The sequence below is a fragment of the Megalobrama amblycephala genome, linkage group LG2 (assembly GCF_018812025.1).
Source record: "Megalobrama amblycephala isolate DHTTF-2021 linkage group LG2, ASM1881202v1, whole genome shotgun sequence".
Lineage (NCBI taxonomy): Eukaryota > Metazoa > Chordata > Actinopteri > Cypriniformes > Xenocyprididae > Megalobrama > Megalobrama amblycephala.
The window spans coordinates 20,765,923-20,838,011 of record NC_063045.1 but is presented as its reverse complement, the minus strand read 5'-3'; the positions used below and the strand labels follow the sequence as shown (position 1 = coordinate 20,838,011).

The 72,089-nt window shown below is 35.7% G+C and overlaps 4 protein-coding genes across 11 annotated transcripts; all 4 read left to right on the top strand.

Annotated features, from left to right (window-relative positions):
- The first annotated feature begins 4,542 nt into the window (after positions 1–4,542).
- wdr47b (WD repeat domain 47b) lies at positions 4,543–23,190 on the top strand. Of its 3 annotated transcripts, XM_048166307.1 has the most exons (15): positions 4,543–4,656; positions 4,858–5,135; positions 6,562–6,731; positions 7,197–7,280; positions 7,366–7,450; positions 8,565–9,388; positions 10,981–11,092; positions 11,420–11,589; positions 13,382–13,609; positions 13,690–13,857; positions 14,398–14,567; positions 16,513–16,683; positions 16,767–16,898; positions 16,979–17,197; positions 22,224–23,190. In XM_048166307.1, exons 3-15 carry the CDS (start codon positions 6,574–6,576, stop codon positions 22,364–22,366), a joined length of 2,664 nt encoding a protein of 887 aa, XP_048022264.1. In that variant the 5' UTR covers positions 4,543–4,656; positions 4,858–5,135; positions 6,562–6,573; the 3' UTR covers positions 22,367–23,190. The 3 variants fall into 3 exon arrangements, with proteins under 3 accessions (XP_048022264.1, XP_048022257.1, XP_048022272.1); XM_048166300.1 differs by lacking the exon at positions 4,543–4,656 and having other exon boundaries at positions 4,846–5,135; XM_048166315.1 differs by lacking the exon at positions 4,543–4,656 and having other exon boundaries at positions 4,848–5,135; positions 8,619–9,388.
- A 6,662-nt stretch (positions 23,191–29,852) lies between these two features.
- On the top strand, positions 29,853–44,417 carry LOC125252727 (chloride channel CLIC-like protein 1). 2 transcript variants are annotated; one of them, XM_048166281.1, is made up of 9 exons: positions 29,853–29,904; positions 30,174–30,349; positions 39,379–39,471; positions 39,557–39,781; positions 39,871–40,011; positions 40,142–40,241; positions 40,930–41,027; positions 42,854–43,000; positions 43,079–44,417. In XM_048166281.1, the coding sequence occupies exons 2-9, from the start codon at positions 30,182–30,184 to the stop codon at positions 43,295–43,297; spliced, it is 1,191 nt and encodes a 396-aa protein (XP_048022238.1). In that variant the 5' UTR covers positions 29,853–29,904; positions 30,174–30,181; the 3' UTR covers positions 43,298–44,417. The 2 variants fall into 2 exon arrangements, with proteins under 2 accessions (XP_048022238.1, XP_048022249.1); XM_048166292.1 differs by lacking the exon at positions 39,871–40,011.
- A 149-nt stretch (positions 44,418–44,566) lies between these two features.
- LOC125252700 (chloride channel CLIC-like protein 1) lies at positions 44,567–55,576 on the top strand. 5 transcript variants are annotated; one of them, XM_048166224.1, is made up of 12 exons: positions 44,567–44,688; positions 44,940–45,115; positions 46,819–46,935; positions 47,125–47,235; positions 47,336–47,560; positions 47,642–47,782; positions 48,414–48,513; positions 48,763–48,860; positions 49,618–49,764; positions 49,888–50,475; positions 54,673–54,726; positions 55,077–55,576. In XM_048166224.1, exons 2-12 carry the CDS (start codon positions 44,948–44,950, stop codon positions 55,152–55,154), a joined length of 1,827 nt encoding a protein of 608 aa, XP_048022181.1. In that variant the 5' UTR covers positions 44,567–44,688; positions 44,940–44,947; the 3' UTR covers positions 55,155–55,576. The 5 variants fall into 5 exon arrangements, with proteins under 5 accessions (XP_048022181.1, XP_048022210.1, XP_048022195.1 ...); XM_048166253.1 differs by lacking the exon at positions 44,940–45,115 and having other exon boundaries at positions 44,584–44,688; XM_048166238.1 differs by lacking the exons at positions 54,673–54,726; positions 55,077–55,576 and adding an exon at positions 50,731–51,506 and having other exon boundaries at positions 44,607–45,115.
- A 591-nt stretch (positions 55,577–56,167) lies between these two features.
- mcoln2 (mucolipin TRP cation channel 2) lies at positions 56,168–71,731 on the top strand. Its single transcript, XM_048166266.1, has 14 exons — positions 56,168–56,320; positions 57,154–57,313; positions 57,885–58,058; positions 60,213–60,366; positions 60,454–60,532; positions 60,620–60,716; positions 61,107–61,206; positions 61,323–61,435; positions 61,601–61,750; positions 62,686–62,787; positions 62,953–63,075; positions 64,154–64,360; positions 65,314–65,453; positions 70,897–71,731. The coding sequence occupies exons 1-14, from the start codon at positions 56,271–56,273 to the stop codon at positions 70,931–70,933; spliced, it is 1,686 nt and encodes a 561-aa protein (XP_048022223.1). The 5' UTR covers positions 56,168–56,270; the 3' UTR covers positions 70,934–71,731.
- The last annotated feature ends 358 nt before the right edge of the window (positions 71,732–72,089 follow it).

Here is a 72,089-nt window from a genome sequence, read left to right as displayed (position 1 = left end):
CATGGGGTGGAAATTATTTGGTTTTTATTTTTTTTATTTTTTTTAAGTCAAAAAGTAATCATTTAGGGATTCTTTTAACGGCACAAACCGGCACAAATCGAGCACAAACGAACAATACCGGGTTGGAGCAATTTGGATGGCATGGGGGTGAGTTACACTGTTCATAAAACATTTTTTCGTTATATTTAAGAAGAGGTCTTAGATACAGTGTTTGTTTTAACGGCACAAACCAGCACAAATCGAGCACAAACGAACGACGCCAGTTTCGTGCGATTTAGAGGAAGTGGGGTGGAGAATGACGTCACAGCTCCCGAATTAAATTTGTTATATCTGTGGAAGGAAAACAGTTACAGTGTTTGTTTTAACGGCACAAACCAGCACAAATCGAGCACAAACGAACGACACCAGTTTCGTGCGATTTAGAGGAAGTGGGGTGGAGAATGACGTCACAGCTCCCGAATTAAATTTGTTATATCTGTGGAAGGAAAACAGTTACAGTGTTTGTTTTAACGGCACAAACCAGCACAAATCGAGCACAAACGAATGGCACCGGTTTGAAGCGATTTGAACGACATGGGGTGGAGAATGACGTCACACGACCAAAAAAATAATGCTTAATATCTCAAACACCAAACCAGCACAAACGTTCGTTTTTGCGGCACAAATCAGCACAAACGTAGCACAAACGAATGACATAGTTTTGGGGATTATTTCGCTTTATGGGGTGCCAACTTCACGGAGGTAAGAAACCGTTATGTTAAACTGTATATTAGTGACTGCCAGAGTGGCTTCTTCATATATAAATGAAGCTCTATATCCTGCGGCTCACGATCACCCTCTAGCGTCACCCGCCAGCGTTTACAGGTCTAAGTGATCAAGTTGGCATCCTTGCACAGTACTACATACAAATATATTTTCATATACATTTAACGTAAGAACTATATTTAAAAAATGATAACTAATAATATTAATGATAACAATACATACATGACTACTTGAGTTCATACTACATATCTCAACCACTCGCTACAACAATACGCCTAATGGCCGTAATGAGAGCGACAACTTACCTCAGATATTGACGAAATGAAATACTAACGTTCAAACTGTGAACTCCATTTGGGGGGGGGGGAAACAAGTGTATTCCATGACAAAGACTGTATCAGTCACTGAGAAGATGTATTTTGAACAAAAATAAAATGGTTTATTTTTTTTTATTATGTAGGCCTACTTATCCACTTCGGTTCGTGCGCGAGACAGTTGCAGGAAGAGCTCCGCCTAAACAATCTTCTGATTGGCTGAAATTTATTATTAATTATAAAAGGGATAGTTCTTGAGCCGCGTTGAAGCCATTGAAAAATTCCCGAAAACATACAGCTGACCACATTACACAAGTTTTGCTGCTGAGTGTGTATGTTGCTGCATCTGTCTTAGCAACGTAAACATTTTGTTCATTGAAGCTTACTGCATTATGTAAAAGAGTGTTGTGAGAGAGATATGGAGTGACCGAGTGTATTAGCCTACCTGCATTCATATTTATCATTTTCCTTCAGGTCAGTCCTATGATCATAACAAAAATTTGTTTGAATGTCCGCTGTATCTTTTACTTTTAACATTTAAGGGGTTTTCCCGTGCCCTGCTGACACTGACAGTGATGGTCAAAACATTTGTCATTTGTGTCTTTTTCCGTGTTAAGAACAAGTTTCAATATAAAAGTCACTGCGACTGAGTGACTCGCTCACAAAGACAGTCTTTGCTGCCATCTAATGGCGTAATAATGTAACTTTTGTTGCTGTTCACGGTCAGGGACTATTTTTTCCAGTGGAAGGAAGGCTTTTAATTATTTTACTTCATGAAAGTTGCATTGATACATATTTTTTTTGCTTTAATATTTGTATTCTGTGGTAACCGTTTTATAAGCCCAGTGAAGCCGTGGTTTACAGTGAATTTATAACCGCTAAGGGAGTTTCAGGCACTCCGCTCCTTAGCTGTTAGAAATTCACTGTAAACCACGGCTTCTTGGGGCTTATTGCTTTATTAGTGTTTCGACGCCTTGTCTCGTCTGGTCTGGTGTGGACAGACAAATTGCTTGTCACTAAGTGGATGTTGAGGCTGTTGAGGCTTCTTCACGGAACCATCAATGCCAATAAAAAAGCTTTTATTTTTAAGAGTGCATAAGAGACTTCTTTCAAAAAAATTTTTGTAAATCTTATCGACCCCACACCTTTTACCAGTAGTGTATGTTTGGTGTGAAAGATCCTTAAGCAGCTATATGAAATGCAGAGGTACATAGGACAGTTAGTGCCTCAATAATGTGAATTTTCAAAGCAACTTCTGACTACTAACAAAAAGTGGGGCACAGTCCTGCAGAGAACAACTCTGCCCCAGTTGCAGGTGCATTTAATGCATAAAAAACCAAGGCCTTTGCCAAACAGTGTCATGCTCACCGACAGGAATTGACGGACACTTGGGTGCCTCAAAGCGCAGCCTCAGAATCTCTGAGTTTGTGCAGTTCCTCTGTGACCTAGATTCAACAAAACTGAACAGCAGAAAACTCGCAAAGCTAGAATGGTAATTTGGACACTAATTGTTTCCAAAGTCAATACTTTGTGAGATTTTTCATGAACAGGGTACAAAATAGACCTTAAACTCTTTGAAAATGAATGTTCAGTGAAGGAGGTGTTTCACCTTTGGAAAATGTTAATGGTCATCCTCATGAGGTCAAATATTACATGAGCTGTTGTATTTTCTATTCATTTATCATTCTTGCAACCCTGTTACCAAAATTTGAGACGGTCTAAACATACAGTATAGCAGCAACTCTGTGACTATATGATTTCACTAGTTTTAGCATTTAACATTAAATAAACATCTCAAATTTGACAGAAATGTATACATTTAAAAAAAAGTAAAGCTAAAAAAATTGGTAACAGGGTTGCAAATTTGTCCATATATTAAGCTTTCATTCAGTAGAGGCCATACTGTATCTAATCTGAGACCAAATGTTGGTTTGTAATTATTACTAATTTATATTTCCAATAAAATTAAACAAGTTATCTAGAGGACAGGGTTGAATGGTTGAGCTGAGTCAAACTGGATATTTCATGTGTTTATAACTAGCTACATTTCTTCCTAGGTTAATTTATTTGTTAGATAATATTTTATATAACATATCTAATAATTCTCACAACAACATCAACAACTTCGATGTAGTTTACAGATTCACTTATCATTGGTCATCTCAAATGAACTTCTCTGTGCTCAACCATAAATTCACAGATTAGGTTAACAATACTCATCGATTGGTTTCCTGGTAAGATTGAAAACATTGGGCCTCTCCAAATGCCCACATTTGCGGTCCGGGCCACTTGAGAGCGCATGCATGCAAAAGTATTACACAAGACTGTGGGTGTTAAAAGCATCAAAGCTCAGTGCACTTAACGTACACTAAAACCACACTAAGACTGCATCTGAAATCACATACTTCTCTACAGGCTAAAAACAGTATGTGACAAAACAAGTATGTCCGAATTCACAGTACTCATAAAAGAGTAGACAAAAAGTACCCGGATGACCTACTACTTCCAGCGAGATCCTGAAGTATACATACGATGGACACTTTACTATCCCATGCCATGAGGCCACGAATGGTAGGGAAGCGACATAACTGACGCTTGTAGGTCACATGATAAGGGCAACGTGGCGAATGTAGTATGTCCAGATTCCATCACTTACAACGGAAGTGATGTCTCGCGCATATACTTAAATGAGTGATAGACATCACTGCTGTTGTCAGAGCGCGATCAGACCTCACTAAGCGAGTGCTGAACGCAGTTGGACATAGTGGTGTTTTAGAGGTAAAAAATGATATAAATACTGTTCGGTTTCTCGCACAAACCAATCGTTTCGTGTCTTAGGACATCAATGTGTCGTCACGAGCCGCAGGGTTTAATTTGGATTTGTCTAAGCAAGTTTTATTTACTCTTAAATAAGAAGTTCCCATTGACCCACATTATTTGACTGACAGACGGCAACGGTTGGAGTTAAAAATCATCATTTGTGTTCTACTGAAGAAACAAAGTCACCTACATCTTGGATGCCCTGGGGGTAAGCAGATAAACATCAAATTTTCATTTTTGGGTGAACTATCCTTTTAACGGACATGCGGCTCCAATTGTAAGTCCACAGTTGTAAAGTGCACAGAAGTGTGCCATTTGGGATTCAGCCAATCTCGAATAGCTTCAGAGCATATAATAAACTTCATGAAAGTTAAATTAATAAAGGTAAATTAATTAAATTTTACATATAATTTGGTAAAAAAAACAACAACAAAAACAAACAAAGTCTTGCACATTCTGTTGGTGCAAAGATGTCTATTTTGTACATTTGCAACTGCTTTTTACCCCTTAATTAAGCACCACAATGACTAAATTGTGTCGTCTGTTACATAAAGATGAATTTAAGTTTATTTTGAAATGCAAAATATTGAAAATCAAAATAAAACTCTGTAAACTATTGCATGCGAGACTTGCGGTCTTCACGCCCACTTGAACACTTGGGCAAAATACAGGAAATACGTCATATGAGTAGACAAGCGGTCAAGTCAAGTCGTGTGATGGCGTAGTGCCATCAGGCGTTTATATAACACAACGACAGGTGCGTCTGCTTTCTAGCAATAAACATGAAATAAATATCAAAATTAAATTGGCAAAATGTATATTAAAAAATAATATTAAAATTAAACATGTTGGGTGTCACGATTTTAAGGAATGTTAAATATTTATGTTTTTGTCTATTGTATTCCGACTCAAATCATCTGAATCCGCATCATGTCATATTTACGATTCCTAAACTCAGAATTCACCGTAACAGACCAGTGAAGAGCAACGCAGCGGAGTCAGTGGGTGTGACCGGAGCAGCGCGTCACTCCGCCGGTAACCGGCGCTGCTGCTGCTGCTGCTGCTGATGGAGAGTGAGACAGGCGGAAGGTGGGTGTGGACATCCGAGCCATTGTCGGGATAAACGCACCTCACGCTCGGGCGACGGAACGCTGAGCTCGCGCTAATCCACGGTGGAAGGGACGCGCAGGAGAAGATTGAATAAACAATTCTTGTTTGCCCGAGGCTTCATTTTAGGTAAGATTTAGGAAATATTGCACGGGTCTTTTAATGGTGTCTTGCAAGCACGCAGAGAGTTAAAGCTTCACTGCGTTGCACCGGGGGCCAGACAGACAGAGCATGCATACTTGTTTATGTATGTAAATGTTTGCGAAAATGACAGATTCGAGGTTGCGTTCAGTTAAATGGGTCAGTGAATAAAAAGGTGAGATCAATAACCTAGATATACCCAGTGCTGTCTCCAGTGCACAAGTGCAAACACATCCAAATGCAAGCTTCTCTTTGCTGACAGTACTGCATATGGTACAAGTTGTCGCAGTAATAGCATGCAACTATTTGCATGCATAATAAATCCAGACTTTTAATTTCTCTGGGTCACATGGTTTATTTAAATGATGGATTTATGTATGTAATATAGATACGCTTGATTTACTTAGCAGCATGCCAGAATCATTTACTTACATGGATACATACCATGTATTTCTATTGTATATATTAATTGATATACTTAATCAGCGCTACATACTTACTCTTAACTCATAACTATACATTTATTTTATTTAGTTAGATTTGTTTTGTAATTAGTATTTGTTTGGTTTAATAAACTGAGCTAATGTTAACCTGATCTCTATTCTGTAATCCCTCACTTTATTAATTTATTTAAATATTTACTTATTTATTTAAATGTATTTTTTAAATGTATGTATTTATTATTTATTTTGTTTAATATACTGAGATAATGTTTTCTTTACCTTAAACTAACCTTCACTGAATTTGTTTGTAATATTAATTTTTTTAATTAAATGTATTCATTTATAATTTATTTTTTAATGTACTGAGAAAGTGTGTTTTCTATCTCAAACTCAAATCGCATTTTATTTATATTATATATATATATATATATATATATATATATATATATATATATATATATATATATATATATATATTATTTTTGGTTTAATATATTGATATTTTGACTGATATTTCCTTTCCCTTAAACCCAACCCTCACAATTATTTATTTATTTTAAATTACATTTATTTCATATTTATTTGGTTTAATATACTCATATATAGATATTTTCTTTCCCGTAAAATTAAATCTCACATTTATTTGTTTTTGTTTGTTTGTTTGTTCTGACTGTATATTCTGAGCTAATGATATTGTCTTTCCCTTAAAGCTAACCACCATAGAATTATATTGATTTATTGTTAGAATTTTTTATTTTGACATTTTATATGTTTGTGGGAGCTATTGTCTGTTCCCACATTGTAAAGGATTTATTATCCTTGTACGGATATTTGGTCTCACACACACACACACACACACACACACACACACACACACACACACACACACACACACACACACACACACACACACAGACAGAGTGTCACACACACTTGCTGTGTGAGATAACCTTCTCCCTCTGTCCCTTCAGGAATCTGACACCATGACTGCAGAGGAGATTATAAACATTAAAGAAGCAGAGATAATCAAGCTGATCCTGGACTTTCTGAACTCCAGAAAGCTACACATCAGTATGCTGGCGCTGGAAAAGGAGAGTGGGATCATTAATGGACTTTATTCAGATGATATGCTCTTCCTGAGGTGGGTAGTAAGAGTCTTTGAAAACCTAAACAACAGATAAATGCTTAGTGATTCGAATACACTACTGTTCAAACATATGGAATCAGTAAGGCATTTATAGGTATATATAGGTTCAACAAATCTATTTTTATAACAAATACTGTTGTTATGTATTGTGAAGTTATTATTTTTCTTATTTTAAAAAATATCAAAAGTTATTTTTTTTGTTAAATTTCTACCTACGGCAGCCATTTTAGCAGCCATTTATTCCAGTCTATTAAAAAAACACTGTGTCGTCGTTAAGAAGTGGTTGTGCTGCTTAATGAAGTGTGGAATTATAGCAACACAGTGTCTTTTTCAGTTGCTGAAGGATTGAGTACACTTGCATTTTTTGCAATGGCATCACTCTTTAACATCACTTCTTTAACTGGGTAGGTGAACTAATTTTGGGCCTTTTTCTGGTTTTTTTTTGTTTTTGTTTTTAAGGCAACTTATTTTAGATGGGCAGTGGGAGGAAGTTTTGCAGTTCATTCAGCCTTTGGAGTGCCTGGATAAATTTGACAGGAAGAGGTGAGCGACGTCGGTTTGGAATCTTTTGCCCACACCCAAGCATATGTTGCTTGTTTCAGTCTTTTTTTTTATTTTTTTTTTTCAGGTTTCGATATATCATCCTAAAACAGAAATTTCTGGAAGCTCTCTGTGTGAACAACGCCATATCTGCATCAGATGACCCTGAGAATGTGAGTCTTTATGGAGAAAATGCCATCATGTTGTTCTAAAACAAGATCCACTTTGCTTGTCTTTTATGTAAAATGGAAGATGTTTCATACTATATTGTATTATTATGCTTATTAGTAGTATTATTTATTTGCCAGAAATAACCTTCAATAAATATTATTATGATTATCTTTTATGCAAAACAGAAAAAGTGTAATTGTTTAATATTAATATTTCTATTTTTATATAGAAGTAAACATTCCATTTTGCATAAAAGCAGACAAACTTTTTATTTATTTATTTATTTATTTATTTATTTATCAGTAATAATAATAATTTGTCCTATGAAAAGACTAGACTTTAATACTGATAAATAAACAATGCTAATCTTTTATACAAAATGATCAATAAAAGTTTAATTGTATATTACCGTTATTTTTGTTGCATGAAGAATAATAATAATAATATACTATTAAACTTCCAGTTTGCATAAAAGACAAGCATTACATTTAATTTATTTATTAGTATTGAATATTGCATTATTATTATTATTATTATTATTATTATTACTGGTACCATGAAAATAGCCTTTAAAATAAATAAATAAATAATGATTGTAAATAAACATTGCTAATCTTTTATACAAAATGATCAATAAAAGGTTAATTGTATATTATTATTGTTATTTTTTGTACTATGAATAATAATATTAATAATTAATATACTACTAAACTTTCATTTTGTATATAAGATGATCATTATATTTAATTTATTTCATTTAGGCCTATTTATTAGTATTGAAAATTGCATTATTATTATTATTATTATTGGTACCATGAAAATAGCCTTTAAAATAAATAAATAATGCTTGTATTTTATGCAAAATGGCAGAATTTTAATTGATTATTATTATCATTATTATTATTAGTACCATAAAATAGTCTAATACTGATCAATAAATAAATAAATAATAAGTAAACAATTAAAATTCTTCCATTTTTGCATGAAAGACAAGCATTATTTGTTTAATATTATTATTATTTGTACAGTGAAATTGTCTTGAATATATATATATATATATATATATATATATACACAATAACATTAAACCTCTTGTATCTTGAATGTGCCCAAAAGAAGGTTTTATTCAGGAAGCATCCCATGATGACCTCTCCTCTTTCCCACCTCCAGCTGGAGCTGACCATGCAGGACGCGGTGAAGTCCCTTCATTCCCTGGAAGAGTTCTGCCCGACCAAAGAAGACTACAGCAAGCTCTGTCTGCTCCTCACGCTCCCGCGCCTCACCAACCATGCCGAATTCAAGGACTGGAACCCCAGTACGGCCCGCGTCCACTGCTTCGAGGAAGCCTGCTCCATGGTGGCCGAATTCATCCCTGCGGACCGCAAACTGAGCGAAGCCGGATTCAAGGCCAGCGGAGACCGTCTGTTCCAGCTCCTTATCAAGGGAATACTGTACGAATGTTGCGTTGAATTCTGCCAGAGCAAAGCGACTGGAGAAGAGATCAGCGAGGAGGAGGTTCTCCTAGCTGTCGACGTTCTGTGCGGGAACGGTTGCGAGGAACTGGACTTGAGCTTGCTTTCCTGGCTGCAAAACCTCTCGCCGTCGGTTTTCGCTTGTGCGTTTGAGCAGAAGACTCTCAACATCCATGTGGACCGGCTCGTCAAACCGGCCCGGACGGGTCATGCTGACCTCCTCACACCTCTGCTTACCAAACTCTCGCCCTGCCCGGCATCGCCATTACACCGACCCCAATCGGCGGATACTTACATGTCACGGTCTCTCAATCCTGTCCTGGACGGTCTGTCGCACGGTTTGGTGGGAAGGGAAAAGAAAAGCGCTGAAGGTGATGGAAAAGCAGCGGCCATGTCACAGTCTTTCGCTAACTTTGGGTATCCTTCTGGGGGAAATGGAAGCAACGTCATCAGTGGATCGCCTGACAGGTGGGCTTGTGTTCTCACTGAAAGGGATAGTTCATGCAAAAATGACTCTTCTGATACTCGTGTTGTTCTAAAACTATATGACTTCCTCAGTCTCAGTGTTATTTTGTCTATACAGTGAAAGTCAGTGGGGTCCAATGTTGGACTACATTGGACCCCATTGACTTTCATTGTATGGACATAAACAGAAGTATGAATTAGTAAAATCTAGTTTGACATTCATGTCCTGGATGCAGCGTGGTTACTGTAGGCAGGTGTTACTGTGAGTGAAGTTCAACATATGGTGGTCAAGCTTAACACTTCTAATCCAGTTATACCCACAGAAATAGACCCGGAAGCTCTAGTGGTTAAGTCCAAAACAAACTTCTATGGCAGTCAATGTACTTCAGAGAAATTTGTTGTATACTAGATAAGAAGATCAGAAACCATAGTGTTACAGTGTTAAAAGATAGAGATATTAATATTGATTTTGTAATTAATCTACACTACTGAACAGAAGTTTGGAGTCAGAAAGATTTTTTCCTAAGAGAATTAATACTTTTTTAAATTCATCAAGGATCCATTAAATTGATCAAAAGTGACAGTCAAGACAAAAGATTTCTGTTTCAAATAATAACTTGCTGTTCATCATAGAATCCTGAAAAAAGTATTACAGTTTGCACAAAAATATTAAGCTTATCAACATTGATAATAATTAGAAATGTCTCTTGAGCAGCAAATCATCTTATTGATAATAAATCAGTCATAATAATCATCATAAAAGAATGATTTCTGAAGAATCATGTGACACTGAAGACTGGAATAATGTTTTTTTAATATAATATTGCAATATATTATATATTTTTTTATATAATATTGCATTTATACCTTTTTTTTGTTCATGGCTTTTCAACATTTTTGTGAGCATCTTATTTGCTGTCAATAAATTGCATTATGTATATTTTGGCATTAAAAATAGTCAAAAAAATAGTTATTGGAATAGTTAATAGTTAATATATAATATATAATAATGATGCTGAAAATTCAGCTTTGATCACAGGAATAAATTACATTTTAAAATATATTCGAAATTGAAAACATTTCGAACAAATTAAAATTTTTAATAATACGGAACAATATTACAGTTTTTACTATATTTTTTTATTAAAAAAGAAGCTTTAATAAACATAAGAGACTTATTTAAAAATCAATAAAATATTACAGACCCAAAACTTTATATTGTATATATTTATTGTATTGTTATATTTAGATTTATTTGTTCATGCTTATTTCTTCTATTTTTACATTTAGATTACCTTTGCCATCATCTAAAGATCATCTTTTAAAATACTAATAACAACAACACATTATTATTAATGTAAAAAAATATGTCAGTGAATATCCATTTTTCATACTGTACATTATAATGATGTGATGCTTAAATTCACTTGTAGCTCTTTAATGGTTTATTTTAGTTTTTAGTGTTTTATTTTTAATGTGTTTTCGAGAGAACAGTATATAAATGAATATAACACAAAATTAATTATCAGCCTGAATTTAAAATCTGTGCATACATAGATATTGCGATGTTGACAGGCGTTGTCCTGTTCCTGCAGAAAACAAGCACAGGCCGAGAGGATCAACGGCTCTGGAGAAACGAACTCACTGCGTCCTCCACTGACTCCTGGCAGGGATGGAGGAGCCGTGGGTTCAGGTGAAACATCAGAGGTAATATATATGTTCCCTTTTAAACAGCAACACTTTATTACAGTACATGCCCAGGACCTTAAAGGGATAGTTCACCCAAAAATGAAAATTCTGTCATCATTTACTCACTCATTGCATCTTCAAAACACAAATGAAGATATTTTGCTGATGCCTCAAAACGTTCATAAAGAGATCATAAAATTTATCCATATGAATCAAGCAGTTTAATCCGTGTCTGAAGAGACACAATGACTTCATATGATGAACAGCTTATATACAAAAAGGTGAGTAAATGATTCTAGAATTGGGGTTTTGGTGAACTAGCCCTGTTTTTCTTCCTGATTGTAGGAGCAGCTGCAGGAGTTCCAGCGTCAGCGGCTGCGAGTGCAGCAGCATCTTGAGCAGAAGCAGCAGCAGAGGCAGCTGTACCATCAGATGCTGCTGGAAGGTGGAGTTCATCCTCCAGACCAGCCCACAGACACAGCACAGCACAATCTCACACAGAAGTTCCTGAACAGGTCAGATCCAGGTGCCCAGTGTACCTCTAATGTACCGCGTAGGCACTCAGTTGTGTTGGAACCGCAGTGTTGTTGATTGTTTATGTGCCTTCTGTTTGTCAAGATGATGAGATTGTGATTAAGAGCCTCTTGATCTGGAACTTTCCACAGACTCTCAGTTGTTTCCCTTGATTTATTGATGTGCCATTCATTTCAGGCTGGCATAACAAAAATAGCTTGTGCTTTGTAATATTATATGATACTATTAATTATTTGTCATGCGTTCCTAGTGATGAACTGATAAATCCAATTTTGAGATTATCAGTAATTTATAATATTACATTTATACCTTTTTTTTTTTTTGTTCATGGCTTTTCAACATTTTTGTGAGCATCTTATTTGCTGTCATTAAATTGCATGTATATTTTGGCATTATTAATTAAATTATTTATTAAATATACAGTACAGTCCAAAAGTTTGAAACCACTAAGATTTTTAATGTTTTTAAAAGAAGTTTCGTCTGCTCACCAAGGCTACATTTATTTAATTAAAAATACAGTAAAAAACAGTAATATTGTGAAATATTATTACAATTTAAAATAACTGTTTTCTATTTGAATATATTTCACAAAGTAATTTATTCCTGTGATGGCAAAGCTGAATTTTCAGCATCATTTTTCCAGTCTTCAGTGTCACATGATCCTTCAGAAATCATTCTAATATGCTGATCTGCTGCTCAAGAAACATTTAATGTGTACAATTGTACAAAATATTTGTGTACAATATTTTTTTTCAGGATTATTTGATGAATAGAAAGTTCAAAAGAACAGTGTTTATCTGAAATCTAATCTTTTGTAACATTATAAATGTCTTAACTGCCACTTTTGATTGATTTAATGCATCCTTGCTGAATAAAATTATTAATTTCTTTAATTTCTTTTCAAAAAAATAAAAATAAAAATTCTTACTGACCCCAAACTTTTGAACGGTAGTGTATAATGCTACAGAAGCTTTGTATTTCAGATAAATGCTGTTCTTTTGAACTTTCTATTCATCAAGGAATCCTGAAAAAAAAAGCACACAACTGTTTTCAACATTGAAAATAATCATAAATGTTTATTGAGCAGCAAATCAGCATATTAGAATGATTTCTGAAGGATCATGTGACACTGAAGACTGGAGTAACGATGCTGAAAATTCAGCTTTGCATCACAGGAATAAATTACTTTGTCAAATATATTTAAATAGTACACAGTTATTTTAAATTGTAATAATATTTCACAATATTACTTTTTTTTACTGTATTTTTAATTAAATAAATGTAGCCTTGGTGAGCAGACGAAACTTCTTTTAAAAACATTAAAAATCTTAGTGGTTCCAAACTTTTGGACTGTACTGTAATTGAATAGTTAAGATATATATTTTACACACACTCTATATATATATAGATAGATAGATAGATAGCATACATTTTGAGATTATCAGCAATTCATAATATATTTTTTATTTATTTATTTGCTTTTCAGATTGTTTTGGTGAACGTCTTTTTTTCTTTCATTAAATTATATTATGTATATTTTGTCATTATTAATTAAATATAATTTAATAATTAATCTTAATCATCATTGCAAAAATGTATATATATATCTTTGAGATTTTTATGAAATTATATTTTAAAAATACATTTAATAATTAGTATTTTTCAACTTATTTATTTACAAAAAAAATTGTGAATCTCACAATTTTCACAACCGCTTTGCTGTCAAAAAATTGTATAAATATCATATTGTATATGTGTTGATCATTTGTGTAGGTCCATTCAGAAACTGGAGGAACTGAATGTGGGAATGGAAGATCTGGGAGAAGACGTGCAGGCTTTGGCCCAGCAGTGTAACGGTACGGCAGCGAGCGGAGCCGGTAAACAGACCCCAGAGAGCGGCTCCGGCCGGAACAAGACGGCGGTGATCAGCAGCACCCCTCAGAAAGGAGGAGGCCGGGGGGTGCCGTCTCTGGACGAGTCCCCAGTGCTGGTCAACCAGAGGTTTCTCAAAACTTTCCAACCTACCAAGCTGAAATAACTCTGCTTTGTGAGCTTGTTTTAATGCTGATATTTCATGACAGTGTGTTTCAGGATGAGAAGCCCAAAACCCCATTCATTGCAGTAGAGACGCTGGAGGACACGCAGGCTGTGCGCGCCGTCGCCTTCCACCCGTCTGGGACTCTCTACGCAATCGGCTCCAACTCCAAAACACTGCGTGTCTGCACTTACCCACAGTCCCTCAAAACCAGGTATGCTTTTAGGGCTGCACGATATTACAAAAAAACTGACATACATCTGCGACTATATAGTGCGATATGAAAAATTCAGGAAGTTTCACTAGATGGCTTAAATAGCTCTATTTGGAAAAAATGGGAGTGTTTTTAACCGAGCAGATCTCATCCCCCATTGACTACCATAGTAGGGGGAAAAAATACTATGGTAGTCAATCGGGGGGGCGAAATCTGATATCTTCCTTTGTGTTCAGCAGAACAAAGAAATTTATACAGGTCTGAAACAAATTGAGTGAATGATGACAGAATTTATATTTTTAGGTGAACCATCCCTTTAATTTCTACATTTTTAAATGCTACACTTCACTCTGAACCCAGTAGCACAAATATTAGCTTAATTAAATCACAGCATGCACAATTTGACTAAGTCACTTAGCACTGACTAAGCCATATCATGATATTGATTATTATTTGAATATATCACGCAGCCCTACAAGCTTTCATCATCAAGACAGGCCTGAGGAGTTGTAACGCCCTCTGTCTGTTGTTCCTGTATAGCTCTGAAGCTCCAGTAAAGCAGCCTGACATCTGCTTCAGACGTATTAAGCACCATAAAGGCTCTATTTACTGTGTGGCCTGGAGTCCCTGCGGGCAGCTTCTTGCCACAGGCTCCAATGACAAGTATGTCAAAGTTCTTCCTTTCAACGCAGAAACCTGCAACGCCACAGGTAATGTGCCTAATGTCAGATCAAATACATCTTTTGTAGTGTAAAAACACAATACTTTCTGACTTAAATCATAAAGTGCACTGAAAGTAATTGTAGTAATTGGCTGTACATTATTCTTCATTTCACAGTTACTTGCCCAAAACTAAGTGCACATGAAATATGCTGATTTTTTTTTTTTATTGTGTGATTTTTGCCTTTGAAAAGTTTGGGGTTGTTAAGATTTGTTAATTTTTTTTTTTTTTAAGTTTTTGAAAGTCTCTTATGTTCACCAATGGTTGCATTTATTTGATAAAAAACAACAGTAAAATATGTAATATTGTGAAATAATATTTTTACAATTTAAAATAACTGTTACATTTGAATATAGTTTAAAATGTAATTTATTCCTGTGATGCAACGCTGAACTTTCAGGCATCATTATATATATTAATTTAATATATATATATATATATATATATATATATATATATATTAGGGGTGTGACGAGATCTCGCGAGACTAAACTGTGACGAGATTTCTCGTCGAGGCGAAAAGTAGTCTCGTGATGTTTCCATGACAGAGTGTAAGGATGATTAGGAAAGAATATGCCACCGCTACATTTACATTATGCATCCACTGTCCTTTGGCTTTGTATTTAAATAAAAAACATTTAATTAAGTTGGATAACGGTCGCCACCGCTCCATATTTACAGAGTTACGCGCGGTCGCTGAAAGTGAAAGTAAACGCGAGCGCGCATTCAAACACGCTTTCATTACCCCGCATTTTGAAAGCGGCTCCCTGATGAATACAGATATCTCTCAATATGAAAGCTATCTTAGGCTGGGCAGTGTAGTTGTAACCATCTCTTAGCTCTGTATCAGAGAAAAATTTGGTCTTATTTGCACTTTGAATATTGAGAGAGTGCGATTATGGTTGCACTTATTGTAAAGTGTTAGCATAAAAATGAATAACAGTTTTCTCTTAATCTTACTAAGCACAAACAATAAGGTTTCATTTGTTAACATTAGTTAATGCACTGTGAACTATCATGAACTAACAATGAATGACTATTTTTATTAACTAACATAAACAAAGATTAATAAATACGGTAGCAAATATATTGCTCATTGTTAGTTGATGTTGGTTAATACATTAATGTTAATAAATGAGACCTTATTGTAAAGTGTTATTTATACTGTTTTATTTGATCAGTTTGTGGAAGGGAGTTCAGTTAGGAGGTCAAAAGTTGTAGAAGCTCATAAATCATGTACAGTAAGGTCTGAAGAGACTGAAATCATACAGAAGAGAAGTCAGTTGAGTTAGTGGAAAAACCTTTTACAGTACTTGAGTATTGTTGTCTTTTACTGCATATGATAATTCATACTCAGAAAGTAGAACTGAAATGACATTCATTACAAGATGATTAGTTAAAACATTTCAAAAACACATGCAGAATATTTTTTCTAGTCATGTATTTCGCCATTGAGGATTTCTTAAAATAGTGTGTAAAAATCTTGTCTCGTCTCGTCTCGTGAGATACCTGTCTCGTCACACCCCTAATATATATATATATAATATATATATATATAAAATCATAAATATTTATACATTTTATTTAGAAATTCTGTGACTTTATATCTTAGATTGCGAATTTCTTATTTTAATATATTTTTGAATATGTTATCTCATACTTACCTTTTATATCTTTTTATTTATTGCACTTATTCACAGACCACAACCAATGTACAATAATATATAAATGTATAATAATATATAAAGAATATAAATATATTAAATATATAACATCTATATAAATATTTAAAATAAAACATTTATATATAAATGTGTATTATTCACAATATTATTATTTTTAAATTAATTTTCACAACAGTACCTTTTTATAAATACTGTTTTTATATATATATATAATATTAAAAGGGTAGCATGTGTGCATTTGGACTTCAGGGCCAGATCTAGAGTTCAGCATGCATGACGGCACCATCAGAGACCTGGCGTTTATGGAGGGTCCAGAGAGCGGAGGTGCCATCCTCATCAGCGCCGGGGCTGGAGACTGTAACATCTACACCACTGACTGCCAGAGAGGACAGGGCCTGCACGCGCTCAGCGGACACACAGGTGCTCTCACACGCTTACAGCCCTCTTCATTCACACCCTCAGTGCCCATAACAGGATGGTATATTGTGTTGTACAATACGCAGGGCACATTCTGTCTCTGTACACGTGGGGCGGGTGGATGATTGCCTCCGGCTCTCAGGATAAGACGGTGAGGTTTTGGGACCTGCGTGTGCCCAGCTGTGTGAAGGTGGTTGGGACGGCTGTGCATGGAACAGGTGTGTGTTTTCTATAAATTATCATATGATAGTAACAATATGTAACTGTAATAACAGACTGTTACTGTGTCATGTGACAGGAAGTGCTGTGGCCTCAGTGGCAGTGGATCCCAGTGGGCGGCTCATGGCCACCGGATTGGAGGACTGTCGCTGCATGCTCTATGACATCAGAGGTGGTCGCAGCGTCCAGGCGTATCGGCCGCACACCAGCGACGTTCGCTCTGTGCGCTTCTCTCCTGGTGCACACTATCTGCTCACCGGCTCCTACGACAACAAAGTCATGATCACTGATCTTCAAGGTAGGTCGTGTTACAAACAATATCAATATCAACAAATCAGCATTATTTCTTATTTTTCAACACTCTCTCCAACCACCTGTCACTTCTTGATCTACTCAATTCTCCTCAAATTAATATTTCCACTTAAAAGTACAGTAAATGTCACATTGCAGAAGTAATATGGCTTGTCAATGCCATGTTTTTTCAGTGAATTGATTTTTAGGGGCCAAGCACCGAAGGTGCTTAGGCACCTATTGTTATTGTTGGCGTTCCGTACGCTTATTATTAGGGGCCAAGCACCGAAGGTGCGGAGGCACCTATTGTTATTGTTGGCGTTCTTTTTTTTTTTTTTTTTTTTTTTTTTTTTCTTCTTCTTCTTCTTCTTCTTCTTCTTCCGCTCTTGAAGTCTATGACAGCCCATAGAACCGCTTGCGGGAAAGTTATGAAATTTGGCACACAGTTAGAGGACAGTCTGAGCTATGTCCATAGCAAATTTGGAGTCTCTATCTCAATCCCTCTAGCGCCACCAGCTGTCCAAAGTTGCACTTATGTTTATGCTAATAACTTTTGAACCGTAAGTGCTAGAAACAAAATTATTTTTTCCTCTGATTCCTTAGGTCAAGACGAATCGATTGCACCATATGACGTCATTTTCCGTCATGAAAATTTTTCCGCCATTTTGAATTTTCTGAAAAACGTACTTTTTCGAACTCCTCCTAGGCCGTTACTCCGATTTTCACGAAAATTGAACCAGATCATCTTCAGACCATGCCGACAAAAAGTTATGGAATTCAAGTTGATTCCTCAAACCGTTTTCGAAAAACACGCGAACAAATTGTACGTAGTGCTTGTGAAAATAGACATAAGACTGTATCTCCGCAACGCTTTATCGTATTCAGACCAAACTTGGTACCTGTCATCACAAGCATGACCTGAGGCAACATGCAGCGTTTCGGCGCAGCGCCACCTACTGGTGCGGAGATATGAAAAATTTATGTTTTTGCTTATAACTTCTGATGGGTTTGGCCAAAAATCATAAATTTGATCTCGTTGGATTGGGGGCATCATGCTGAGTCGAATGCTAACCAATTTTCCCATATCGGACATTTTGGCCGTCTGCCATTTTGAATTTTGTGCAAAAATGCTGTATTTTAGGAACGCATTAGCGAATCTTTACGAAACTCTGTATGGGTCATCAGCACAATGCCCTGAAGGAGCCTGAGAAGTTTCGGACCAGCGCCACCTTGTGGTCAAAAGTTATAACAAAATTTACAAAAATGCTAATAACTTATCACTATTTTAACTCATTGTAATGAAACTGGTCACAGTAGATTCCGTGGGTCATGCTGAGAACATAGATATCAAATTTGCCATAGTCAGCTGAACTTCCTGTCCGCCATAATGTTTTTCTTTAAAAACCTACTTTTTCGAACTCCTCCTAGACCGTTGCTCCGATTTTCACCAAAATTGAACCGTATCATCTTCAGACCATGCCGACAAAAAGTTATGGATTTCAAGTCGATAAGTCAAACCGTTTTTGTATACCGGAGCAATGAATTTGAGATATGATGCAAAAATGACTCTTGAAGCTGTATCTCTGCAATGTTTTATCATATTCAGACCAAACTTGGTACGCGTCATCACAAGCATGACCTGAGGCATCGTACAGTGTTTCGGCACAGCGCCACCTACTGGAGTGGAGATATGAAAAATGGCTATTTTTGCTTATAACTTCTGATGGGTTTGACCAAAATTCATAAATTTGGTATGTGTCATCAGGACAATGCCCTGAAGGAGCCCAAGAAGTTTCGGACCAGCACCACCTTGTGGTAAAAATTTATAACAAAATTGACAAAAATGCTAATAACTTTTTTTTCTAATTGCTCACTGCTGCTGTTGGTCTGATGCTCCCAGCCGTGTTGGCTGGCTTCTTGTGCCGTTTTTGTGCTTGGCCCCGTAATTGCTGCTTGCAGCTATATTTATTCTTCTTCTTCTTCTTCCGCTCTTGAAGTCTATGGCAGCCCATAGAACCACTTGCGGGAAAGTTGTGAAATTTGGCACACAGTTAGAGGACAGAATGACCTTTGTCCATAGCAAATTTGGAGTCTCTAACTCAATCCCTCTAGCGCCACCAGCTGTCCAAAGTAGCACTTATGTTTATGCTAATAACTTTTGAACCATAAGGGCTAGAGACAAAATTCTTTTTTCCTCTGATTCCTTGGTTCAAGCTGATTCGACTGCACCATATGACGTCATTTTCCGTCATGAAAATTTTTCCGCCATTTTGAATTTTCTGAAAAACCTACTTTTTCGAACTCCTCCTAGGCCGTTACTCCGATTTTCACGAAAACTGAACCAGATCATCTTCAGACCATGCTGACAAAAAGTTATGGAATTCAAGTTGATTACTCAAACAGTTTTCGTAAAACAAGCGAACGAATTGTACGTAGTGCTTGTAAAAATAGACATAAGGCTGTATCTCCGCAACACTTTATCGTATTCAGACCAAACTTGGTACCTGTCATCACAAGCATGACCTGAGGCAACATGCAGCGTTTCAGCGCAGCGCCACCTAGTGGTGCGGAGATATGAAAAATTTATGTTTTTGCTTATAACTTCTGATGGGTTTGGCCAAAAATCATGAATTTGGTCTTGTTCGATTTGGGGCATCATGCCGAATCGAATAATATCCAATTTTCCCATTTCGGACATTTTGGCTGTCGGCCATTTTGAATTTTGTGCTAAAATGCTGTATTTTATGAACGCAGTAGCGTATCATTATGAAACTTGGTATGGGCCATCAGCACAATGTCCTGAAGGAGCCTAAGAAGTTTCGGAACAGCGCCACCTTGTGGTCAAAAGTTATAACAAAATGTACAAAAATGCTAATAACTTTTGACTATTTTAACTCATTGTAATGAAACTGGTCTCAGTTGATTCGTTGGGTCATGCCAAGAACATAGATATCAAATTTGCCATAGTTGGCTGAACTTCCTGTCCGCCATATTGTTTTTCTTTAAAAACCTACTTTTTCGAACTCCTCCTAGACCGTTGCTCCGATTTTGACCAAAATCTAACCGTATCATCTTCACACCATGCTGACAAAAAGTTATGGATTTCAAGTCGATAAGTCAAACCGTTTTCGTATAACGGAGCAATGAATTTGAGGCATGATGCAAAAATGACTCTTGAAGCTGTATCTCTGCAATGCTTTATCATATTCAGATCAAACTTGGTACGTGTCATCACAAGCATGACCTGAGGCATCATAGAGTGTTTCGGCGCAGTGCCACCTACTGGAGTGGAGATATGAAAAATAGCTATTTTTGCTTATAACTTCTGATGGGTTTGACCAATATTCATAAATTTGGTATGGGTCATCAGGACAATGCCCTGAAGGAGCCTGAGAAGTTTCGGACCAGCGCCACCTTGTGGTCAAAAGTTATTACAAAATTGACAAAAATGCGAATAACTTTTTTTTTCTAATTGCTCACTGCTGCTGTTGATCTGATGCTCCCAGCCATGTTGGCTGGCTTCTTGTGCCGTTTTTGTGCTTGGCCCCGTAATTGCTGCTTGCAGCTATATTTATTATTATTATTATTTGCTGTATTAAAATTTAAATCAAGTCAATAATGTCAGTTTTAACTGAATTAGCTTTGAATTTTATATTGTTAATTATTAGTAGTAATATGAATATTAATAATATAATGTGTTGTTGTTGTTGTTATTAATGCTATTATTATTATAGTTGTTTAATGAATAGTTTTTGAATTTTAATATTGTTAATTATTATTACTAAAATTAAATTCCGCCGTTTTTGCCACATTGCAGAAGTAAAATAGCTTGGAAATTTCATCTTTTTTTTCAATTTATTAATTTTAATTATTGTTATTATTAATTACTATATATTATCATTAAAGTTCAAAAACAGTTCAATTAATAATGTCTGTTATTTTTTACTGAATTAGCTTTGAATTTAGTAGTAATAGTGATAAAATATATTTTTATTTTATTGTTCAATTAATGGGTTTTAAATTTTAATGTTATTATTTTTAATTGTATTATTACTATTAATAAAATAAAATCCCACTGTTCCTTTGTCACATAAGAGAAACAACACGTGGCTTGTGAATGCCATTTCAGATTTTTTTTAAATGTTTTTTTTAATAATAATTATTAATTACAATATTTAAAAAAAAAAATAAAAAAATAAAAAAAAATATATATATATATATATATATATATATATATATATATATATATATATATATATATATATATAAAGAAATAAGGTACGAGTGGCTTTGCTGTATCGTGAATAAGTCACGTGACTTATACAGCACTAGCCTTGAGTTTATTGCTTATTGCTTTTATAAAACAGTTACCACACAATACAAATATTAAAGCCAAAAATATGCATCAATGCATCTTTCATGAAGTAAACTTTCACTAAAAGCTTCCTTCCACCGGAAAATATAGTCCCTGACCATGAACAGCAACAGAAGTTACATTATTACACCATTAGATGGCGACAAAGACTGTCTTTATGAGTGTGTCAGTCAGTAGTGAAGACTTTTACATTGAAAAGACTGAACTGTTGTGAACACAGAACAAGACGCAACTGATAAATGCTTTGACTAGCGCTGTCAGTCACAGGAAAACCCCTTAACTGTTAAAAGGACCAGATAATACATCGGACAGAAGAGATTTTTTATTATGAACATGCAGATAATAAACTCGCTCACTCTATCTCTCTCACAATACCCTTCTACATCATATAGTAAGCTTCAATGAACAATATCAATTGAGAACAGTTTACGTTGCTAAGAGTGGTTGCTAAGGGTGTTGTGTAGTGATACACAGAACAGTTGGGTGAAGCAATCAGAATCAAGGACAGGAACTAACTGTTTTATATGTGTTTTTTTAATTGAAATATGCTTTTATTTACAATAATAATAGTATTAAATCCCACTGTAGTTTTTTTATGTCACATTATGGAAGTAAAATTGCCATTTTATGAAATGAAATTTTCCCTGCGTTTCTCTAGGCGATCTCACCAAAAGCCTGCCGGTGACTGTGGTCGCTGAACACGGCGATAAAGTGATCCAGTGCCGATGGCACACCAGAGACCTTTCCTTCCTGTCCTCTTCAGCTGATAAGACTGTCACACTGTGGGCGTATCAGCCTTGATCCACAGTCGTCTGCTGACACACACCACGTGGAAGAGCACAGAAACACTGATCCTCCTGCACCCGGATTTAGAAGGACCGTTAAAAGGTCAAAGTATGTCAGTGTGTGTTTGATTGTATTTCTATGTAACGTCCTCCAGTATATTCACATGAGAAAAGAAAACTGACTGTTCATTCTCAGCTCTAGTGATGTCTACATTTGGAATTGCATGTCTACTGGAAGAAACAGCTTTATGTCAAATGTATTGCAATTAAAAAACTACGCTTTTTCACTTTCAAACACGAAAAATGCCACACGTAGCATTGCTTCTGTATTTTGCTATTTCGAGTGAATGAAACAGTCCTGAGCTGAATTGTGCCTTTATGATGTTCTCTGTAGTTACACTTATTCAACTGAATGTCTTGTAAATATGAGCTTTTGTATAGGACTAAATGCTAATCAAAGCATAAAAGCATTGTATAGCACATTGCACTATATGAACTTCATACCAACACTGTTTATGCAGCATGAATATTCATCTCTTCATTTAAATAAATGTAAATAAATCAACAGCCCGTAAATACTGAGGATAAATGTTTTGTGGAAGTCATCCTCCTCAGTGTTGTTCAAACGGTTTCATGCATTTTAGGAATGCTTTTATTTTGGATTGTCATTTTCCTAATGCATATATTTATATGCATCACTTTTGCACATCAATTCAGCACCTTTTTCTATTGACACAGAGGACAGATATAGGACTCCTGCAGTCATTTGTTGTATAAAGTATGTGTTGGTAATTTATTTGAACATGGAAATAAACAGTTTTCGACTATGGGAATAATGAACGATTCACTGATTCTTCTACAAATCTATTTGCTATTCATTTTTTTAAAAGCAGCATTTTCATTCTGAAATTGAGATTATCACTACAATGTTCTAGTGCACTAATGGCGCTAAACACCTCATTCTCTAGCGGTCGTCAGTGCGCAGTGGTTTACCTGCTCAACTCTCACTATCTGGCCTCTGTTACACACACAATGCAAGAGTGGATGTCTGTTTATAAAGCGCAGATGATAAACGAACGACAAGGAAGTACAAAAAATTAATGTACAGTACACAATAGTAAATACAAACAAGTGTTCATTGTCGCCAACAGCGTAGCAGTTCCAGACAATCAATGACACTCAAACCCAGTGTTACTCGCATGTGAAGCAGAATCAAAGCAGCCTCCGCGTCTGTTTTCAGGCCTTACCGCTTACCTCTCCAGTGCTGGAAAGCCAGACGCTGGTCCTAAAGCGCTTGCCCAGTCATAAACCTTCATTCCAGTGATATTTTTTTGAGCTTTTCTCTTTTATATTGTGCCTCATCATCTAAATTACATTTAGGTATACATTTTGCACATATTTGTTTATGGATGTAATATTTACCATACAAAATGTAGAAGTTCACAACATATCAAACATTTTGCTTCGGTGTGTGTAAGAACATACAGTATAACATCTTTTAGAGATCATTTATAATTAACAACTCAAGGGGCAAATAGAAAAGAACTAACATCAGACCAAAAGTTTAGAGATAATTTTTTTTTTTTTAAATGTCCATGAATTTTGATAAAGATGCTTTACACGAATAGATTTTGTGTACTTATAGTATAGTGTAGGCTACTACAGGTGGTAACTAAATATATTTTTTAAATACAGAGAAATTAAAAGCACATTTTAGTTCATATTTCATGGTGTCTCAAAATAGCACAGTTGAGTACACTTAGATGTACACTTAGTACTAAAGAAGAATTTTTAGTATGTTAAGTACAAAATTAGTGCACGAAAATAGAGCACTTTAAGTACATTATTGAAATGTACTTTTTTTCACCTGGGATGCACGAAAACAACATGTCACGTGAGCGTAACCGCAATGGAGACTGTAGCCCAAAATCTCTTCCAGTTGACAAATTTCTACTGGAATTACCCGTAGCAGATCTATACAGGTGGAGCTGGGGAAGGTGGAGGGTTTCTGAAGCGTGCTGCACTGCTAAGGCAAATGCTACTCATGTATTTGAAGACTGAGCACACAGTTCATTGGCTACTAATACAGCAGGAACCAATCTTCTGTGTCCTATAGATATAATGATGTGATTACGAGCAGTTGAGTTAAGGACCTATTAAGGCCTGTACACACCGGGACGAATATTGCACACGTTTATCGCCAGCGTTTTTCGAGACGTTTTTTGTGTTCACACCCAAGCGATTTTCACTGGCGATGCACAGAGTGAACGTGCTAATTCACTCCCTGACAGTATATGGCGCTTGTGCTTAACGGTAGTGCAAATAAACATATTTATGATATTAATAAAGTTAAAGAAGATAAAAATGCAGATATTAAATGGCATATATGAGAGATGGTAGTCAGAAACAGCAGTGCAAATAAACATTTATGAAAAAGACATTCTCAACTATATTTCTTGAATGTAAAAGAAAAAAAAACAGATAAAATACAGAAATAATACACATCTATAGGTGTGGCCAAGAACTGGCAGAGCACCCATAGCGTGCGTCTCAATCAGCTCCCTAGTTCACTAGTCAGGGCACTGATCAGGGAGTCGGCCACATTCATTTAAATGGTATACTGATACACGACCTAGGAAGCTAGGAGCTGTTTGAGACGCAGGAATAGTTTGTAGGGCTCTTCCTCGTCTACTTACTTTCTCTTCATCGTCTAGGTATCACTGTGTGCTCGGCAAGACTGTTTTGTGCTTGAGCGCCACCAAGTCATGTTTTACTGTAACTTCAGGAGCTCCAGGCACGTGAACAAAAGCACCAATATCATTGGTCGGCCAGTTTTTAACGCTGCGCGTCAAACCAAAAAAACGAACCCGAGGCGTTTTTTTAAAAATGACGCTTTTACGCCTCGCGTTTTTCGCGTCGGTGTGCACACTCACATTGGCGCCTGTTGTTTAGTCACGAGGCGTTAAACGTCGGCGAAAATCGCGCGCGATATTCGTCCCGGTGTGAACAGGCCTTTAGCCTGCCCATTTAAATGTTTCATGACAGAACTTTGTATTTTTCTTTCATTGCATTGCTTTTGTGTTGTTATTTTGGTGGTCGAAAAAATATCAGTTTGATTTGCATTTTTGACCTGTTATTTGAAGTCAATTTCAATATTTTTTTTTCGGCATCAATTGGACACGGCATTTGAATTTGGAAAAGAAACACAAACCTGACTGGAGCCGCTCCAGTGGACAACAGTGACTGGATCTAACACCTTAAGATGACACACTGCTCATATCTCTGGCGCTGTAAGTTACCGAAAGCGAAACCACACACAAAACACCTTAGAAAGCTTCTCTGTACGGGCTGCTAAGATGGCAGCAGCCTCATTTTTGCTTCAGAACTGCTCTTCAGGAATCTACAGGTGACGTCATGGACACTACGCCCATATTTTTTTACAGTCTATGAAACCATCCCGAAATACACTGTGACTCTTATTCTGAAATGTCTGCAGTCTGCACTGAACCAGGCTACTCATCATAAATATGCATTCTTACAACCGTCTAAAAACATACTACCCCAGCAGGGGAAGATTAAGGTGGTCAGGGGCCCCTAGGCTAGCCTGACTACGTCAGACTTCCTACTTCCGCTCAATTTCATTTCGCTTCTGTACTCAGTCTGATACAGCGTCAGAGCTTTCTGTTTTCCACCGGTCTGGAAACAGCCGGGCCAATCAACGAACAGAGGGCGGGCTGAGAGCCGTGACGTAGTTGCTAGGCGCCGAGTTTTACATTGTAGGTTAGAGAAATCGAAAACCGAAACGACCGCGGAAATGGGAAACGAGACACGGGATGCAATTCGCTCTGTTATGGAGAACATTCAACTCTTTTTCAAACTGAAGCCAGAACAAGACGAGTGTTTGATAAACATTTTAAATGGAGGTGATGTTGTGGCCCTACTCCCGACTGGTTTTGGGAAAAGTTTAACAGGGCTCTCAAGTTTTGAAGACAGGCAAGAGTGACAAGTTGTCATTGTTTGTGTCAAACAAGTTGTGAATTTGTTGTAACATTAAAACAGGAGATCATGACTTATTCTGTGCTCAAAGTGATGCTCAGAGCTCCAGTGGTTTCCTCTGTGGGTGAACGAGGATGCTGGTGAACAATTCCAGGATATGCTTTTTTTTTCATTGGTTGTTGCGTTCAATCTTACCCAGATACAATAGTGCTATTTTCTGATTGGCTATTGTGTAGCCTCTTTCTTTTTTTTTTGATTGGCTGATAAGTGGCAGGTTCGAGACGCGCTTGATTCCTGCCCGGTTCCATAGAGAGAGCGGCGCGGCCAGATACATTTTGGGCGCTGCGGCATATTAAATATATGATAAATAGTTTTTCTGCGTGAGAAATACAATGTGTGGCGGGAGTGCGTGACAAAAGACCGAAATGAGTGACTGTCACGCTCAATGCGTGACACTTGAGAGCCCTGGTTTAATTTATCAATTGTTACCGTGTATGCGTAGATTAACTTCGCATAATCTGCAAAAGTCGTTTACAGCCATGTTCACTCCGGTATTTCGCTTGCATCATCATGTGTTTACAACAGGTTTACAGTGGAAGTTCAATCATAGATTTGAGTTCGATGCATGATGTCTGTGCTTCGATGCGGCTGTACAGGCACATAACATACGTCATAACTAAACGTATCTGATTGGCTTACGGGTAACCAATGATTTTAAACTTCAGACAAGCGCCCCCTAGCGAGAGAGAAAACACTTCTCTATTATGCCATTCCAGACTCTGTCTACGAAGCAAAGTGAAGTAGCAGAGTCTGGTATTACCAGGCTACCCCTAGGCTGCTCCTTGTATGTTTACATTTTATATATATATAAAATGTAAACTTCTAGTTTCTAAACTTTAGCTTAACCTGAGGTATTAAAATAACAAACAGAAATAAAAACTGATAGACATTTAAAAGCAAAAACTAAAAGACATAAACACAAAAAATTACTAAATCTTTTAACTAAAATTACAATTAAAGCAGAAAAACTAAAAATCAAATCTAATAAAATTTTTAAACGAAAACTATAATACTACCTCAATGATAAGTGTGTCAATCCCTAAAAAAAGGACTGAATTTTGCTCTTTCGTGTCTTTTTGCACTTGAACGGTCAAAAACCGTCCGCTTTGGCGGTAGATTTAGTCGACTAAAATCTTATGATATTTAGTCGACTAAAACTAAAACAATTTCCGATGACTAAAATATGACTAAAACTAAATGGCATTTTAGTCAAAAGACTATGACTAAAACTAAATCAAAATTTCTTGTCAAAATTATCACTGGTCAGTGACAACAGGTGAGCACACTCATACAAATGAGGATAGAACAACGACTAAACAAGGGGGCGTGGTAACAGCAAACAAGGAGGTGGGAACATGGCAAATACAAACAAAGACAAAGCCATGTGCTGACATACAACACAGAGACACATTAAACAAAAACAAGACTGACAAGGCTGCCAGGGCAGAACCCTGACAGTATATACGATACAACTGGCATAATCAACTTTTATGAATTTCTGTTGTGAAACCATGGAAAAAAGGTGAATAAAGACTGAGAGGAAGAACCTGAACATCCAGAAAATATTATTTCAAGAAATGTTTAGTATTTGCACTGGCTTGCCTTTTTGTCTCATGTTCTGTGAGAGCTGTGAGTGGAGGGAGACGAGTGTTTTTGTTCAGCTATGTGTTTTTCTGAATGTCTGAATATATTTCTTCATCTGTTTGTCTGTTGAATACAGATATACAGAACTGTGTTATACAGAGTGTTCATTGTCAAACTACAAAATTATTTAAATTTGAATTTCTAAATATAAAATGCTTTTATATGAAAAAAAAAATCATTGTCTTTAATTGACAAAATGTTTTAGTTTGTCATGTACATTTTTTTTTTTTAAATTAAATCGGATAACATTTATAGCTGTCATGGTCATGTTACAATGTGCCCCACCTATGGGGCATGTTGTCACATTTCACTTCCCTTCATTCGGGGTAAATAAAGAATAAAGTATACACTGTATTAATGAAACAAAGCCACATATTTGTACCAGAGGTGTGAAATTAATGTTGAACAAAATAAATTCTCTGAACCCAAGTAGATTTACACAAACTGAGAAAGTCAAAAAGTGTTTTGACTTTCCCAGCGGTTTGACTTTGCCCTATTGTGTACACAATTTTTTGTGTGTATTGTACACATTTGCAAAACTACTGCGCTGGTGAGCCTTGTAGTCGTTGTAGTCCAGAGCTGCGCTTGGAGTATTTACAACAGTGTGATTCACTGGAGGAACCTGTAGGGGGAGCTTCGCAAATCTTACTGAGTTCCGCTTTAAAGGTCCCGTTTTTCGTGTTTTTTGAAGCTTTGATTGTGTTTATAGTGTGCAATATAACATGTGTTCATGTTTCGCGTGTAAAAAAACAGTATTTTTCACATAATTTACTTATCTGTATACCGCTGTTTCCACTGTCATAAAAACGCCTCTTACCATAACGTGGAGATGCACCCGCTCAGTGTTATTGTAAACATGTCTTTAATTTTACCCTATCAATTTGAGCCGGAATCAGACCCAGTGATTGGACTGCGGGATGAAAATAACAGCGTTTCGACGACATGGCGACAAACACACTCTACAAACCATGCTACAAACGCAACTCTTGTGTATTCCTGTGGGCGGAGGTTAGTCAAAAAACTGTTTTAGTGACGTCATTAAAGAAGGAAGTAGAGGGATGTAGTCCAAACTGGCCGTTCGATGTAGGCGACTTCTGTTAAATAAAATATCTCGCTTGGCATTGAACTTTGAGCTTTAAAATTTTACAGATTTTATTTATACTCTAACAACAACATTACACACTAACTAAAGTTTGAAACATGGGATCACGAAGAACAGGACCTTTAAAGGTGCATTAGTGACCCAGTAAGATTCCTCCTTTTTGAACCTGTTTCTAGATAGCAATAACATTATTATAATATTATAATACAATATATTACATAATATATTATAATACAGTAGGCTATATATATATATATATATATATATATATATTGTATTCGTTATAAGTTATAATATTGTTTATTATTTCCTAAATTTATATATATATATATATATATATATATATATATATATATATATATTATATATAGCTATATATAATGCTAAATATAAACATTTTAAATAAGGCTATATAAAACTTAATTTATAGTTAAACGCGTTTTCCCAGTTATCAAAATCGCAAATAATGTTTATTTTTTATTTTTTTAAATAGGCCTAATAATAATAATATAGCCTAAATTTATATTGGACGGCGCATTTTAGGCTACATCTCTCTTGACTGCAGTAATCAATCTCTCGATTCCCCCTCACCCCAAAATGGGAATACCAGGAAAAAAGAAGCCTATTTGCAGTCTTCTCCTGTTCGTCACTATAGAAACTTTGACGACTTCCGCTTCTGAGAACTCCAGAAATATGAAAAGGGTTCATACTGTGTGCGGCAGTATATGGCTGTACATGCTCTCTCACAACATGTAAGGAAATGTTTGCTGACAAGAGCGGTCGACTTCTTCTACAATTATTTTATTTAGCCATTAATTTGTAAATTTGTAAATGTAGATGCATTTGTACACATGATAGATGCATTAAATGTCCTATTTTAGGGTAATGTAGGTTAACAGATGATCTGGTTAACAGTAAATAAAGTGTCAAAGAAATCTGAATCTGAACTTTAGATATATAATGTATAAAATCGATTAGTTATAACAGCAAGTGTGAGTTTTCTCATTGTTGTCTTTTCCAGTGAGGATTATGAAGGTGCCGAGCTGTTCGTCGTTTGGATTCTGGAGTTTCCTTATGTTTTGTAGTCTGTTTGTTAGTGCAAATGATACCCACCAGGAAGATGATGATGCATGGATCGATCCATATGACGTGATCAACTACGACTCAACGAGAAAGAGCATGATAAAACCCACAGAGGTAAAAACGCTTTTATTAAACCAATTACAGTGCTTGCAGGACATTTAAAGCCCTCTTCACATTTTTTCAGTGAAAATAGACTCAAACTAGTGCTATAGTACTCGAGATGTTTTTTTCTGTTTTCTCGGACTCGTTGGTATTTGCACTCGGACTTGTCTTGGTCATTGGTCTCGTCAAAAGTTCTAGTTGGTCTCGACCGAGTCTAGCAGGTCGCGCAGGTTCCTCCTCTCTCTCACTCGTCTCATTCGTATGGGAAGCCAAACACACCAAAAGTATGGGAAGCCAAACACACCAAAAGTGGTACGAGGCAGCGGGGTGTTACAAAGCTCGCGCCGCGCTGACATGTCATCTGCGCGGATCAATGGACCGAGCCGCGCGACCGACTCGTCAGCGCAGCGCGGACGTGTTTTCTAGCGCCACCCAATGGGCAGCGCGGCGCGAGCTAATCTCATCCAATAGTATCCAGCTGCAGACCCGCAGCACCACAGTTTCAGAACCGCAGTTTCATGATGTCTACAGTATTTAACAACAATACTTTTAAATAAAGTCATTTTTCTGTTCATATAGGCCTAATATGCATAAGATATCATGATGTACAAAGAGGAGTTTTAATTACCAAGTTAATCGATAATGCAAACTATGTTTTGTTAAGGCATGAACTAATTTGTATAAACTGTGAACAAATACTTTTAACCATATAATTTTGAAAATATATTAATAAATGTGTAACCATATAGTAAAATGTCTCCCTTGACTGTATGTGATATTATTTCCTTATGTTCATGTTGTGAACGTCTGACAAATAGTATAAAGACACAGAGGCATTTAAAGGCATTTAATGTCAAAATATAAGCCTACATGTATTTAATCATTCCAAATCCTTGAACAAGTGAAACATGCATTTAAGCCAATGAGACATCAGAAGGTGTATATGGTGAGTGTATGATATTTCTGTCATGATGTGGTGAACGAATTTATATTTATATATTTATATTACTAAGTATTTGTATTACTAAGTGTCTGCTAGGCTACTGAATCATTTACATTTTATCATTAAGATTTTTTTGCATTTGTCAAAGATATGTATCGTGTTAATATTAAATAAATATTAATAAAACTTATTCATTTTGTTTTCAGGGATGAAAAGACAGGGTTTTCTGCAGAAATGCCATGATATGGGCTTATAATCTTTAAGTGTTTTAAGATGATTATTTGTTTTTTGCTTGTTTTTATTTTATTCTGAGCAGTTTAAATATGTTTTAATCCTATTATTTTAGAAATGTTTTATATCCTATTTGTTTTCAACACACGTTTTACTTGTTCAAGGCTTTTTTTTAAATGGTTATTTTTATTTGACATTAAATAGCCTACGTTACATAATGTAAGTATTATGTGTAACAATTTGAACATGAAGGAAATAATACGATCAAATATACAGTCAAATGTTACACATGTATTAATATATGTTTGAATTAATAAAAAAATAAAAAAAATAAATCTTCTCAAACTCTGTGTCATTGTATTAGCCTATTTAAAACGTGGAGAAAATAATTTAAAAATAAAAACGGCGTAGTTGTAGCCTATTCTCGCAGTAGCCTATACACGACTGTGTTTGTATCCGTTCATTGACATTAAGCATATAGGCTGTTTTAAAATTTTGCTCTTTGTACATCATGATATCTTATGCATATTAGGCCTATATGAACAGAAAAATGACTTTATTTAAAAGTATTGTTGTTAAATACTGTAGACATCATGAAACTGCGGTTCTGAAACTGGTGCTGCGGGTCTGCAGCTGGATACTATTGGATGAGATTAGCTCGCGCCGCGCTGCCCATTGGGTGGCGCTAGAAAACACGTCCGCGCTGCGCTGACGAGTCGGTCGCGCGGCTCGGTCCACTGATCCGCGCAGATGACATGTCAGCGCGGCGCGAGCTTTGTAACACCCCGCTGCCTCGTACCACTTTTGGTGTGTTTGGCTTCCCATACATTCGCTCCGGTTCCCGCAGGTTTCACGCTCACACCAAAGCGCGCACCACTGATCTGTCAAGCTTTTGACGTCAAAGTTTTTTTTTTTTGTTTTTTTTTTTACATCAATGGGCTATCCGCTTGTAAAGTCGTGACGTAAGGAACGCCGTTTCCGGGTCCAAGCCTAGACTCGTTTCACTTGAGAATGCCATCGACGGCCGTTTATGAGCGCTATTTATTCATTTTAAACATCAATCATTTTAAAAAGTTAAACATTTTAAATACTTACAGTCTACTCAACAGTCTCCGTGCTCACAGCGTCACAGACATTAATATTTTAACGATTTATAAAAGATGAATCATTGTCTGGCCATCTGGAATTTTGGTATGGAGAAAAAAGGTTATAATTATATATTTTTTTTGTAGTATTACAACACATGGTGTGTGTATATCAGCACCATTTGTTGTTTTCTTGTGGTATGAGATAGAGCGTTTGGACCCGCAAGCGCTGCCGCGTGTCGTCAGACTTAACAACCGGATAGAGTGCCTCAGGGATGACGCAATTTTGTAGGCAAAATCCGGAAGCGACTTCCGGTTCCAACGCCGTCAAGTCTATGGGTTTTTTTTTAATGGGTTTTTGCTAAATCGCCTGAAATAAAGTCTGTGGTTAACAAAGCCTCTAAATACTTTCATGTTTTGATCTATGACATAAAACACACCAGTTATAACCCACTTGTGATTTTTTAAACTTTTACTGTGTCTTAAAATCGGCGGTTGCTAACAAATTTCTAAAAGGGACTACTTCTTTTGGCGGGGACTTTAGACGTCATCATTAAAAATGGGACATTTGGACAGCATTTCTCATGAAAAAGTGGATAAGTATTCATAACAGCGCAGATCATAATCAGCAAGCATGTTTTTAAATAGAGTTGTTTTCTAAATAAAGTTTGAGGAAGCTTGGTGGTGACGACGTTGATCCGCGACCATGGTGTGCTGTAGTCCGTTTATAGCCTGCTGTTAGCCTTTTATATCTGACGACTTTATTTAGGCTTCAGAATCTATAAATGTTGTGTTAACTTGTAAAGATTATCTTGATAGACAAAACGTGTAAGTGTCATAACCCTTTGTTAAACACAGAGCTTATTTTCTGCGATTTTCCAAAAGTCTATGGGAAAAATGCATAGGCTTTCAACCGAGGGACGGTTGTTAAGTCTGACGTCACGCGGCAGCGCTTCCGGGTCCAAACGCTCTATCTCATACCATAAGAAAACAACAAATGGTGCTAATATACACACACCATGTGTTGTAATACTACAAAAAAAATTATAATCATAACCTTTATCTCCATACCAAAAATTCCAGATGGCCAGACAATGATTCATCTTTTATAAATCGTTAAAATATTAATGTCTGTGACGCTGTGAGCACGGAGACTGTTGTGTAGACTATAGTCTACACAACAGTCTCTGTGCACATTTTAAATACTTATAAGTATTTAAAATGTTTAACTTTTTAAAATGATGTTTAATATGAATAAATAGCGCTCATAAATGGCCGTCGATGGCATTCTCAAGTGAAATGAGTCGAGGCTTGGACCCGGAAACGGCGTTCCTTACGTCACGACTTAACAAGCGGATATGCACGGTTGCTTCCTTGTTGTCGTTGAGGCTGCTTGGGTATTTCCTGTGTTAGATGTTCATTCTGTACCATGGACACAAAACCATCAATGGTTGACTTTTTAATGTTGTATTAATATTTTAATTCAGTTATCACATTTACATAATTTGCCAATAAACCAGTTTTATTGATTGCAATAAAGACGAAGCTAGGGACTGTTTAAAAACGCCTGTCAAATGTTATTTTTAATGTGATGACCACAAACATTATTTGTTCACCCTTCCGAGATTGTCCCCATTGTAAAACCGAACGTTTAAAAATGTAGGAAATTCAATATTTGATAGAAAACACTTATAAAAAAGACAATAATTACCACTTGAACCAGCAGGTGGTGGCAGAGTAGCATTTATTTGCGCATATCAGCCATTTCCTCTAATCGTTTTTCAATTAGTTTCGTTTTTAACTAAATATTAAACATTATAAAATAACTAGGTTTACATTTTGTCAATGTGAAGTATGAAGTACTCACAAAATCTGAAAAACAACTTTTCTTGTGAATGAATTACACAAAAAGCGAGCACCGCGCTTTCCCATTGTAATCACAGCAGCTGTCAGTCAGTGCAGTGCAAGATCATGATTTCAGCACACTTGTAAAAACACACGTTATTCAGTTTACTCTAGAAATTATAAATATTTAATTTTTGACTTTTTTTTTCATGTAAAAAAATTGACGTCAATTTGATGGGGGTTTTTTTCGACATCAATTGGACATCAGTGAATGGATGTCAAATGGACGTATATTTGACATATATTTAATATTTACAATAAAGAATACAGAAATTAAGGTAACCAATGTAAAGCAGATCACACTATCAAAAAATTAGAAATCGGAATTGGCCAAAAAAAATTGCAATCGGCACATCTCTAGTTCCAACGAAAGCCACAGCAGAACTGCGACTCATATCGATGTTTTGTGAACGAATCTGTGGCTGTGAAAAAACCATGAGAGTCAATGATTCTTGCTTCGTTACTGAATGAATGAATGAATGAATGACACGATGACTCACTCATTAAGACTTACCGCCACCTACTGGTGGTTTTAGTTTAATATTTAAAAGTATCACTCATTTTATAATCATTGCTTATTTCTCTTTTGGACATTTTTTAATTTAAAACATTATTTATTTTATAAAGGTATTTATAAAGGTAAAAAAAGCACTTTAATGCACAATCAGTTTAAGGGGGAAAATATTGTCCCTTAATGGAAAAGGTGTGACTGCAGCAGTCTAAGTGGAAGAGAGGGGGTATGCAGAAGAATTAAATGCCTCAAGGGGTACGTGTCTGTAAAATGTTTAATTAAACCCCACTGGTTTATTGTTTTAGTTACTTTGTAGGCCTACTATGGATTCTTTAGGACAAGTAATAAGTTGGGAACATGTCATTTTTTTAGTGACACCTGTGTTGCTTGTTATTTTTTTACATTTTCCATATAGCCCAAAATGTGATTGTTACACTATAATAAAAAAGACTGAAAATGTGAAGTTGCACTTCAGCTTTATGTGACTTTAGTGAAATTGCCATACCTAAAGTAAATAAAATGGCCTTATTTGATCCTACAGTGTTGCTACTCTGCACATGCTTTTTGATCATTACAAATGATAATGCAAAATGATTATCTTAGAATAGAAGATATGCTGTCTCTCGCATCACATAAACTATCAATAGTAATGTACGTGGTCTTGAAGAGGACTCTTTCTTTTTCTGTCTCTGTCTTGACTGTCTCATTTGGACTCGGTCTTGACTTGGACTCGAACCTCTTTGGACTTGGTCTTGACTCCGTCTCGACTAGTCCTGGACTTGGACTTGTCTTGGACTTGACAAAGGTGGACTTGACTACAGCCTTACTCAAACTCAGTGAAAATAGATTCAAACTTTTCATTGCAGCCTAAACATCTTTATGAATCTTATAAAGTGGTTCTCTGAATTAGATTTTTTTTAGAACCTTTGTGCTAGCTGCTCGTGATGTGGTATTTTTTTTATGGGTAGCATGCTTCTGTACAAAAGAAGTTGTCAGATGTAGTAGGACAGCGTGAAGTGTCTAGATATCACATCTCATCAGGAGGGAAATAATAGCTAGCTCATTTGCTACCAACATAACATTCATGTGGTTTGATGAGGTGTGAGGGTATACTAAGCTCCACACCTACCCTAATCCCAGCCCTACCCTTAAAACCAAGTAAACATTGTGCTTTACGCACATAACAGGTCACCTACATGAGCAGTTCAACAACTCAATTTCACTTCACTTCAACAGACACAGCTGTCAAGAGAAAAACTAATGTTAAAAAGTCAAGAGCCTGACTAAAGCACACACTGATCACCACAATGTATCAAACTATTACTTTCAAATAAGTAATCAACATCTAAGCCTCTTCTTAATTCTTAATACGAACTTCTGTAGATGTCTGACAGAAATAAAGTCAGTCTGGTTAGTAATAAGTGAAGCTAATGTTGTTTGTGGAGTTGTTTAATCAGATCTTGAGAGATGTAATGTATTTTATCTTCAGTTGATTTCATCCAAGGCTGTGGCTGGAAGTAGTTCTTGTGTTTCTCTTTCCTTCAATGATTATGCTTGTTAACAGCAGGTGTTCTCCACTAATACAAAATCATTATTCAATCACTTAATTATCTCATTACCTCCAACACTGATTAAGTGTTACATTAAACAGCCTGTAGTGTGCACACTAAGCAGTGTTCATTTCATCTGGGCAAATCCATGTGGGGCCTACAAGGTAACTGGGTGCAAAACTGGCTGGGTCCCAGTTAGATAGCCCAGGTCAAACCCATTTGGGCCCCACATGGCTCTACTGGCTGGGAAAGTGTCTCTGGCACTCCAAATCCAGCAAAGATAACTTTAATCAATTGTGGTTGCTGTTGTCAAAGTAGGCAAAGTAGGCAACCTCAATATATCTTGAAAAATAATCTACCACAACAATATTTATAAAGAATTTTTCCACTGGAAAATATCAGCTGCAACTTTTTGCCATGGCCTCTGTGGCAACAGGGTGCATATCAAGGGCTCTATTTTGACTTGTGATAAATGGCAGAAAAATCTCACACCTTTCTACCATTTCACGAATATCTTGGATTACTCCTGGCCACCAGATAGAATGTTGGGCCCTTATATACACTTACTAATCTTGACGTTTTTGGAATCTTTCCAACATCTCGTCTCATTTTCTTTGGGACACGATCTCCTTTCATCAATAAGTCATCAGCAATGTGGATATCATGGTGATCTGCCCAATAAGGCAGATGTTGTTCAGGAACATTCCTCTGATACGATGGCCAATCTTTTCCTGTAAAGATTCTTATCTGTTTACAGGTGACATTTAGGACTTGTTCCTCCTTGATGAGCTCAAGTTTTGTTTTGGTAGCTCGAATATCTGCATTTACTTGATTGATGAAAAGATTACACTCCCTCTCCACAAGATCATCATCCAATGTCTCCATTTTCAGAGGGGCATGAGCATATCCGCTGTAACCAGCAGTTTCCCTGGAACATGTTCAATAGAATAATTGAATCTGAGAGGTCTCAAACAAAAGTGCAGAATTCTTGGGGGAATATCATCCAATGCTCTGGGTCCTAGCAGAGAAATCAATGGTTTATGGTCTGTTTTGATAGTAAATTTCAAATCCCAGAAAATATGAAATAAGTCTATCACATGCCCACATCACAACCAATGCCTCTTTTTCGATCTGGGCATATCTTGACTCTGCAGTTGCAAACTTCGAGATATATAAACAGCTGATCTCCATTTTCCATCAACTTGTTACTGCATTAAGGCCGCTCCAATGTCATATGAAGAAGCATCTGCAGAGCTCCCGATTGACTCTTTCAAAGGCAGCCCTCTGTGAATTGCCCCAAACCCATGTAGAATCTCACTTTAAAAGCTCTCTCAAAGGTTGTGTGAGGTTCTGGCAAGCTGCTAATAGCACAGATTTTTTTCGGGGTCAGATTCTATTCCTTTTTCACATACAATATGACCCAAGACTTTAACCTTTGACCAAACTTTTCACAGAAGACACATTAATAGAAGACACAGTGTCAAACTGCTGAGGAACTGGCCAAGTCCTGTAAAACACTTGGAAACATAGTTTTATATTGGTGGCCAGCATCTTGCACTTCAACTCATTCTTTTTTTTTGACACTTCACTTGAAGTACTCCATCTCTACTTTCAGAATAAACAGATTCATCAATCGATCCACCAGTATCAAGTTTAAAAGATGTGACTTGTTTGTTCAATTTCAACTCTTGGATCCAGAACTCTGCATTTTGTTCTCCTCTGGCAAATCTCCTTCCACAATAGTCTCAACTCTTTCCAGTCTGACACATCAATGCGAAATGCCCCTTCTTTTTACTTTGTCTACATTCAGCAGATATTTTGAGGCATTTTCTGTTTTGACCATTTAGACATTTTTGAATAGCTTTTGTTGCTTAGACTTTCTTGCATCCATTATTGAATCCAAATTGGCAGCTCCTTTTTCAGAAGTTTCAGTTTGTCTATTCAACGGTTGCTGTTTTTTTCACTTCCTCCTGTTGTCGTACTTGTTTTACAGTTTTTGTGTTACAGGTTTTGGAGTTAATTCTGGATCCAGTTGTTATCTTTCTGACAATTTAGAATCTCTAATGCCAGCAACAATTTGATCTCAGATCATCTCTTGCACCATATTCGCAATGGTGTGCCAGTTTATGCACATCAACAGTAATAAAACTTGTCGCTGACTCGCCCAGCTGCTGACATCGGCTATTAAACTTTGCTCGTTCATAGCATTTTGTTTGCCGATAAAATGATTCTCAAACACCGCTTTCACAGTTTTATATTCTTTTGTGATGCTGCTCAGTCAACAGCAAAGTGTTCAGGATATCATCACTCTTCTCTCCCATAATATGAAGTAACGAGTTTACCTCCTAAACTTCTTTTTTGCAGGCGTGGCACGAGGCAAGTCTGAACCTTTCGAAGCGTCTTATCCATTGCGTCCATGAATTCGGTTAATCAAAATTAAAGTTACACGGACCCTTCAGAGAAAATATTTGATCCTTTGTCACCTCTTCTGACACCATGTAGAAACCATTTCTCAGTTGTAGCAGATTCCAATAAAACAAAGAGACAAACATTGGCAAACAGGGCATTGCAGTTGTCTTTGACTCTCTTTTCTTCTACCACGGTCTCTCACATTTACATACATTCATACAATCCGCCATCTAGCAGCTATACGCATGCAATTCCTATGACAACAGACAACATCCTCACACAGTTTTCATGTTAATGCCAAATGTATTAGTGTACAAAATGTCATTCATATCTTTTTTAACTGAAAATAAATATAATATTATTATTTCTTGCTGCTACCTCTGTTTTCGTTTGATGAACCCAAAAAGAAGGGGACCACCACCTCTTCAAATCCAGTATGTCTTCCAGTATTCAAGAGATTCCTTTATAGGCTCCTTGAAGAAGCTTCAAAACTTGGTCTGGTATGTGACTATTTTCTCCAGGTAATTAAATCAACATTACTCTACACTGCTAAAGGTTTCACAATTTTTTTTTTTTTAAATTTAGCCTGATGATGAAAAAACATCCATGCACTATGATGCTGAGGTGAAGCTGTCCAAGCAATCACTGGCAGAGATCCAGAAGCTTTTGAATGAACAGAACGATTGGACTACCGGAGCCATGGATGAGGCTCTCAGTCAAATTCTGGTTAAGTTCAAACACCACAACCACGAAGCCTGGAAGTGGCGTTTTGAAGACACATTTCATGTGGAGGTTGATACAGTCCTGAAGGTCAGTTTTTGTACAAGTCTTTCAAAGATAAACAATGAAATACTTTTTATTAATATTAATATATGAATGTGTGCTGTATTTTTCTAGAGATTTTTTTAATCTTTCTGATTGTTGTAGCCATTATCTGCACTGAACTCTGGTCTGTGGTGTCCTGGTTTGTCCAGTTTTGGAGAATATTAGCTATTAGCTTTTTTATGAGCTTGATCTGGAACTGGTTCCATCTTTATATGGTAATCAAAATATTGTCGAATGACCATCTCATTTTTTTCTAAACCGATACTGAACAGATGACGATTAAGAGAATACAACATAAATATGTGTGTTCAAGAGCTACAAAAAAAATTATTTCCTCTTGGCTAGGTTGCCTTTGCAGAACACAAGAAAAAAATTGTGGAAGTGGAGAGCTTCAGTGCCAGATGTGCTGGGCTGAAAGAACTGGGCTGGAAGGACAATTTATTAGGTGAGGTGCTTACTGTTAAAGGAATGTGTTACCAAAATTTATTAATTATTTAAAGGGCTAGGGTTCACTTAAAAATAAAATTGTCTTCATCATCAGATCATCTTCAGAACATTTTCAGAGTCTATTCACCTAAAACCCTGATGCTTCTAAATGTTCATAAAGAGATTGCAAAATAAATCCATATGATTGCTTTATATAATGAACAGTTTGAATTTAGGCTTTTATTCACAAATAAACATTGATCAGCAAACATATCACAGTAAAATCCCCAGAGTTAAATCAACTCTGCTCAGAGTACATTTGGTCCCTCTCTAAATAGTGTTAAAGTAACACTGAAGTAGAGTTAAAGTTAATGAGATAATTAAGCAATTAATTAAGTAATGACTGAGCATTAGTGATGAACAACTGCTGTTAACAAGCTGAATTACTGAAGAAAAGAGAAACACAAGAACTACAATAGACTTCAAAAAACGCTTCACACTGCAATGCATGTTGAGGATTGTATGCTGTGTTTTCATGTATTTAGCATTGAAGCATTATGGTGGCATTTGTTTAAATGTAAACTTGAATTTAGAAGAAACTTCACAAAGATCTTTTCAAGCTCCCAAAAAGCACCAATCATAAAGTTGAGTAAATAATGACAAAAAATGATTTTTGGATGAACTGTTGTAATTCATTGTTGATTCAGAGTGGTACAGACAGACATGGACTCTTCAAGATGATCCTTGCAAAAAGTATCACGAGGTCATGTTGGTGGACCCCATTTTGCTTGTGCCTCCAACAAAGGTTTGTATCTTTTAGATTCTAATGACAGAAACTTGAATTTGATAAGAGACCTGAGGTCAACTGATAATGGATATTGCTGATGCTGTTAAATCAGATAATAATTTTTGAAATCAGTATATTGAATTAAAATATTCAGTGCAAAATAATCTTAACCATAATTGCAAAAAAAAAAAAAAAAAAGTACTATAAATCATTTAAATAAATAAAAAACATGCTTCCATCCTGAAACTCTTAAAAAAACATGAATCCAATGAACAGCACGAAAGTTGTATGTATGTACCCAGAGACAGAAAATACAATCACAAAATAACAGCACATTGTCACAGGTCTTTGAAGGAATACAGATGAAGACTATGAAAAAAAGTTACAAAACACAAAGTTTAATATTAAATCCACAAGGCCGGTGAACAGGCAGGAACAAACACACTTAACGTAAACAATTAATTCTATTTCGAATTAATGCTGTTATTTTAAGTTTTGCATTTATTAAATAATCCTAAAAAATTATTATGGTTTCCACAAAGTGTTTTTTTTTTTTTTTTTTTTTTTTTACATTGATAATTATAAAAAAAATTTTTGAGCACCAAATTAACAATTATGATTTCTGAAGGATCATGTGACACCGAAAACTAGAGTAATGATGCTGAAAATTCAGCTTTGATCACAGGAATAAATTAATTTTTAAATATATTAAAATACAAAACATTTATTTTAAATTATAATGTCTCAAAATAGTACTGTTTTGAGCAGTACTTCATCTGCAATAGTAAGTGCTCATCATCAATTTCCATTAATCACATTATATCATATTATTGTCAGGGATGAACTGTAGTAGATCCAAACAAAGATGATGCGTGATGCAGAATGAACAATAACAAGCAACTTTTAATAAACACACTCAGTAACCATAAACGTTAATGCAGAATCCTGAACAGAAGAAACTGGGGGCTTATGCAGCTTTCACAATGCGACATGCTATTGAAATTATCGTAAATACGAGTTTCCTAGTTAAAAATTGGACATGAATGCCCTCACAAGTCGTATTTACTATTGGAAAGCTCTGGGATAATTTTAATACCCAAGCTCCTGAGTAGGGCATACCATAAAATGAATACATGAGGAGGGGAGAATGCTGTGACTTTCTTTACTATTCTCTATTAGTTTTTCCACAACAGCTACATTTCCTTGTCTTGTTTTTAAAGTTGTGCATATTTATTTACATATATGAATAACCATTAAATGTGTATTGATGTTTCATACACAGTGAAAATATTTGACCAAAATTCCAGAATTACCAGAAAGCTGACTGTCTATATAACATGGTGAATGTTTATATGGTTGTCAGTGAATGGGATGCTAAATAGAATTTTGACTTTAATAAGATTTTACCAATAAATAGAATAAACCTGGTGTCCTCCATGCTTCCTGTTCTTTCCGACAACAAAGCACTTGAATGTGGCGACTGGTCGAGCTCATATTCGCAACTTTAGAATTGGGAAGTAGGAAATTCTGATAGCCTGTGAAGGGAGCATTAAATACACAGGGCCAGATGATTAACGGAACAGGGACAGGTGTAACTAATCAGTAACCATGACAACTAATGAAGAAATCAAACACAGGCAAAACAGTGACAGCAAACCATGACTAGAAACTAAACAAGACAATGAAACAAACTATACATGTACATGACAATTTATTTATTTATTTTATTTTATATGAATTATATTAATTATTTTTTACAGATATCTGATTGTTCCAAAAGCTGTTATCAGAGCAGGTTATGAAATAAAATAAAATGCATTAATACATTAATGTTTTTATTTCAGGCTGTCATAGTCACCATAACTGGCTTCATCACCGATCCCTTGAAGAAAATTGGGGAGGGCATAAATGAGTTCCTCAGAGCGCTGCTGAAGGATCTACCAATCACTCTACAGATGCCTGTGCTGCTTCTCTTTGCAGTACTCATCTTTGTAAGAGCTGGGAACAGAAAATATATTATACATAGGATCTATTTTTGTACTATACTAAGGCATCTTTACTCTTCTCAGGTGCTTGCTATTGTAATTGCTAAGGAAGCTATACATCAAATAGTACACTTGCCCTGGCTTGGCTGGAGACGGGACCCACCAACTCCTGCGGTAGGACAGCACCAAGCTCCTCAACGTCTGGGAAGGGGGAGACGTCTGAGAAGGGGGAGACGCCCCACAGCTGCTACAGATAGGCCAGGACAATGGCGAAAGTGTGTATCAAGCAGGAAAGATGCTTAAGATGCTTATGCTCCACAAAATAGACAGGACAAAGCATGGGACTCCAAAAGGAATTTGACTTCAACAGCACACCCAGAGGGTGCGGGTAGAGACTGTGCGTGCTGTAGGCCCTGTTTCCACCTGATATTAAGATGCGTTTTGGTTGATCGAATCACAAGTGGAGGAGGGAGATACATGTTTCCTCCTGGTATTTTATGTCACTTCTGTCCTAATTTCTTCGAGGGGAGGGGCTACGGGCGGGTAAATGTATTGTTTTTTTCAGATGAACAAAATAAGCTTGCACAAGATATAATATAACAGATAACGGAAAAGCATACAAAGAGCAGCTTATCGTTTCTGCTCTGATAGCCACAAGACCGGCCAAACGCTGTGAGTGTGTGTTATAAATCAGCAATGGTGAATAACATTGTGATTTGTACATTTTTCATCTTCAAACCAAACGGGTCTTCAGCTGACAAAATTGAAATCCCATCTGGCTATTGCAGTGGTGTGCACAGACCTCCGTGAGGGCAGGGGCGCAACCGCATTCACGGTGGGGGGTGAAGGTTCTCCCTCAGTAGAAATCGCATTCTTCTTTTTTGTAACATTATAATTGACTTCACTTTTGATGAAAAGGAAAATCATGAGTTAACACCATAGGGGGGTGATTCCTAAGACAGACCTAAAGCAGACATCCTTGTGAGAACTTTGTTTGACTTCTTCCCTTGAATGTGTGACTGAAATCCTCTCTGAAACCCACAGAGACTGCTTTTACATATCAAAATACACCAGATCATCCAATGCTAGAAGGACTTATAATCACATGTTAGTAAACTGCATAATTCTATATTATGTCTGCAACCTATACATGTTGACTATTATGCTTTAATTCATGCATTTGTTACTTGAATAGTTTATTTGGATGTGTATTGTGTTTACTATGTGTGTGATTGATTTTCCATTTCTAAAATTATTGTATGAATCAAATCTGTGTAAAATGTATTATATTTATTTTATCGAAATCATGTCAAAATGAAACCCTGCTATAACGGGAAATTTAAAGATCATGTTTTCTTCTTTTTCTTAGTTTATTTTCTTTTCCGTTGGGAGTCTTTCATGAAAATCCATTAAAATAGAACTTAGTGCACATAGAAACATAACACAGGGAAATGTCATTTCTTTTTTAAAAGTATGAGTAGGCTGTATTAGACATTCTGGTCCACACTCCATACCAGTTGGTGGCGGAATGCACCACAAATTTGTTTGCCAACCGCCAATAAACCCAAGAAGAAGAAGAAGCCTGCACATAGAGTGCAGTGTTTAGAAACCGTATTTGAATCTCGAGCAATTGCGGTTATGGATCTAGGCGGGTTTTCTATGTGGCAGTATATATGACAGCTCTCTTCCAACATGTAAGGAAATGTTTGCTGCCTAGTGCGATCGATTTTTCTACAATTTATCTTTTTTTTTTTTATTTAGTCCTCGATGTGTAACATTTAGACGGTAGATAGATGCATTTAAGATAATGTAGGTTAAACAGGTGATCTGGTTAACATATTGTAAACAAAGAGAAAGCGAATCTGAACTTTACATACCTCATTTATGAGAACTGATCAGTAGTTTTAACAGCAAGTGTGAGTTTTCTCAGTGTTGTTTGTTCCAGTGAGGATTATGAAGGTGCCGAGCGGCTCGTCGTTTGGATTCTGTAGTTTCCTTATTTTTTGTAGTCTGTTTATTATTGCAAATGCAAATATCCACAACGAAGATGATGCATGGATCGATCCATATGATATGTTAAACTACGACCCAACGACAAAGCGCATGAGAAAACCCACAGAGGTAAAAACTAATGTTTTTGTGCTGATGTTTTGAGAACATTATTAAAGACCAGTGAACGTTCTACTAAATTTACTGGAAGAACGTTTGTTCACAACTTTGAGAGAACTTTGCCCAAACGTTAGCTGAAGTTCTGCTATCGTTCCGTGTTAGACTTGGGTAAAGTTGGTTTTATATTCACACATTCGGACATCCGTATTCAATAGCCTTGTTAATCACACTACATTGGACATTCAGTGGACATTCACAAGTAAATATGCCATTAAAACAATACTTGCCTATTTTGATCGACTGTGAAAAATGTTGCAAGTTGACAATCGTTGGTTGTCAATATCATGTCGTTGCTTAAAATTTGCAAACATTAATTTATTGCACATTTATTGGAAAGTCGGAATTTATCAGAAGTCCGAATGTGCGAATATAAAACCAACTTTACCGAAGTCCGTGTTAGCTGGTAACGTTACTCACCTCGGTGGTGTTGTTCCAATGCCATATGACCTTCTTTCTTTTTCACACCACAAAAGTTTGAACCTCCTAAGACCCGGGAAAAAAAAGTTTTTTGAATTTTGTATTTTTTCAGGTCATTACATTGTTTAGAATAAGAAACAAATGAAGAAAAAAATGATTTATTTATATGTTGTGCTATGTCCTCGTAAGTGGACACCAGGACTCAGCGGTATAAATAAAAAATTCTTGGAGCAAAATGTAATGAAAAAAGAAGTGTAATAATTGGCAACATTTTCATAATATCTAATATTTCTAATATAATAATATATCTAATATCATTTCTTTCCCTATTCACTTGTTGTGTCTCCTAAGATGCCTGATAAGCATGATTTAAAGACCAAGGAGTTGCTGTTGTCCTGGTGAAACCTCCATTTGGTATCTTTAAAAAGCTCTGAATGTGCTCTTTACAGGACATCCAGAATATAATAAAACTGTGACATGTATGGTGTCAGAGAAAATCACTAAAATATAATGTCCTCGTACATAGACAGGAGGATTGATTTTATTTTTTATTTTTTTTTAAATGTCACGCTCACCCTCTTGTATGCTCAATAATTGCAGTGACCAGCTTCAGGCTTTTAATAAAGCTGTGAATGTATCACAGAAAGATCCCTTCCGAAATGTCTTAATTTTTTAGGGAAAATCCTTTACCTTGGCCGTTGGTCTGCTGTGCACGACTGCACATTCATGAGCATGTATTATATTGGCTATTTAAATCCCTCTGTGTCATACTGACTTATGGACAAATCGTCTCTTTTTCTTTCTTTCTTTTTTTTTTTTTTTTTTTGGATGAATCTGTTGAAGTGGTTCACAAATCTTTTTTTTTTTTTTTTTTGCAAATTGGCACGAGCGGTTCTTGAGTCAACAACTCTCTCAAACTCTCAAGTGTGGTCACATTAGCATAATTCAGATGAAATTTCACAGGCAAAAAGTGTCCATTGTCTATTGTCAATAGTGTATCTATATATGAATTTTGTGTGGATTCTTAAAAGGTTAATGTCACTCCACCTTGGTTACTCGATTAAAACATTTCTTTTGGACGGCAACAACTGAACTGTCATTATTCTGACATGTTGACAAAGTGTGATTCATATAAAGTTTTTCAAGCACTCTCATTTTGTGCAGGAAATTTAAATGTACATCACATTCTAACCATTCCTATGAATCTGACTTTTTTTTGTTGTTTTTTTGTGTTACAGTCTGCCAGTTACCAAAATGTGCCAACCAAGAGAAGGGGATACAGCTCAGAGTCCTGCGATGTGCCACAGTCTGATGCATCTGAGTGCAGCAATAAACTAGCGATTTTGCAGAAAGAGGTGACCGATATTAAAAAATACACCTGTGTTAAGTAGACCTTACTAACAAAATGGTACTGCCATGTTGTTTGGACATGGTACACAATGGTTTTATCATGGTATTTTTGAAGTAATGAAGACTAGTACTGTACCATGGTACTATTTTGGATGATTGAAAAATATAATTTCTTGCTGCTACATCTGTTTTAGTTTGATGAACACAAAAAGAAGGGGACGGCCACCTCTTCAAAGCCAGTATGTCTTCCAGTATTCAAGCGATTCCTTTCCAAGCTCCTTAAAGAAACATCAAAACTTGGTCTGGTATGTGACCATGTTTTCTCCAGGTAATTGTAAAGTCTGACTTTACTCTACACTGCTAAAGGTTTCACAACTTTTGCTTTTTTTTTTTTTAAATCTTTAGCCTGATGATGAAACAACATCCATGCACTATGACGCTGAGGTGAAGCTGTCCAAGCAATCGCTGGCAGAGATCCAGAAGCTTTTGAATGAGCAGAACGATTGGACTACCGGAGCCATGGATGAGGCTCTCAGTCAAATTCTGGTCAAGTTCAAACACCACGACCACGAAGCCTGGAAGTGGCGTTTTGAAGACACATTTCATGTGGAGGTTGATACAGTCCTGAAGGTCAGTTTTTGTACAAGCCTTTCAGAGATAAATGATGAAATAATTTTATTAATATTAATATATGAATGTATTTTTCTACAGGTTTTTTTGATTGTTCTGATTGTCGTAGCCATTATCTGCACTGAACTCTGGTTTGTGGTGTCCTGGATGGTCCAGTTCAGGAGAATGTTCGCCGTTTGCTTTTTTATTAGCTTGATCTGGAACTGGTTCCATCTTTATATGGTAATCATTTTTGTACAAAATACTGTTGACTGACATTTTTGCTAAACTGGTATTCAACAGTTGACAATAGCTATGATTCCATCCATCTATTTTTATGCACATTTTGGGATATAACATCAAAAAAAAAAGGCCGGATGGAAATGATGAGCATAAAAAACGAATGCGCTCATTTGATGCTTTGATGGAAACACATTTACCATATAAATCCCTCGATGCACAACAAAAAACTCGCGTGACTTTGCCTCAACTGTGGATGTGATTGGACAACTGGACTAACCAGTGAACCAGTTTCATTGTACATCTTAATGTTGGTTTGATCATTCTGAAATGCCTGATTCAAAGTCTGTCATCAGAATTTAATGGATTAAATGCATCTTACATGATTGTGTTCCTAAACACCAGCATCCGAACACATGATATAGCATGGCAGAATTTTGTCTTCAGCTTCATCTGTTATACTTTGTTCTTCGTCTTTTGTTCTCTTGAACATGGGATGGAAACGCTGCTTTAAAATGATTTATGCTAAGTTAAGCATAAGTTAAATTCGCAACTTTGGATGGAAACATAGCTATTGAAGGGAATAAAACATAAACGTGCGTTAAAAGAGTTAAAACATTTCCGTTTTGGCTAGCTTGCCTTTGCAGACCACAAAAAGAAGATTGTGGAAGTGGAGAGCTTCAATGGCCAATGCACTGGGCTAAGTCAACTGGATTGGATGGGCAGTTTATCAGGTGAGGTACTTTCTGTTAAAGGAATTTATCTCATTAGAATGATTTAATTATTTATTCACTTTTTGTCATTCAAAATTTATTTGATGTGGAACATGAATTTAGAATTTTGAAGAATCTTCACATAGATCTTTTCAAGCTTCAAAAAGAACAAAAATGCACTATGTAAGGAAATCCTTCAGATTTTAAAGGAAGTTGAGTAAATAATGACATGATTTTGAGGTGAACTGTTGTAACTCCTTGTTGATTCAGCGTGGTACAGACGGACATGGACTCTTCAAGATGATCCTTGCACAAAATATTATGAGGTCCTAGTGGTGGACCCCATTTTGCTTGTGCCTCCAACAAAGGTTTGTATCTTTTATTTTTCACTGACAGAAACTTGAATTTGATTATAGACTAGAGGTCGAATGATAATGGATATTGTTGATACTAAAAAAAAAAAAAAGATTTTAAAGTCGTTATATTGAATGAAAATATTCAGTGTGAAATAATATGAACCGTAATTGCAAAAAATAGTACTATAAACCATTTAGATAAAAAAAAAACTGATGTTTTACAGATACGCTAAATAGCTCAAGTGACCATAAAGACATTTCTAATGTTACAAATGAATTCTATTTCAAGTTAATGCTGTTCTTTTGAATTGTTTCTATTCATCAAATTCTAAAAAAGTATTAGCGTTTCCACAAAAATATTAAGCAGCACAACTGTTTTCAACATTGATAATAATAATAAATTATTCTTGAGCAGCAAATTAGCATATTCTATTGATTTCTGAAGGATCATGTGACACTAAAGACTGGAGTAATTATGCTGAATATTCAGCTTTGTATCACTAAATACATTTAATAAAGATAATTTATTTATATTACAAAACAGTTTTTACATTGTAATAATATATCACAATATTACTGTTTGTGCTGTTTTGAGCAGAACTTCATCTGCAATAGATCATCAGTAAGCGCTCGTCATACATTTTATTATATCATTATTATACTTATTATATTATTTATTTTTGCTGATATCTCATTGTTCCAAATACAGAGCTGTAATAGAGATAAAAATGAAATGCATAGTAAGAATTTTGTGGTGTTCTTATTTCAGGCTTTCACAGTCACCATAGCCAGCTTCATCACAGATCCCTTGAAGCAAATTGGGGAGGGCATCGGTGAGTTCCTCAGAGCGCTGCTGAAGGATCTACCAGTAACCCTCCAGATACCTGTACTGCTTACCATTACAGCAGCCATCTGTGTAAGAGCTGGGAACAGCAAGCTTGTTAAATCTCTTATTTTTAATAATAATAATAATAATAATAATAATAATAATAATAATAATAATAATAAATCCGTACTAATGCATCTTTGCTCTTCTCAGGTGTTTATGTATGGAAGTGCTCAGGCAGCTGTATATCAAGCAGTACGTCTGCCCCGGCTCGGCTGGAGACAGGATCCGCCACCTCCTGCGGTAGGACAGCGCCAAGCTCCTCAATTAAGGGAGCACGAGGACGTCTGGGAAGGGGGAGACGCCCCACAGCCACTACAAATACGCCAGGGCAATGGGAACCGGGTGAATCCAGCAGGAAACAGAGGTGACCAGGTCTTCAGGGCAGGAGATGCTTATGCTCCACAAAATAGACGGGAGGACAGAAGCATGGAACTCCAACAGGAATTTGCCGAAACACCCAGAAGAACCCAGAGGGTCCGAGTAGAGACTGTGCTTCCTGCAGGTAACATGTCCAGTGATGATGAGACTGATTTGCTGCAGCGGACACAGGAGGTGGACTCTGGTACAAAGGAAAATGCAGAGCCTGAAGTGAAAGTTGAGGAAAAGGAGAAAAATGCATCTACTGCGGACAAAAAGGAGCAGAAAGACACACAGAGTCCAGATGGAAGTGAGCCTGTAACCAATGTGCCTCCTCCTCAGATAGATGTGAAAACACTTGGAGCTAATCAAGGGAATGAGGCAAGTGTCAGTTGATTTTTCAATCCATCATTTAGACGTTATTTCACCCTAATAAATACATAAATAAATTAATGGACAAACACGATACCATTCAAAAATTTGGGGTTTGGCAAGATTTTTTATGTTTTTGAAAGAATTATCTATATATATTTATTTGTTTGATCATTAATTTACTCATTTATTTAATTAATTACTTACTTAGTTTTATTATTGCAGGAGATTTGAGAATCTTTTTCTAACATTTTGTTCTCAAAGATGGAGTTGGTGATAAAGAAAAATCACGTTACATAGAAACATGTCACCCAAAAGGCGAGTCCATCAATAATATCACGCAAGCAATTTACAAACTGCACAAGAGTTATGCCGGGTGAAGGAAACCACAGTCAATTATTCCCTGAAAGCGAAAGTGAAACAAAAACCGACAGAGCTTTTGGCATCTGACACTGCACGGCACATGACGAGAGATGAATCTACCCCAGTGCTGATATAACTGCATATCAACTTAATTTATTGGCTTAATGTTTCTCTTGTGGACCATACATTAATGAAAATTATTTGTAATTGTATTATTATTTGTGTCATTAAAATGTTTTGTTAAGGTGCTATGGAAACAAAATGCTGAGTAACAACGATGCCATTTTCACCTTGGCTTAAACTATAACTGTATAAGAATGACTCCCTTATAACAAGCATCTCACAATTCAATTTTGATGTGGGATGTAGTTTTGTAGTCTTTTGTAAACTTTTTAGGGAAGGAAAATGAATTGTAGTTCTTAATATTGATTAATAATAGCCTGATAATAATAATAATAATACTAATTTAATACATTAATGGGCAAACAAGCCAATTAAGGTCTTGATATCATCAAAGGCATCATATCTTTGACGGTCGTCTATCGGCAAAACTCTATTATCAATGTTGAAAACAGTTATGTTGCTCAGAATTTTTGTGGAAACCATGATACATTTTTTTTTTTTTTTTCCAGGATTCTTTGATATAGTAATAAGTTCAAAAGAAAAGCATTTATTTGAAATAGAAATCTTTTGTAACATTATAAATGTAGTTATCAGTGTTGGGGGTAAAGCATTACAAGTAATTTGAGTTACGTAATCAGATTACTTTTTTCAAGTAACTTGTATTGTAACGCAAGTTACTTTTTCAAATGAGTAACACAAGTTCATTTGTTTTTCCATTTATTGACTGACAGATCTCCTGTCCCCATGTTAATAGAAATCGTAATTGCAGAGGCGTTAAACATGCATTTACGCATCTACCTTTCACAAAAAAAGATTCAGAATTCCTCAAAATGAATAAAATCTGAAATGAAAAATCAGAATACTATGCAAACCTCCAATGATTAAATGTTTAATAAAACATATTTTCATGCATTTAATCTCACTTTATTGACCAGTGTGCTTGCTGCTGACCTTCAATGATTCAGTTAAACCATAAGCAAAAATGACTTTAGAATTTTTATGTTTATTGGTGAATTAAGTGTTAAACTTTCTTTCCCTGCATCCTATTCTTCTGCAATCAAGAATGGCAGCACAGCTGAAAGGTTTGTTTGAGCTGTGCCCTCTTATGTACAAGTGTGAATTTGCATTTCCTTCAGCCTTATTATTTAAATTTTGGTGTAAAATCGCCTTTACATTTGCCCCCAAATAAAAAATGTTGTTATAAAAAACAAAACAAGCCACAGAACAGGTGAAAAAAAGCAACACAAAAGTAACGTAATGCATTACTTCTCTTAAAAAGTAACTAACGCAATTAATTAGTTTTTAAAGGAGTTACGTAATATTGTAATGCTTTACTTTTCAAAATAACTTTCGCCAACACTGGTAATGTCACTTTGATCAATTTGATGCACACTTGCTAAATAAAAGTATTAGGAATTTATTTAAAAAAAAAAAAAACAATCTTACTGACCCCAAACTTTTGAACAATAGTCTATATTATATATACTATATGGACAAAAGTATTGGGACACACCTCTTAATTATTGAATTCAGATGTTTCATTCAGACTCATTGCTACAGGTTTATAAAATCAAGCACCTAGCCAAACATTTGTGAAAAAGTGAGCCGTTCTGAAGAGCTCAGTGAATTCAAGCATGGTACTATGATAGGATGCCACCTTTAATAAGTCAGTTTGAGACATTTCATCCCTGTTAGATCTTCCATAGTCAACAGTAAGTGGTATTATTGGAAAGTGAAAGCATTTAGGAACAAGCAGCAGCTCAGCCATGACACTCAAGATGACAAAGTCACAGAGCGAACCAGTCACAGAGTGCTGAGGTGCTTGGTGCTTAAAGGTCACCAGCGTTCTGCTCATTCCATGACTGAAGAGTTCCAAACTTCCACTGGCATTAATATCGGCACAAAAACTGTGTGGCGGGAGCTCCATGGAATGGGTTTTCATGGCTAAGCAGCTAAATGCAAACCACACAGTCTGATTGGTGAGTCTCGGTTTGACGAATGCCAGGAGAACGTTACCTGCCTGACTGCGTTGTTCCAACTGTAAAGTTTGGTGGAGGAGGGATAATGGTACAGTATGTGGCTGTTTTTCAGGGGTTGGGCTAGGCCTTCAGAGTATCATGACATTTTGGATAATGCTCTGCTTTTAACTTTGTGGGAACAGTTTGGGAAAGGCTCTTTTCTATTCCAGCATGACTGTGCCCCAGTGCATAAAGCAAGGTTCATAAAGACATGGTTGCATGAATTTAGTGTGGAAGAACTTGATTGGCCTGCACAGAGCCTTGATCTCAACCCCATTGAACTAGCCTGGGTGCCAGCCCGAACCCCACCCACAACATTTTTTGGACGGGAAGATCCAAAAGAATATGAGTAGAATATGAGTATGATGAAGTCAGGCTACCATTGAACACCTTTGGGATAAACTGGAGTGGAAACTATTATAGCTAGAAAGGAGGGGACCAACTCCATTTTAATTTTTGTGTATTTAGAATGAAATGTCATTACAGTACCTGTTGATGTAATTGGTCAGGTGTTCCTTAACTTTTCTCCATATAGTGTGGTAATGTAATGTAATGTTATATATATATATATATATATATATATATATATATATATATATATATATATATATATATATATATATATATATATATATATATATATATATATATATATATATATATATATATATATATATACAGTACAGTCCAAAAGTTTGGAGCCACTAAGATTTTTAATGTTTTTAAAAGAAGTTTCGTCTGCTCACCAAGGCTACATTTATTTAATTAAAAATACAGTAAAAACAGTAGTATTGTGAAATATTATTACAATTTAAAATAACTGTTTTCTATTTGAATATATTTCACAAAGTAATTTATTCCTGTGATGGCAAAGCTGAATTTTCAGCATCATAACTCCAGTCTTCAGTGTCACATGATCCTTCAGAAATCATTCTAATATGCTGATCTGCTGCTCAATAAACATTTAATGTGTACAATTGTACAAAATATTTGTGTACAATATTTTTTTCAGGATTATTTGATGAATAGAAAGTTCAAAAGAAGTGTTTATCTGAAATCTAATCTTTTGTAACATTATAAATGTCTTTACTGCCACTTTTGATTGATTTAATGCATCCCTGCTGAATAAAAGTATTCATTTCTTTAATTTCTTTTCAAAAAAATAAAAATAAAAATTCTTACTGACCCCAAACTTTTGAACGGTAGTGTATAATGCTACAGAAGCTTTGTATTTCAGATAAATGCTGTTCTTTTGAACTTTCTATTCATCAAGGAATCCTGAAAAAAAAAAAGTACACAACTGTTTTCAACATTGAAAATAATCATAAATGTTTATTGAGCAGCAAATCAGCATATTAGAATGATTTCTGAAGGATCATGTGACACTGAAGACTGGAGTAACGATGCTGAAAATTCAGCTTTGCATCACAGGAATAAATTACTTTGTCAAATATATTTAAATAGTACACAGTTATTTTAAATTGTAATAATATTTCACAATATTACTGTTTTTTACTGTAAATGTAGCCTTGGTGAGAAGACGAACCTTCTTTTAAAAACATTAAAAATCTTAGTGGTTCCAAACTTTTGATATATATATATATATATATATATAGATATAGATATACACACACAAATGTTATAAACATGTCTTACATTTTTATTAAATTATTTTTGTGTTCCTTTAATTCAAACACTGCAGCACTTAATGTGCACTAAAAGGATATGGGCTGCTCGAAATGACCTCAAGCTGCAGGTTACGTTTCGCAAGTTTATCATTGTATGTCTGTCATTACAGCTGAAATTATGATTCTTTGATTAAATGATTGTTTATTTGGTTATAATAATTTGTTATATTGAATTGCTTGTGATTGTGTTGTATTTGTGTGTTTTTGTTCTTCTATGTACAGTCAATAGTGCATGTGCAATATTACATTGTGCTTACATATCCCATCAAACCTGAAGCAATTACATAGGATACACAACATATCATATACGTAATATGCCATATATCACTACTAAACACTCATACAGTCCACTATATATGTAATGTGTATGTTGTTCATGCATAATTTTGACCAGATATTGTTGGTTTTGTTTGTGCAGGGGGCATCAGCAGATGTTGCAGCTGGAGAGGAAGTTTATTCAAGCTTTAGGAAACCAGTCCAAGAATCAGGGCAATAAAATTCACATAACTGCTTTTGTATCAAAGTTGTTTTTTGCGTCTTTTTTATTTTTATTTTTTATTTTTTTATTAAATTCTGGGACAATGGATGTAAATGGTGTAGTTTTTTATTATAATAAATAAGCTGCCTTTTATTTGTTCCAATTGAATCACTGGATTTGGACGTTATACTGACATCTACTGCCCCGAATGTATGAAATGTTCACTATCTGCTGCTGCTTCACACTAAAACATTTTTTTTTTTTTTTTTTTTTTTTTTACTGTTGTTCTCCATCTCATCCATCACACACATTCATAATGAACATTCTTGGATGATGAACATTCAAAATCTCAATGAGTTTTTGCTCCTTGTAGGTGGTTTCAGCTGTTAAGATTTCTTTCATCACCTCCAGCAGAGAATGAACACTTTATACTTATTTAATGATGTTGACTCAGGCTCCATTATTATGTAGTGTCAGTAATGTATTATTATATTGCTTGGTTTGCTTGTTTTATTTACATGAACTTTTATGATTATGCTTTAAAGTGCCCTGAGCACTGTGAAAGCACTGTAGTATTATTATTATTATTATTATTATTATTATTATTATTAAATATGCGAATTGGATGACAGCTGGTCATGCAATCTCAAAATGGTGGCACCCATATGAGGGCGACCCGCTCCGTGTAGAATAAAACTTTTTCTCGAAGACTAGTAAGTCTCGAGTCTTCATCAACTGTTATATTTCTCAAATGTTATTTGTTTCTTTGTGTTTTTTACTGAATGCACCTTTAAGATGACCTCGGACATAATGCTCCAGCTTGGAAAAACACTGGTAAAAAGGACATGTTTTTCACTTAATATTTGCCGAAGCGTATGGTCTGTTTGTGTTTTAAATTGAGACTCCGAAGGTTCTCAATCGAAGCTTTGTGACGTTCCACATGTCAGTTAGCAACTGAAAGAACGTTCTATTTGGTACAATAAGGTCACGCCCATCGGGAAACCTCCTCGCTCGTGATTGGTCGACGGCCGCTGTTGAACGTGTAACAGCTCTGACGTCAAACGCGAGGTTATTTAGTAATTTAGTGATCAAGGAGCGCTTGTGGTTGGGAAACGCGTTTTGATAACAGGTGGCATGGAAATGTCTGATAGGTACTGCCAAGGCGTCAGGGTTGACATGTCAAGGTAAGTTTGACAAAAGGGTTTATTGAAATCCTTATCTTGAATTATTTTGCATAAAGAAAAAAAAAACGCTTTAAATTCAAAAGTCGCTTTGTTTTAATATAGGTGTAATAAAATACATGACACCGCAGAATTTGAATGTTCTGACTGTTTTTGCAAAGAAATTATTTAAAAGCAAACTTTCTTGTGTTTTACTTTTAAAGTCAATACACTATGTCAGTAACTTCACTGTCAGTGCTGCTGAGCAGACAAACAGAGCCTTGGACTTGAACCCTTGCTTTGGTAGTGTTTTTGCAATTATTTATAAAGGCGCAGTTAAAATTTAAGAAACGTATATTGAGCAATTCTTTTCCCCTCTCTTTCCGTTTTTTGTTCATTGGCCCCTTTCATCTTCCTCATCCTAAACAGAAGTCTGTCACATGTGTAATGTGTCACAAAGTTGATTTATCATCTCTTTGTGCTCAATTTTTTTTTTTTTTTTTTTTTTTGCAACATCACAAATCACACTTATCAAACTGTATATCCATGAGGAATGATATCCACACATCTGAATAAGAAGTGTATATAACTTAACTTATGAATATTATTATTATTATATTTATCATATTTTTTGAATATAACATTGTATAACAGTATACATGTTTGGACACATCTCATTTTTTATTTTTACTATTTTACATTTCAGAATAATATTGAATAATTAAAACCTACTAAATAACCATGATCTTGTTAGCTGCTTTTCCTTAACCTACTTATCTATTTCATAAATGTAAAAAAAAAAAAGTTTTCTGCAGAATTTAGCTTCAATCAGATAAATATTGTATATTTTAATATAGCGTCTCTACATCCATGTCGACCGATCCCATGACAGAGGAGATACTGAGAGATGACCTGAGGTTTTACTTCATGAGCCCTTGTGAGAAGTACAGAACACGGCGACAGTTACCATGGAAACTAGCAGTGCAAATTTTAAAAATATTCATGATTACACTCCAGGTATTTATAGGGTAATTACTTGCTTGCTTAAAGCTGAAATGTGTAATTGTGTGTTCTTTTTTCACAAAATACTTTTGTATACCAGTTTGATATGCTGAGACAAACCTAATTCAACTCAAAACACATTTCAGTTTGTTTGCGAATCCCAACCAGGGGTGCGTTTCCCAAAACCAACTAGTCGCAACTTCTGTTGTTACCAACAGAAATCAATGAACTTGTGACCATAGTTGGCTAACTATGCTTTTGGGACCCCAGTCAAGCACAGCAACAGTGGCTCAACCAATTGTACCAATTGGGGGTGTGGCTATCTGTTTCTTCGACTAATGGAGGGCAGGGGGAGTGGTCAGGAACCTGTTTGAAAACTGTCACTATTTTTGCAATTCCATTTGGTGAAGCTAGGGGTGCAGAAATTACACACTTCAGCTTTAACTGTAAACATTCTCTGAAACTTTGAAGGATTTGTTATTATGTGACTAAATATAATAAGTTGTCTTAAAATAATTTCCTAAAAGAAGCCCATAATGTTCCACCAGCCAGAGTGAAAACATCTCCTCCTCTGTTTATTTCAAAGCTCATACTGTTTGGACTGAATAACCAGCTTGTGGTGTCCTACAAGGAGGAGAACCTGATGGCCTTTAAGAATTTGTTTCTTAGGGGCTACAGTGGTGTGGATGAGGATGACTACAGTATTGCTGTCTACACCAAACAGAATGTGTATGATAGTTTATACTATGTCGTAGATCAGGTTTGTATTTGCTTTTCATCCATCTTGCTTTTTTCTCCATGTTTGTTTTTTCTTTCCATCACTTTATTTGCATTGTAAAATGCAATTGTGTTTGTTGCGCTGGTCAGTTTTCTTTGTCTTAAAGGGTTTAATAGTTCACCCAAAGATTATTTAATCACCCACAAGTTGGTCTTCTGCTGAACAACAAAAGAAGATATTTCGAAGAATGACATTAACCAAACAGTAAAATTTTCATTTTTGGGCGAACTATCCTTTTAAGGTGCGTTTACGCCATGTCAGAATTACCGTAATTACCAAATTCCGACTTGTAAAAAGCTTTCATGTCCTTGTAAAACTTGTAATTACAACTTGTAAACTCTGAATTTTCTGAGTGCTCTGACTTGTACCATGTGACCGCTGTGCCACAAGGTACAGATTCATTTTAGTGATGATAGTGTTGCTATAGAAACGCACATTTCCGAGGACGTCAACCAGAGATGGGCTGCGTCCGAAATCGCGTACTGTTGAGTAGGTACTACATTTGAATTTAAATTTGCTTCACGACCATTGAAAAAGTATGTTCTATATAGTTTGAATGCATGAATGAATTCAGACGTACTACATCCGCTATGTTTTTACTATCACATGACCTACCAGCGTCAGTTATGTCCCTTCAACTCCATTCACAAATCCTCTCCCGTGGCCTCATGGGATAGTAAAGTGTCTATTGTATGCACACTTCAGAATCTCGCCGGAAGTAGTAATTCATCCAGGTACTTTTCACCTACTGTTTTTCGAATACTATGAATTCGGACATACTACTCTGTTCGCATACTGTTTTTCGTGTACTATACAGTAGAGAAGTATTTGATTTCGGACGCATCAATGCTGGCCTTATAATTGGGAGATATGAGGGTCTGTGGCTCTACAATTGGAGAAAGCATAACAGCTTGGACATGGATCACGTGTGCCTTGATAACCAATCAAATAACAAACTTGACGTTATTGAATTTCGTTCAGAGTTGTGCGACAGTCAGTCACTGTTTGTGGATACCATAGAAATGAATGATAAGTGCCGTAAACTGAATCATACCTGTCTTGCAATTTTCCGCGACTTCTCTAATAACAGCATTTTTTTCTGTGTAAACTCTGAAAATAGTTCAATTCAAAATGAAAGTTTAAGAGCAAACATGTTGAAGATTAGCGAACAGTCTGTCGATTCATTAAATGATAAGCTATTGCCTCACAAAAACGGGTTATTCAGCATAATAAAGCCTCTCCTCCATTGACATCCATTCAAAAAAACGGCCTCTTGTCTCCTTACCTGTTAGCATTAACAGGCGTTACACTTTTTTCAGCTAAGGTTGCAGGCTTGCCTTCAATTGGCTTTGGCATGAACCGCTCTGGGGTGCGTTTCCCGAAAGCGTTGGTGAACCATGGTCATAAGTCCCATTGAACTCTAATGGTAACGACGGAACTTGCGACCATAGTTTGCTTCGGGAAACGCGCCCCTGAGTAGAACTTCACACGTTGTTATAGTAATTGACCCTTCACAGGGAGTTTGATTGACAGGCGATCTAACCAATCATAATGCTGAATTCACCATTTTGTCCTATAAAGCAGTCAGGGGAGTTAGTAGATTAACCTCTGTGAACTTGAACTTGAACTTGAAAAATGGTGTGTACTGACATATTTCCGTGGTTGAAACAACATTCCTTCTGATGTTCATTCATGTTTATTTGATGCTATAAATGAACTAGTAGGAAGAGATTATCGGTTCACAAGCCGCTTGAACTGAGGGACTGCAGCAATCTGTCACAACACATTAAAGAGCCACAAAATGGTATTTATTGATTAAATTTCCTTAAAAATTACAAAATTTGAAATTTGAGACTTTGTTTCATATCAAAAGTAACCTGTCCTGTCTTGTCTGTCGACGTGTTGTCAATGTCCTCTTTGCTCCGCAATGAATTTTTCACTGCGTGAGAACATGATGTGTGGTGTTAGTGCGGCACGGCTTGTTGGACTTAGCAACAGTAACTAAAGGGGGCGGGTCTTTGTGAACAGTCAGTTACGACATGGTGTGAGTGCAGTATTATACTGACACCTAGTGGTTTGGATGTAATAATCTAAAGATAAAATTTACTCAATATAACCTTTATCTGTCTTCAACAGTATTCCCAGTTACGAAACCTTTCTGTAGGACCTGTTAGTTATGCTGAGGAAAATGATACATTTCTGCCCATGACTATCTGTAAGAAGAGCTACACGAGAGGCAGCGTGGAACTGCTTAGGGAATCCTACGATATTGACGCCCAGCTTGAAACAGGTTGCACATTTTACAGAAAAATGTAAAAATATAGTAGACTATAAATCATATTTTTGCACCTAAACCGTACATTTTTGTCTTTTCCAGTTTGCTTGGCTCTTGATCCAGAGTCTGCTACAACATGGAGAATGAACAACGCTTCATTTTTTGAGTTGGACTTTTATAGGTTGGTAAACCTAAATTGTACAATCAAAACATTTAAACAATTTCTCACGTAATGTTTCAATGGCTCATGGTTTTGTTTGAAATACAGGCTTGTTGATATTGAGATCACTTTTGCGCTCAAAGGAATCAATTTGCAAACTGTTCGTTCGCATGAGCTGCCTGACTGTTACACGTTTTTTGTGAAGGTAAGGTCCATTCTGGGATCTTAAAAAGGACCTATTATGCTTTTTTTTTAACGTTTTCATCTTTCTTTAGTGTGTAATGTTGCTGTTTGACCAATCACAACACACTGTTGCAGCCGGCCAATCAGAGCACATTGCGCTTTTTTAGAAGGAGGAGCTTCATAGAAACCTGAACTAAAGAGAGTGTTACTGATAGACTGGGAAAAAAGGTGCTGCAACAATGTCAAATATGTAAAAAAAAAGTGTTTTTGGAACATTCAAGGATGAAAACCTATTCTAGTAGACCCCAAAAACAAAATCAAGACTTTGTAAAAGGGCATAATAGGTCATCTATAAAAAATATTATTTATTTTATATTGTATTACTGATTAAATTCATTTGGATTCTTTGCAGATTGTCTTTGATAACAGTTGCCATAGCGGGAAGGTGAAACTGACTCTTGATTTTGATGATGTTAGTAGTGTGTGCAAAAACTGGAATATTTCAGGAACTGGTATGTGAAAAATCATCAACTACATTGAATGCTTATGGTCAATAATTAATTGTAACAAGTCTTTAAGGTTATGAAAGGCATGTGGACTTCAGATGGTTTGCTATTGTCTTTTTCAGCTCAGAAGAACACACACTACCTCCTGATCTTTGATGGCTTTGTTATTGCGGTCTGTTTGATCTCTGCAGTGCTCTGCACACGTTCCATTATACTTGCTGTAAAGTTACTTCAGGTAAACCTGCTTGTAAATCTGTATATTACTGAATACCGATACATCAACATTTTTATAGTTATTTTTGATGTTCTGTCATAGTGACTCAATGTGAACTCATGCCGTTCTGATATTTTTGTGCCCTGTCAGTGTTTCCTTCATGTGTCACTTCCTCTCTCTCTGCAGCGGTTTTCTAGCTTCTGTCTTGAGAATTATAATCATAAAGTGTGTGAAGATGACCAGAGGGAGTTCTTAAACGGCTGGTACATCTTGGTTATTATCAGTGATGTTTTGGCCATCATTGGATCCATACTAAAAATGGAAATACAGGCTAAGGTGCTTTTTGTTTTAAGAAAACGTTTTTTTTTTTTTTTTTTTTTTTTTTGCCGAAAAAGATCACCAATCTGAAATGTTGCAAAAAATATTGCATTTCCTCCAAAAAAATGCTGATTGTAACAGATGTTATGAGTTTGTCTTTGTGTGCATTTACCCTCCAAGAAACTTTTGTAATTCTCATTATAATGAGGGTTGTCATTACTTAATACAGTACTTAATTTTATTTAAAATTATTTTTGTAAAGCCATTTACATTTGGAGGGGAAATTGTTTTTGGGGTGAAATATTAGTATTTTATATTTATTTATTTCAATTTTTGGTCATTTATATTTTCATCCATTCATTTTAAATGGTTTATTTATTTAGATTGTTTTGGGAAGCTAATTTAAATTTGGAAAGAAAATGTGCTTAATTTTCATGAAAATTATTTGATTTGAGATTTGTTAGCTGGAAATAAAAAAAAAAACTTTAAAAAACACTTTAAAATGTTATGTTTTATATTAGTTTTATTTTATTTATTTAAAATGATTTTTGCAAAGTACATTTGGATGGGAAATGTTTAATTTTCATAATCATTTGATTTTTTTTTGGTGTGAAATATTAGTATTTTTTTTATTTATTTTGGTTTTATTTATTTATTTTAAATTATTTATATTGTAAGGTAATTTAAATTTGGGGGGAGGGGTGGTATTTGCTTAATTTTCATAATTAAAGTAATTTTATTTCTGTTTCTTAGTTAGTTGGAAACTTGAAAAAAAAGTTCTTGAGAAACACACACACTTAGTAGTCTATGGACTTTGTGTCTGTGCTGTAGTAGAGTGATTTAAGGCATGGCAATTAAACTATTTTTATGTAATGTTTACTTTGCATGGAAGAGCAAGTTTGGCCTACGTTTACAACGCTAATAAAGTCATCCCCGTTCATTTTCCCTTCCAGAGTCTGACCAACTATGATGTCTGCAGTATCTTCCTGGGAACATCTACTCTAATGGTCTGGGTGGGCGTCATAAGGTATCTTGGATACTTCGAAAAATATAATGTAAGTCAAAATCATTAACAACACTTCTGTAAATATAATATCAAGGTTGCCAAGGGTAAGTGCGTGTGTTTTATTGACCACAAGTTATGTAACAGTGCTGATTGCTTAAGACCAATAATTTATTAAGGCCATAGTTTATTTTATTTTATTTTTGTGACAACACAGGTGCTTATCCTCACTATGCGAGCAGCTTTACCAAAGGTCTTGCGCTTCTGCTGCTGTGCAGGCATGATCTATCTAGGCTACACCTTCTGTGGATGGATTGTTCTCGGACCTTACCATGAGAAGGTACCAACAGAAAGTCAATAAATTAATAAAATAAATAAATAGATTAAAATACTCATTCTGTAATTGCTTGTAGTTTGACTTGTATACTGGTGAAATATGGATGTACTGTGCAATGATTTGAGATTTGTAGTCTTTCTTATGAACAGTAGATGGCAGTACATGTGGGCTTATATGTTTTAAGGGGCAATCTATTTAATAAATAATATACAAATGTATTAAATATATAATACTAATATAATAAATAAACTAATATAATAAATTAATTAATATAATAGAAGTGATAAAATATATGTACTTATGTTTATATATATATAATTACCATTTTAATTCATTCATTCATTAATTTTAATTACATTTTAATTAATGAATTCAATTAAATCGTTTCCTTGATTCCATTTCTTATGAACAGTAGATGGCAGTAAATGTTAACATATATTTATATAGAGCCACCTTTTTTATTAATTATAATATAATATACAATAGATAAAAAACAGTTTAGATTATGTGTGTAAATATGTATGTAAGTGTGTGTATGTAGCAATATTTATTATAAAATGTTTATAACTACTATTATATTATTTAATCTATTACATAATTTATATATTTATTATAAAATATTTATATATTTTATGTAATAATATAAATTGTTTAAAATTATAAAATTGTTAATTCATAAAATGTCATTTGAAATGTGTAGTCTGATGATCAGTATATGCCAACTTATATATAATATAATATAATAATAGGACTTATAAAGTTTTTTGTGTGTGTAGTAATACTGTGTGTAGTAATATTTTTTTAAAATATTTAATTCATTATTTCTAATATATAATATAATAAAGTTTGTGTGTGTGTTGTGTGTGTATATATATATATATATATATATATATATATATATATATATATATATATATATATATATATATATATATATATACAATATATCATATTTTTCATGAATAAATTAATTTATGTATTTTTGTCTACTGCCACCTGTCAGTATTTCGCACTGATCTCATGCACATTTCCTCCAATTGTCTTCTCCCTTGCATCTCCCATCTCTTCATATGTGGGTCAGTTTGAAGGTCTGAGTCGTGTGGCAGAGTGCCTCTTCTCCCTAGTCAACGGGGACGACATGTTCCCTACGTTTGCGGACTTTGAGCAAAAGAACACAATGGTGTGGCTGTTCAGCCGAGCCTATCTCTACTCGTTCATCTCCCTCTTCATCTACATGGTGCTCAGTCTCTTCATCGCCCTCATCACAGATGCTTACGAGACCATCAAGGTAATGATGATTATACTAAATAAATTTAACATGCGTTCCAATTCACATACATATTCACAATGAAAATTCCAAAAGGAAAAACTGAGTTTTAATTACCCTAATGATGCACTTAATTAACCGAAAAACAAAGTGTTGAGTAGCGGAGGGGGAGGGGCTATCAAACTCTGACGTTGAATGACAGAATAACTTTATTAAATTCATTCACTAGTACATAAGTACATAGTGTATAGTGCATAATTTGGGACACAACATTAATTATTTTTATTGTTGAATTTAGTGGTTGAAGGAAGAGGCCTTATTAGTGATATATTAATATTGTAATATACAGTATTTTATTAATTTAATAAATTAGCATATTATATTAAAGGCTTATATTAAGCACTTTATACATTAAAATATTTATATTTATTTATTAGTTTATTTATTTTAGATGTTGAAGAGGCCTTATTAGTGATTATCAAATTACTGTCTGTGAGTTTTTAAAAATCTCAGGTTATTCTCTTCACACAAAAAATGGAAACTGTCATCATTTAGTCATATCTTTCCAACCTCTTTTTTTGTATGAGAACAAAAAAAGTAAACAGATCTTAGACCAAACGTCCTAGTTTCTCCATATAAGGACAGAAAATTTGTTTTCTTTTAGCTTTTTGATGTTTGGTTTTGTTTGCTTTGGTTTTGGATTGCTTTTTTGTTTTGCTTTGCTTTTGTTTTGCTTTTATACCACCAGAATTTTAAGTTTAGTTTTTCACCAATAAATAAATAAATACAGAACAACATCAGAGTGAGTAAATAGTGGCATTTACTTTTCTCGATAAACTTTCCTTTAATTGAATATATATTCATAAATTATTTACACGTTTCTCTGTACTGCATTACACACAGTAAAAATCAACAAACAAAGCCATGCTATACTTGTTTGTAGTGCTTCATATCAGCTTCTCCATTTTGCCTAGGGTTACCAAACAACAGGCTTCCCCATGACAGAGCTCCAGAGGTTTCTGATGGAGCAGAAGGAAGGCTTCCCCCTCCAGGGGCAGGAGTGTGGTGAAGTTGAGAACGTCCACCCATCTGTTATGCTGTGTTGCTGCAAAAGGTACAGTATATAATCCCAGACATCAGCTGCAGCGCAGCAGTGTTTCCTCCAGAGCTGAGGTCAGCCCACTATGGCATGAGAAATGGAATTAGTGGTGGGAGAGAAAGACGGACACACCCAGCAAAGTGCTGATTACAGAGAAATGTTCTCTGTAGAAAAAAAGACAGCTTCCCCTTGCTTTGCAGGAATGATAAACAAATGAGAGTTTAGATTCTCTCCATGATGCCCATTATTGTTCTGCGCTTCTTTTCCTCTGGTGAATTGTGCCAGAGCTTTTTGTCCTGTAAGTCTCAAGCTGTTTTGGGTTGCAATGTGACAAAACGTGAAAATGATCTCCACACGGAGCACTCATTGTTTGCTTGAGTGTCGGATGCGAGGGGAAGCCCGGCTATAATTTGATGCTAGTCTAAATATCAGATTAAAAGCCACTTATGCTGCACTGAGTGGATTTTGGGATTGAATTGGGTTTTGTATGATCTCTTTAGATTAGATCAACTGGTGTTCTTGCTCTTGCTCCTGGCCTTTAAAGGTCCTGTTCTTCGTGATCCCATGTTTCAAACTTTAGTTAGTGTGTAATGTTGTTGTTAGAGTATAAATAAAATCTGTAAAATTTTAAAGCTCAAAGTTCAATGCCAAGCGAGATATTTTATTTAACAGAAGTCGCCTACATCGAACCATAGACAGTAAAAGAAATGGACACAGCGACCCCATTGGAAATCAATTGAGACAAGTGAAGCCCATTTTTAGCGATTTTTAGCACTTCCGTTTCTGACGCGCAGACTCAAACTAAGCTTGATGACGTCAGCAAGCCTGTCTGACAGATGTAAATCTTCTAGTAGCTGTGCGTGCAAACTGCCATCGTTAATCTTGCAGAGACGGAGTAAGCAGGAGTAAGTATTCTGATTAATTATTTTGTATAGTATTTTAAAATGTAACGCCAGTACGCCATCTCTCTTGACATCTCCCCGATTGCCTGCGAGCTTCTCCTCCTGTCTGTACGGTAATTTCTCTACTGTGCGACAGAGAGTCGAGTGGTTATGACGCAATCGTTAGCCTATTTTTACAAAAACTGTATCTACGGGGCCATAATGTAACATAGAAGGTAATGGAGCCCTTTATACATTGTCGTGTATCTTTAGAAATAAATAATGGACAAATGGAGTCTTTAAACGCCTCAGATGTAAAGTTATTCACTGTCAAAGTGACGCCAAAATGAATGGGAGTCAATGGGGATGCTAACGCAAGTGAAGTTCTGCTACAAGATGGCGGCACCCGGCCGACTTCAACTTCCGGTCGACTTCCTTGGGCACTGCATCGAACGGCCAGTTTGGACTACCCTCTACTTCCTTCTTTAATGACATCACTAAAACAGTTTTTTGACTAACCTCCGCCCACAGGAATATACAAGATTTGCTTTTGTAGAGTGTGTTTGTCGCCATGTCGTCGAAACGCTGTTATTTAAACGCTGTTATTTTCATCCCGCAGTCCAATCACCGGGTCTGATTCCGGCTCAAATTGATAGGGTAAAATTAAAGACATGTTTACAATAACACTGAGCGCCTGCATCTCCACGTTATGGTAAGAGGCGTGACCTTTCCGGGCAAGATGCGCTAAACTGCTGTCGAATCACAACACAGGAACCACTGGCACAATCAGAACTCGTTACGTATTTCTGAAGGAGGGACTTCATAGAACAAGGAAGTCATCAGCCCGTTTTTATGACAGTGGAAACAGCGGTATACAGATAAGTAAATTATGTGAAAAATACTGTGTTTTTTTACACACGAAACATGAACACATGTTATATTGCACACTATAAACACAATCAAAGCTTCAAAAAAACACGAACCTTTAAATATATATTTTTGTGTTTCCATTTGCTCAAATAGCATAAGAAAAACTCCAAAATAATGTTTTACAACTTTCATAAATAGGAAAAAAATAGAGAGCGATTGATAACGGCAGTCAGAAGAGAGAAGATGTCATTTTTACTGTCACTCCCATAGCTGCTGTATTAGAAACACCCTCACAGCAGTGTTAACTAAGTTTTGGTAATTTGATGCAAAGGTAATATAATACTAAGTATAGTGTTATAAATGTATACATTTAAAAAAAAAATGAAATTATAAAACAATTTTGCAGGATTTACAATATTGATGACCGTTAAAACGCGTCATCACAGTCTGTGAAAAGGGTCTATCCACAAGTTTCCTACGCCCCATGAGGCCTTGCGTCAAACGTGGGAGCGTCTTCCGGTTCGAAGTAAACAAGCTGGACGTGACACTCATTCATTCAACATTTGACAGTCATTCAAGATTTAACGATCCAAACTTGCGAACGTTTGTTTTTTACTTAAAGATTAAGATTCCAGCATCAATATTTGAACAATGTTTTACAATAAAAAGTGTTACATTAATAGTAATGTATTAATTTATGTCAGGAGTGCACATCAATCATGCTGAATCTAACAGACCTATTCAGTTGCGCCTGCTTCCATTTATTTACGATCACGAGAATGCACAAAACAACTCCACTAAGGCTTTTAAATCCAAAGGCTTACACATTTAGAAATATATTGATAACATACTCTATGTTTACGTCACTTTTCTGAGCATTTATTTTCCTCTAAATTATGCGATGATTGCAATCCGAGGATGTTTGCGCGATCTCTTGTCTATCTATCCTGATCCTTTCAACCAGAGCAACAGAGGGAGCTCATGAGAAGGCAACAGGAGTTATGAGTTATACGAGTAAACCGGAGTGTGTGAATCTGTGAAAGATATGCATTTGTCAGGAATCAACAGGCACAGGGAAGAGACAGATAAAACATTAAACTAAATAAATACACGATTATAATCATATAAGAATTGTCTTCGTTCCTCAAGCAGTCTTTGATATTTTCCATAAACGTGTATATTTATCGCAATGGTTAACATCAGTAGCCTTTAGGCGACTGGCTCTGGCACGCACGACACGTTAGGAGTAAAATATAACATCATAAGGCTTTGGTGCATCAGTGACAGGTGAAGTACAGACAGCAGGTTGTTCATGTATTGCAGGGTCAGGATGCTCTAGTCATGCAGCAGCACTTTTGTGGAAGGTCAGTAAAGTAAAGGGCAATTAAGGGCACGAAAACTGTTTATTGTATTGTGATATTATTAATTAATAAATGTACTAAACTGAAATGTTGTCCCTGAGCGCCGTAACGACATCTCTCATAAAGATTTGCAACTTTGCAAAGTAAACAATGACCAAAAAAAACACGTAGCCTCTTCGCTAATTAGCACACTAAATACCATTGGTATGCTACTTCCGCCGCCTCACCGGAAGTTGTACCCACGTTCTCTTTTACAGTAGCGGCCCGCGGAAACAGGTGGATAGCTGTGTTTTATTCATGATAAAACACGGCTATGACCGCTTCACCCAACGGTTCCTTAGCAACAACTCTTAGCAACACACTTAGCAACCACTCTTACCAACGTAAACTGTGTGTTCTCAATTGATATTGTTCAATCTTATGTAGAAGAGTATTGTGAGAAAAAGATTGAGCGTATGTAGATGTAGCATTTTCCTTCAGGTCAGTTCTATGTACATAATAAAACATCTGTTTAAATGTCCGATGTATTATCTTGTCCTTTTAACAGTTAAGGGGTTTTCCCGTGACTGACAGCGCTAGTCAAAACATTTGACAGCTGCGTCTTGTTCCGTGTTTACAACAATTCAGCCTTTTCAATGTAAAAGTCTTCGCTACTGACTGACACAAGCTGCGTTCCATTCGACAGGGTCCCTACGCAGTGTTCACTGCTCCCTACTCCCTGAGCATGGTATATCAGTTGAAGTGGACTTCGCTGACAATAATCGTTCATTTGGAACGCCCTGCAAACGTCATCAAAGAAAGTCAACGACAGTGTCGCGCAGATTGATAACATAAATAAATAAATAAATAAATAGATATTTTAATTTACTTTCGAATTTAAAATTAACTCTTAACGGATTTGAAGCTGTAACTGTCATGCCATATGAAAATAAATTCTCATTTGGTTAACTGTATGAATGTATTCTTAATCCATGGTCTCGTGCGCTTTCTTTTCCACGCACAGCCGCATAAACGCTCCTGAGGTAACGTTAAATAAAATAAAATAAATGATAGAGCCTTAGCTGCTTTTCAACACTTTTACTTTGTCATGCCTATTCATACAATAAAATATACAAATGTAACACTCATCGCCATAACCATTCATACTTTCGTTCATATAAAATGTATGAATACTCAAACCAGAGAGCCGTTAAACTCTTTCAACGGCTCTGCTTCATCGTAGTTCTGACAGGTGACGTGGTGCGCAATGACAGTTAGGTAATTTTACCTCTCTACTTCCTGTGAAGTGATGTATCTATGTTCCCTTATTCCCTATGCCGTTCGCAGTGCCCTTCGAACTGAACATGTTCGCTCCCTTCGGAATGGAATCTCACTTAAGATGGCGAAATACCCTGTGAAGTCCACTTCGCAGTCCACTTACGGTCGAATGGAACGCACCTACACTCATAAAGACAGTCTTTGTCACCATCTAATGGCGTAATAATGTAACTTCTGTTGCTGTTCACTGTCAGGGACTATTTTTTCCGGCAGAAGGAAGGCTTTTAGTGAAAGTTTCCTTCATGAAAGTTGCATTGATACTGTACATATTTCTGGCTTGAATATTTGTATTGTGTGGTAACCGTTTTATAAAAGCAATAAGGTACGGGAGGCTGTCCTGTATCATGAATAAGTCACGGCTGTTAGGCATGACGCGAAGCAGAGTACACAGCACAGCCTCTCTTACCTTATTGCTTACATATATATAGCCTACACAAATACACACACTCACCAAGGCTGCATTTATATGATTGATCAAAAATACAGTAAAATATGTAAATATGTTTTAACATTTTTTATTCCTGTGATGGTAAAGTTAAATTTTCAGCATCATTACTCCAGTCTTCAGTGTCACATGATCCTTCAGAAATCATTCTGATATGCTGATTTGGTGCGCATGAAACATGTTTAAAACATTTTTGCAGAAACCATGATGCATATTTTTCAGGATTCTTTGATGCTTTCAAAGAAAGTAAAAAAAAAAAAGCATTTATTTGAAATGGAAATCTTTTGTACCGTCACTTTTGATCAATTTAATGTGTTTTTGCTGTATAAAAGTATTAACAAACCAACTTTTTGAGGTCCTACAGGGACTTTACCTAAAGAATTTACCTAATATGACATGAAACTAATGTGCAAATTTCGCTTTAAGTTTCTTTAGGAATGTTTACTTTCACTTCCTTTGAAAACTGCAACCAAACAACCAAATCAAAGACAACAATAACTGTTTCAAAGACTGTTCATGAACACCTACCTGCAAATATATGGAATGGCAACTCACATTATGCTTAATTTGTGCCCTTTTTGCAGGATTCCAAAAGACGACACCATGGTTCTCATTACCTGATTGCTGCAAATGATTCAGCGTTGAATCTACTGAAAACTGCAATGGATTTGCCACTTAATCAGGGAAAGATTGTGTGAACATGTTTACCGCTCCATGTACATGGTTCATGTACTACACAGAAAGCAAGAACTTAGTGCCAATTTCATTAGAAACCGGTAAGACTTGCATTAGCAAATGGGTAAATGCCAAATCATATCTGCCAAAGTGCATTACAATGCAATTAAGAGCAAAAAAGAGGGTCAAATGGCAAACACAAAAGATGTTTGATGCATCTTGATGCGCCATCTGTAAAATTATCCCCATTAAATGTTGTAAACTAGAGGAAATATCTTTTATAATATTATTATTATTATTATTATGTGTCGTCTGGATTGTCTGCCCATGTTTTACATTAGAGAATCGCTTCAAATTACACATTTGTGTTGGTTTTTATATCAGCCCTTTTGCATCTTTCCTCCAAGGCATTTAGAACATTTGCAATCACATAGTTTGAACATAAAGTCTCTCAATATTGTGCTTCAGATATGTGAAGTGCGTAAGGAGTGATGTGTATGCACAAGACTGGAGTTCTTAGAATGCATTGTTCACTCCCATAGCTGAGGTTTTGTCTTTATGGAAATGATTTTACTTTATGATGCGAATCACATCTCACAATGACTATCATCCACCAATTAACAGGGAAGGCAGACATAGGAAGTTCCTACGTGAGTGGCTTAGTAGATAGTTGCTCACTGGGGAAGGACCTGGGGTGAGGGAATGAACGATAATAAAAGATCATTTTGTATTTGCAAACTAAAAGAGGCCCTTTATGTGTGTGTGTTTTTCTTGTTTGGGTGTCATTGTTGGCTTGAATGCTAAAATGCCACCTAGAAACATGGTAACATGTTTTTGGGCTGTTAAAAGAGAGAGTTTTGCACAAGGTGCTTTTTGACCTTAAAAAACAATTAAATCAGAAGTGCTTGGTTTCTAGGATGATGGCCTCACTTCTTCTTTTTATAAGAAATGAAACTCAATTCCAAACCAGATATGAAATATGTAATTTACCTGGTCTACTTGCCCAGATACAGATTTTTTTTTTTTTTATTGTCTTTTATTTGTATATTTAATTTAATTTAAATTTTATTCTTTTTTTGCAGAACATCAAATATTTATGTAT

What these genes read in the sequence shown, in the direction of transcription:
- wdr47b (XM_048166307.1), top strand. Translation starts at nt 6,574, where the DNA reads ATGACTGCAGAGGAGATTATAAACATTAAAGAAGCAGAGATAATCAAG. An exon ending in AGAAACCTGCAACGCCACAG is followed by an intron (nt 14,568 to 16,512) that starts GTAATGTGCCTA and finishes TTTGGACTTCAG; the next exon opens with GGCCAGATCTAGAGTTCAGC. An exon ending in CATGATCACTGATCTTCAAG is followed by an intron (nt 17,198 to 22,223) that starts GTAGGTCGTGTT and finishes GCGTTTCTCTAG; the next exon opens with GCGATCTCACCAAAAGCCTG.
- LOC125252727 (XM_048166281.1), top strand. Translation starts at nt 30,182, where the DNA reads ATGAAGGTGCCGAGCTGTTCGTCGTTTGGATTCTGGAGTTTCCTTATG. An exon ending in CTGGAAGGACAATTTATTAG is followed by an intron (nt 40,242 to 40,929) that starts GTGAGGTGCTTA and finishes TTGTTGATTCAG; the next exon opens with AGTGGTACAGACAGACATGG. An exon ending in TGCTTGTGCCTCCAACAAAG is followed by an intron (nt 41,028 to 42,853) that starts GTTTGTATCTTT and finishes TTTTTATTTCAG; the next exon opens with GCTGTCATAGTCACCATAAC.
- LOC125252700 (XM_048166224.1), top strand. Translation starts at nt 44,948, where the DNA reads ATGAAGGTGCCGAGCGGCTCGTCGTTTGGATTCTGTAGTTTCCTTATT. An exon ending in GCATGAGAAAACCCACAGAG is followed by an intron (nt 45,116 to 46,818) that starts GTAAAAACTAAT and finishes TTTGTGTTACAG; the next exon opens with TCTGCCAGTTACCAAAATGT. An exon ending in GAGCTAATCAAGGGAATGAG is followed by an intron (nt 50,476 to 54,672) that starts GCAAGTGTCAGT and finishes CAAACACTGCAG; the next exon opens with CACTTAATGTGCACTAAAAG.
- mcoln2 (XM_048166266.1), top strand. Translation starts at nt 56,271, where the DNA reads ATGGAAATGTCTGATAGGTACTGCCAAGGCGTCAGGGTTGACATGTCA. An exon ending in GTCAGGGTTGACATGTCAAG is followed by an intron (nt 56,321 to 57,153) that starts GTAAGTTTGACA and finishes ATTTTAATATAG; the next exon opens with CGTCTCTACATCCATGTCGA. An exon ending in ATGCTGTGTTGCTGCAAAAG is followed by an intron (nt 65,454 to 70,896) that starts GTACAGTATATA and finishes CCCTTTTTGCAG; the next exon opens with GATTCCAAAAGACGACACCA.